Below are 61,436 nucleotides of genomic sequence, written 5' to 3'. Positions count from 1 at the left end.
GAGATATGTTTACCATATGCAAGTTTTATAAATAATTTCCAGAATTTTATTAAAGTTTTAATGACATATGAATGCCACATAAATGGATGCTTTTCAGAAAATATAGGCATAGTTCTGCTTTGGACATTAAAACCCTTCTGTCACTTATAGAGCCAAGTTATGGAAGCACCTGTCTACAATGATGTGGTAGGGCCATCGTTTAAAAAAAAAAGTCAATTTCCAATAAAAATCTATTTCTAAAAAAAAAAAATTCTTAATTTGAAAAGTCAAATTTGGTAGAAACTACTCGTATTTTTGACTTTTCAAACTCAAATTCCTTTGTTCTAGAAATTTTCTGAGATTCTCAAAATTGCAGATTTTTTTTCTAGTAATTTTTCAACTTTTGAAACTCATAAATATAATTTTTTTTTTTTTTCAAGATTTTAACTGGAATTTGCTCCTCGTTTTTTCTATTTACTGGCCCCTAATACGTCATGATTTCAGTTCCTTTATTTTTCAAGGAAGGGTAAAAAAAAAAAAAGACAATAGCGTTTGGGGCGTGAGATGCGAGAGTGAGATTTACTAAATGAAAACAATATGTGGGCTACGGTAGCTCGGATGGGTCAAGACAAGATTCCCAGTGGAATCTGAGCATTTCTAACTTTATTTGAGCAAGCATTTTCATGCGTTTTTAGAAACTGTATTGTTAGCAACAAGGCAGCTTAGAAAAATGTAAATCACAGCCGGTTATAAATATAAATACCGATCAATCACTGTAAGCGCTCCTTAACCATCTGCCGGTGGAGGACTCGGACAGAACTGCTGACAAGACGGAGTGGGAGGAGTTTTTTGTTGTTTCGGAGGATCTGGTTTCAAAATATGTAGAATTATACACGCCCACTTCTGTGCAGATAACTATTAAATAAATAGCATTGGATTCTGAAAGTAAATTCGTCCGACCATGGCAGTTGTAAAAGAGATAGAGGGGGTATATCAAAAAGGGATAATCGAGGTGAAAATGTATTTCACCTGAATCTAAATCTAAGATGGTCGTATATAAAAACCTGTAACTATTAAATAAGCCATATTAAAGGACAAAAATATTTTGATACTGAATAATGCCTGGAAGATGTCTTTCCTTCACACATTTAATCAAAGTAAACTTTTTTTAAGTAAGTAAGGCAATATAGTTCATAGGGGAAAGGTATATCTTTTTCTGAATGGCTAAAACATAAATAAATCATTTAATCTCTGCTACTCAATTAATGTACTGCTATAAAGATGCATAAATCATAAAACCAACAACAATAATATATGGTATGTAATTCATCATAACATGCTGATTAATTGACTTTAATAACTTATAAATCTGAAAGAAGATACTCAGGCTAACCCCGCCCACCCGGTACACCGGCACACAAAATGGTGCGCACCTTTGCAACGTATGACATCTTACGTTGCATAGCTAATCGCGTCACCTTCCCTGGTACTTCTGGCTTCCTAGAAATACTGAACTAGAGCTGGACATCTATGGACAACATCGTTTATGTCCAGATATTTTAGACCAGAGTCTGTCCTCTTCAAGTGAAGCTTGAATCTTTGGTATTCGGTGAGTTTCCGCGTCTGTTGTCGGTTGACCGCCACACCTTTACTAACTCTGTTCATTGCTAGTCAGGACATTGTGGTTATTTCTTGTCTGAACTGAGGTAATTTTCTCGGGATTCAAATGCAAAGTGGTTCTGATGTGAAGCACTGGACAAATCTAAAACTTTGTTGTGTGTTTGAGAATCTTGTTTGAGTCCCGATATAATTTCTATGCTTGCAGAAAGTCAACTTTTAAAGATATTGGTTATATAATCTAGACCCTAATTTATTTAGTACGCTTCATTTTATTTCGTTGTATTATTATAATTCTTTTTCAGGCTTAAATTAATAATTTATTGCTCAACATGTCAACTGTTTGTTCAGTCAGCAGAAATATGGAGGAGGAGTGGCTCCATTCACCTTTGACCTCTTTAAACACATTGGATTTCTTGTTATCGACCAACACAAAGTAATGGAAATTTGTGAGGAAGGAAACACTCGACTCATTAATCGGAAACAAAAAATAAAACCCTAAAACATAATGCATACCAAACAAGAAATATAAACATTCAAATTTAAGAAACTAAGGAAAAATATGGAATAAAGTTGCAGTAAACAATGTTTTCAGAAACAATACTTTACATCATCTTATAATGTTATTCACTCATCAAAAACGTACCTGGAGTGTTGCTTTAATTTTCCATGCCTGTTTGAGAAATCCTTTAATCGCCATGGCAACCATTCAGCTGGGTGAACCTAGCCACCCAGGCTAAGTTTCTTCCTCCTCACAAAGCAGCAAGTCTCCCACTCAGCTCCTTCAGACTAGCCAGCAGCAATTAGCAAAAACCTGGTGGAACTGCTGAGCTTGTTATAGGAGCCGCTTCTCAGTGAAACGCTGGTAAAAACACGGCTAAAGGTTAATAATAGAGAAGCCATGCTGTGATTTCTTCCTGAAAGTGGAGAGTCGGAGCAGGAGTTTTTAAAGAGACAGAGGCCCAATTTCAAGGTATTGAATAACAAAGTAAAATTTATTTTAAACCATATTAGTTACTTGATTGTGTTATAAATTGGTGCTATTTGCCTGGAAAAAACATAACACTGCCCCTTTAAGAAGGTTGTGGGTAGAATATCAAGTCTGCAGGAAGAAGAGTTTAATTGATTGATGAAATTTAGATATTTCTTCCTAATTTGTTATGTTTGGATCAATATTGGATTTGGTGCTGATGTTCAGATTATCCCTCTCGTTTTTGAAAACATTTTTTCTGGAAAGAAGTCAGAAAGGCCCTGATGGAGTGAAGTTCAGATGCTACAGTCACAGGAACGTTTATCAACCTGTTAACTGTGGCAAACAAGGCGTGAACATTGATTTCTGCTGGTATTTGATGTGAAGTAATTATAAAATGCAGCAATGTTTGTAGAAGTAAGAGCATGTGAATGCTTTACTCTGTGTCTGTCTGCAGAAATGAAGGCGCTGACCCTGCAGCAGGTGAATGCGGCTTCAGGAAGTCAGACCTCCAACTACTGCCCCCCTTGTTTGGAGAATAAAATTTTATCCCAGGTGTCAACGATGACATCCGGGTCGTCGCTGTTTCATCCTTCTTCCCTTCCATCTCTTCAGCCAACCAGCCTGTCCTCCACCTCTTCTTCTTCTCTGCTCTCCTCCTCTTCCTCCACCAGTTCTCCTCTCCTCAGCACCCAGAACAAACTCCTCTCCTCCGGGACTCAGAGTCGTACCTCCTCCTTCACCTCCACTGTCGCCTCCAACGCTCTGGTTTCCTCACCGCTGACCGGGGATTCTCTGCTGAACCGCTTCGCTGATCCTCCTTCATTCCTGAAGCAAGATGGAGAAAAGAAAAATTATGCAGAAGAAGAAAAAGAGGAAATATCAGAAGAAATGCAGTCGTCTTTTGAAGAAACAAGTGTGGTACAGAAAAAAACTATATTTCTCACTTATGCTGACTGTACTATAAATCAGCCTAATGATTTGTGTTTTAGGTCACTTACATTATTTATAATTTCAGAATTATAAAGGAGAAAAATATATATAATTTTTAAAAATTGTTTTCTTTTATTGTTCACATACATTTTCTTTAGTTGTAGGCAGAATTGCCTTTTGAACTGAATGACTTCACTGCAAAAAACACAAATCTTACCAACTGTTTGGTATATTTTTTAGTGCAAACATCTGAGTTCACTTGAAATAAGATAAAATTAATTTACAAGTAACTTTTCAGCAAGAAATAGAGGCTTGTTGTAAGTCAATAATTTCTTAATATTGATGGGAAAAGTACTAGTAGTAGATTATTTCTCTTATAACATAGTAAAAAGGTTTTGTTTTTAGTTTAAATAATCTAAAAACAGATTATTTAATCTATACTTTTAGATTAAATAATCTAAAACAGATTAGATTATTCAATCTAATACTTTTTCCTTTGTCTTTAAATATAATTTAATTAACTTAAAACCAGTTCTTGAAGACATTGTAATCTTTGCAAAAACCTCTACCTTGTTGAAACTAATAAAACAATCTCTTTATTCTAGCCTTTATCAACTTGAACCAATCTCAATAATCTTAACTGATTTCAATCAGGAAAAGTTTAGCCCGATTATAATCAGTGAGAAAAACTTGTTCTTTCCATGAAATGTTTGTAAATATCTTGTTTAACCAAAAATGTGCCCTGAAGCTGCTCTGAATGCTTTGATGTCTTAATATGACTGTGTTTCATCAGCAGCTGGATGAAGACATCATGTTGTCTGAGGAGGAAAACGATGAAGAGGTCGCCATGGAGACGCCAGTCGTAGAAATGGACATAATCAACCAGAAACCTGATGACTCCGTCGCCGTCAGACAGGAAGAGTTTCCAGAACTGGACAGAGGAAATAAAAGCACTTTAGAAAAGCTGGAAGATAAAAAGGTCTTATTTTTAATCTACTGTAAGAACAAAAATGAAGTTGTCACCTTTGACCCCTGGGTGCTGATTCGTGTCTGTGTCGTTCAGTACCTCCTGCTGAACGCCGTCTGCTGCTCTCTGGTCAATAAGAGCAAACCGCCAGGCCAGGCGGGCTGGAACTCGGAGGACAGCGTTTGGACCAAAATCACTCAGCTGGCCAAAGACGTTTCTGACCGAGACCCAGAGTTCCTTCTTAAGGTCGGCCTGTGTACAGTTCGACTTTATAGCCCGTTAAAGGAGACATATTCTGGTTATTTGAAGAGGTTAGGACAGGTGGGTGGGTGATACGAAACATGTTTAATACATTTTTGCTCAACATCGTTCTTGGATAATGGTATTTAGTCTGCTCAGTTTTGCCTATTTTGGGCTTTTTTAGGGGCTCTTGTCACTTTAAATCCAAATAAGCTGCCCAACATTTACACTCACATGTGAAAATGGCTGCAAACAATCCTCAATTATACAACTGCACACCTTTGGAAAGCAGAAGTGGAACCTCTTGCACAACCAGTAAGAATGAAACCTGCTGACCAAATGTGCTGGTGGTCTTCCTGGGTTGCTAGGTAACGTGTTGGGGTTGCTAGGTAACGTGCTCAGTGCCCATTGAATGTGACTCAACACATTTTTGAAATGCTCATTTTCCATAACCAAAAACAATTTATTTTTTTCTAAAAAAAAAAAAAAAAAAGCTGGGTGTTTTTTTTTTCCGTTTAGTTTTTAGACGTAGTTGAAACCCAAATAAAAGTATAAAAACATGCAAAATTAAAATTTTGCATAATAGGTCTCCTTTAACATCAAAGGCTAACCTGATTGCCTCAAAATAATGATTGTAAATGCCATTACAAGGATTATAGGATTAATGTCATCACATCAATCTGTGTGTTTCCTCTTCGTTTCCTGTCCAGGTTGCTGTTTACACCAGACAAGAATTAAACATCAGGATCACCACAAACTTTTTATTGGCTCTGGCTGCCAATCTGGCCCCCACCAAGCCGCACGTCCGCAGATATTTCTGCGCTGCCGTGCAGCTGCCCTCCGATTGGCTGGAAATAGTCAGAATCTATTCTACAGTAAGTCTGACTCAGCATGAGTTTCTCCATCCAGCCTCCACGTCTTTATTTCTACGTAAACAAACTGATTATTTTCTTCCAGTGCTTCACCCAGTGCCTTCCGACGTGTCTGAAGAAAGGGATGGTCGACAAGTTCAAGCAGTTCAGCGAGTACCAGCTGGCCAAGTACAACACGCGCAAACACCGCTGCAAACACAGCCGGAAGAAACCGAAAGGAAAGGTGGGAAACTTACTGGGAGAGAACTGTATGTCATGATGGATGTAGTGAGTGCTGCTAGTTAAAATCTGTGCAAAATCCTATTCTACACTAAAGGTGACCAATTGTGCTTCCTTGAACAGGTTGGGATAGATTTATGGGCATTACAAAACATATTTATTGCATTTTTTATGCAATATTCTTAGATGATGAGATTTCAGTCTGGTCAGTCCTGCCTATTTTGAGCTGTTTTAGGGACTCTGTCACTTTAAATTCAAATAAGCTACTGCTGGCCACGAATTCCGCTGGGGTTGCCAGGTAACGAGCTGGACTCTGCTGGGGTTGCCAGGTAACGAGCTGGACTCTGCTGGGGTTGCTAGGTAACGACACAGTGCCTGTCATGACTTAACAACCAGGAGGTTTTTGAAACGGCTCACTTTCCAAATACCAAAAAACTTTAACTTATTGTTTGTTTGTTTGTTTTTATTTTTTCAAACTTCTTGGACTGTTTTTAGAAGCAGTTCAGATCGAAATGGAGGTGTAAAATGTGCAAAAATGTTAATTTTTCATAATAGGCCTCCTTTAATGGAGTTGACTTGTGTCTGTAACTCATCTCTGGATTTTCCTCCTCTGGTTCATCTCTCTATTTTCAGTATCTTGTCCGATTGTTTTGCAGGAACCATCCAAATCAGAGCTCGAACGATGGGCCAAATTTCTCAAATCTGATCCAGAAATTCTGAAGAAGTTCGTAAGTTACTACTTTGTTTATTTTTCACTTTACCTGCAGGCTTTAATAATCTTCTGTTTTTCTGTCCAATCACAGGTGGAAAATAAAATAAAATCTCTGCAGTCTATCATTAATTGCTGCAGTTCAAACACTAACAGGCTTTTTTATTTTTGCTCAGTTCCAGTTGAAGGGCAGCAGAGAGGTGGTGGACAAAAAACAGAGCGAGTTCAGCATAAAGAAGCTGATCAAGAAGCTTCACATTAAAGAACCTGCTGAATTTGTTATGGCCATCCTGGGGAAAAAGTAAGACGTACCCATCCTGATGGTGGAGACTGACATCCAGAGACAGTTGCATTGCTGAGTTCATTCAATTTTGGAGTAGATGTATGAGCCAGATAACTTCAAGTTTGCTCTGGAATCACAAGAAACCTTAGAGGGTCCTCTCAGACTCCTAGTTTGCATGTTTAATGTTTAAATTACTAATTATAAATTTAAGCAATGTTATTAGTTTGGCTTGTCTAGAAGATATAAAGGAGAAATCTTGTCTTTTAAAGAAAGAGGAAACTTTAGTTTGCAGAATTTCTTCTGACATTTGACCAAGTGTGAAGCACGGTGGTGTAGGTGTGGTGATGTGGGCTTCCATAAGATCCAGCTGGCAGACGGGCATTTTGCCTTTTTTAAGGTGAAATGTTTAAAATAGTTTTTGAGATTAGCAGAAAACCGTCTTAAAGTCTCTGTGTCTGACTTTCTGCAGGTACCCCGGCGATGCGAAGGCGTTCAGGCGCAGTGGAATAAAAGGCGTGTGGGAGCCGGACAGAGCCGGGCAGCGCATGAAGCTCAAAGAACCGCAGACGTGGGAACGGCTGATCAGTCTGGAGGGCAACAAGGCCGCTACCTGGCAGAAGCTCATAGGTCTGACAGGAAAACTCAAACTCATCCATCCTTAACGTCAACTAGTTTATCATAACAGGAGAAAAAAAGAAGAACCACGTTGTTTGCTCCAGGGCTGGGAAATTAATCGTTTTATCAATTAATCAATTTTGTTTGGCTTTTGAGGATTAAAAATGTGGAAAATCCTGAATTTATTTGAGGGGGTTTCCATAGTTCATGGTGATGTCAGCACGCCCGGTGGCGGCCATCTTGTTTGACAATCGTATTTTACAGCTTCTATTTATTTAGACTTTGACTTCAGGTCAGCCATACAGTAACATATTATGCTACATGCTAACTTCTTTTTTTTTTTTTTTATAACAAAAATAAAGTTGTACAACAATAGCCAAAATAATACAAGAATAAGGGCGTGATATTACCAGAATAAAGTTGTAGTATTAGGAGAATAAAGTAGTGACTCCAACTTGGAATATGAACACAAACTGAGCTGGTTAAGCTTTTTGTGGTTCTCATTAAAAATACAGCTTTAGTCAGGTAATATTATGACTTCATTCTTGTAATTAAAAATAAAAAACCCTAATATTTCATCACCTGAACTCAGAGTCCAGATAAATAGAAGCTGCAAAACACAGTTGAAAACAAGATGGCCGGCATGATCGCGTTGACGTCCCTGTAAACTATGGAAACTATAAGGAGTGCATTGGTGGGAGAAAAAAGCTGATTTGTCAAAAGTTAAATCTTGAAAATCCAAAAGTACAATTTAATAAAATCTACTTTATTGCTCAGTCCTATAAGAAAGCCTTAAAAGTTTGTGGTAAATGTTCGTTTCTCCTGTTCAGACAGCGGATCTCTGCCGTTCATGGCCATGTTGAGGAACCTGAGGAACATGATCACTAAAGGAATCAGTGAGGCTCATCACAAAAAGATCCTCCGCAGGCTGACCAATCAGGTGCAACACGTTCTGATGAGCCACAGATCGGTTGAATTAAAAACGTGTCTCTGATGTTAATGTTTGGATGTTTCCACAGAAAGCAGTCATTCAGAGCCGCCAGTTTCCTTTCAGATTCCTCGCTGCTTACAAAGTTATCTTGGAGCTTCGTGCTTTAGGTAAGACGCATCACAAATAACAAAGACTTAAAATGACTAAATGTAGAACATTTTGAGTTGTTAAAAGCACTGCAGATTGATTAGGCCTGCAACAATTAATCAATTATTGAAATAATTGTCACCTGATTTAGTTATTCATTAATCATTAACTGGAGTATACAGAGTCTAAAAAAGGCCACTTGCTAAAAGAACACCTGGTTCAAATACTGTAAAAAACAGGAAAAACATTTAAGCACCTTTTGCTTTCCATTTATTAATCCAAAAGATAATCAACAGACGGTGATCTTTTTTTTTTTTAAACTGCAGATGCGTCCTTTACTACAGACGATACACTAAAGAAGTCCTATATTGTAGCATTTCAGGCACTAACAGTTTTATTTCCTAATTGAATTATTTGCTTGTTTGGATCTATTGTGTAAAAAAAGCCTTAAGTGATTAAATCAAAGATCTCCAGAATGTGCCAATTTTTTTAATCCAATTAATCATCAGGACCTTTAAATTAAATGCATCCATTTATCACAAAGTTTTTATTTTAACTTCAGTTAGCATGCTCTCTCTTTAAACGACTGTAATAGTTTGTGGTTTGCACGTAAAGCCACCAGTTTGTGGCGTTTAGTTTTTTACATTTTCCTCATGAATTTGGTTTAGAATTATACAGATTATATGCAACACTAAAGGTTGAAAGGATTAAAAAAGAAACTCTTTCTCCATGTAGCCTCTGCCTCCCAGAAAGCGATCCCACCTGCCAAAGAAATCCTGTTGAGCATCCTAAAGAAAGTTCCCAAGAGGCCGCGCTCCCGCCACGACTGGCAGAAGTGTAAGAAGAGGACGATGAAGCTGACGCTCGGCGTGCCGTTCATCTATCGACTGTACAAGAACAAGAAGGCCCAGCTTCTAAAAGCCTAGTGAGATCAGATTATAACTGTAAAAATGTGACATTAATGATGATAGTGATGAAGCGATTAATTGTAACTATTCTGATTAATTGATTAATTAGATTTAATGTGATTAACTGATTATTGCAAAACTCTTAACTAATTTAGTAATCGATTAATCGTTAATTGGAGTATACAGACTCGACTCAAGTCATCACTAAAAGTCATTTGATGAAAGTACAACACACTCAGAGCAATAAGTAAGCCAAAGCTGTTATCAAAAACAAACATTTTGCTTTCTACATAGTAATATAAAATCATTTGTAAACATTTTCTACCCAGAATTCCCAAGTTGCAAAGTTTTTGCTCCACTTGCTCCAAATTCTTTAAAAAATAAAAATCTAAATTTGATGTTTGAAGTATTTCTGCAGATGTGTCTTTTGCTACAAATAATAAATAAAGCGTACATGTATGCTGTTACTGCATTTTAGGCAATAAAATGTTTATTTCCTTCTTTAAAAAAGGAATGGAAATGTTTTAATGTATTTTTAATATTGCATATAGGACAATTCTGCAGAATATGCCAGTTTTTAATCAAATCAATTGTTAGAATAATCAGTTACTACAAAAATGATTAGAGTTCTAAATCTGCATTTCAAATATTACATTTGTGTCAAAAATGAAGGCTGATACAGTTGAAACGGTGTGATCTTTTGACTTGTGTTTTAAAGTCAGAGGCTTTACAGCGTCGACCTGTTGGACCGCTACCGCAAAGCTCTGGAGACGGCCGTCCAGATCTCCTGCAACTACAACGTGCCGCCGCTACCCGGCAACACCATCCTCTTCGTCACTGCCCATTCATGGAACGACGAGTCCTGGAGCAGGAAGCAGGACTTCTGCATCCCGCCGGACCCAGAGGAACTGGACAAGGTGGAGGAAGAAGAAGAAGAAGAAGAAGAAAAAGAAGAAGAAGAAAAAGAAGATGATGGCAGGAGGAAGCGTAGGAGAAAAGAGGAAGAGCATGACCCTCTCACTCCGACTGTGAGTGACTTTTGGTTTTGCAGTAACCTGATTTGGGATGGAAATTTATCAATATCGATTCCATAATCGGTTTCGCTTATTGATTCTTTTTTCGATTCTCATAGAGTTAGGAAACAAACTCTTTAATTAAAAATATGCACTACTGTGTATTCGATTAAAACTTGCTAAACAATAAAAATTGGTCTTTTAAATGAACATTTTAACATGAAATTCAGTATGGAGTTAACAATAACCAGGATGCGGAGAAGTTTCACGTTCATAGCAGGAAACTCTTCGCTCGAAGCTCCGCCCCCTTGAGTCACCGCCGTTGCTAAGCAACATATTAAACACTTAACATTCGTACAAATCGGTTTCAGGCTCTTTTGTCAACCATTTGAGGATGTTGGAGGTATTTACTCTTTTTAGTGTGATTAAAGTGCTGAAAATGTTGCAACCGGACCTTTTATCGTCTTTTTTGTATGAAATATAAAAATTTTTGGAGCGCTTCCGCCGCGACGCCATCTTGGATATTTTCTAAAGTAAAATACGGAATGTGTACGATGCGTTATCACGCAAATACGTAAGCAGAATCATTTTAAGGAAGCAGCTTAACGATTCCAAGTAACAGAATGACTAGGAATCGTTTCTGCGGTGGAGAAAAGCTCCCAGTAATGTTCTGTTCGTGTTCATGAACTCCTGCAGATGATAGAGGTGTCGGCTCTGCTCGCTCTGATGATCAAGAACAGATCGGAAAACTGCCGGCTCTTCAGGACCTGTAACAGCGGCTACAACGAAGTGGAGCTGCGATCCGACGTCCTGCTGGAAAACGCCCGACGTTTGGCCAAAGAAATGGAGGTCAGGATGTTTTGTGCTTCTGTGTATCATAAAATCTGAGGTGGAGCATTAAGAAAACTAACATGGAGAGAAGATTCCAGTTGGCGAATTGGAGAATCGTATTATTAGTGATTAATCGCTTATTGAAATAATCAACTACTCTGTATTAGATTAGTTTTCAGTTTCAGTATACAGACTGAGAAGGAACAACATAATTAGTGCAGTGATTAAGCCGAAACTACAAAATGTATACAATTTCCATTTAAGATATAAAAATATATATATTTTTGTAAACACATTGTTTCATGTAGCATAGTTGTAGCTTCACCTAGTTCAAATTCTGAACATAAATTCTCTTATTAATCACTTTTTTAAATCCAAATATTAATAGTTTAATCCAAAAAGTAATCAAAAGATGAGCCCTACATTGCCTTGATGATAAATCGAGCAGAAATTGTTGAGCTTTTTTAACTGCAGGTGCATGCTTTGCTAATGATCAGGTGTACATTGGTCAATTTTATTGTTGCAATAAAATGTTTAAGAGGAATTTAATCATTTAATTGCATCTTTCAATGCATTTCTAATATTGTGTAAAAAGGCTGATGTGATTAAATGAAAACTTTGCCAATTTTTTTATTCAATTAATCAATTAATTGTCAGAATAATTGATAGAGTAACCAATTACTAAAACAATTATTAGTTACAGGTATATTTGCTATAAGGCGAGAGTTTAAAACTTTTCCTGTAATGACATGGAATATAAAAACTGTCCTGTGATTAGAAATATGAAACAATTGTTGCAAAACAAATAACTGTAAATTATGATCAAGCATTCAGTAAAGAAATGCTTTTATTGCATTTTAGGCAATAAAAGCATTATTATTTATAAAAGGAGCTGAATTATTAGTTTTTTGTATTTCTAATGTGTTATAAAAGTTGCTTAAGTACATCAATAAAAAGTCTGTCAAATTTTTTAACCAGTTAATCAATTAATGGTCTGAATAATTGATTGCTAAAATAATTGCAGTTCAAGTCCTGCAGATAATTGAAAACTGGAGATACTTTTATACCAGTAGTCATTAAATCCATGAGTTTGGTTAAATCAATCTATCGATTGCACAGAAGTCTTGTTGCGCGGTTAGAGGTAACGATGATGTATGGACTCTTCTTTTGCAGGAATCGACCAATCATCAAGGAGACATCGATACCAGCTTTCTCTACAAGCTGTTAACCAAGAAAAACAAGGTATGTGCTTTTCGAAGTTAAGAACAGAAGAAAATAACAGTATACAAAAACATAGTACAGATATTAAAGTTCTAATTTTTTTGAATGGTTGTTTATGCAGATTGTTTGATGAGTTAGATTAAAGTTAAAATATTTTTGGTCCTCATTTAAAGGGGACATGTTATGCAAAATTCACATTTTACACATTTTTGTATTTCCATTTGGGTTTCTACTGCTTCTAGAAACAAACAACAAAAAAAAACACCCGGCTCTTTTTGACAGTAAGTTAATGTCGTTTGATGTCTGGAAAATGAGCCGTTTCAAAAACCACCAGAGTGTAACGTCACAAATCAGCAGGAACTGCCCCGTTACCTAGCAACCTAGCTTAGGTTACACGTTACCTAGCAACCTAGCTTAGGTTACACGTTACCTAGCACGTTTGGTCAGCTGGTTTTATCGATGTATTTGGCTGCTGGAAAAAGACAAGTGTTTTGTTGTTGACTTACTATCCAGAAACAACTTCTGCTTTTCAAAGGTGTATGGATGCACATCTCTCTGCAGCCATTTTCACATTTTCACAACTGTAAACGTTGAGTTGGGGGGGGGTGTGTGGCCAGTAGCAGCTTATTTGGATTTAAAGTGACAAGGTGCCCTAAAACAGCTCACTCTGAAAATGGGCAGAACTGAGCAGACTGAAATGATGCAGCAATCTGGCATGATTTAGACAGCAGCTTAAGGTCTGTTCAGGCATGTTTGTAGCCAGGATTTCATTCTAAATAAAGTCAGAGCTAAATACTCCTTTTTCTCAGGTGGATAACATCATCACAATCGCACACAGTTGGCTGGATAATGAACTTGTTTGGGCTATCAAGAACTACAAAACCAAGAACAAAAAAGCTCTCAGTGTCAATATCTTCATATCTGATAGGTATTTTTTTTCATGTACCATTCTGCACTGATTTCAGTTTCTGAAGCTTTGTGGGTTCTAACTCATCCTTTACTGTTGTGTGCAGCCATGTTGGACTCCCAGAGGAACCTCATGACAGGAACCATGTGGTGCTGAGGGGCTTCAGTGAGCAAATCCTGAGGTAAAAATGGAGAAAAGTTGAATCCAAAAGCAAATGAGGCAAATCTGAAATCCTTGTTTTCACCCAAGAATGTATTCCACAGTTTTTCATGGCAACAAAAAGTTAAATTTTATTCTCATCTCCGCTAATGAGCTAATAGATTATTGTTAGCTTAGCACTTTTGCTAACTTTAAAAACGTTAGCACAGGGGTGCCCAAAGTCGGTCCTCGAGGGCCGGCATCCTGCATGTTTTAGTTCTCTCCCTGGTTTAACACACCTGGTTCAAATGATGGCTCATTAGAGGCCTAAGAAGAACATCGACATACTGAACAGGTTGTTAGAGCCACCAGGGAGAGAACTAAAACATGCAGGATGCCAGCCCTCGAGGAACGACTTTGGGCTCCCCTGCGTTAGCACTTAGCTTCCCGTTAAATTATTTTGCCTGATGCATTGTTTAGCACTAATTTACTTGCCTGGCCTTTTTTTGTGAACTTTCAATTGAATAAGATTTGACAAATATGTGTTGAGGTTTTTGTTTTGACTGTTCAGATTTCTTCAAGTAGATAGACGTTTATGTTCACGCTCTTATTTTGAAGTAGAGGAACTGTCTATGCAGCAGTTACGTTTCTTCTCCTAATCCTTTTTTTTATCTCAATATCTTTATTTCAGACAAGAAACACTGTATGTAGAGAACAAGATGTAAACATAAATACGACATCTGAGGGAATTATAGAATATGTAAATTATAATGTGTCAACATGTTTTATTTTGGCGCTTCAGCGTATCTAACATTTATGAATAGTTCTTTTGGGTTACACTATTAAACAGTTGAAGGTTGTCCAACTGTTTAATAGTTGGATAACTACTAAACAGAAAAGACAATGTTTTGGTAAACTTTGTCTTTAAATTACCAGATTCGTGGCAGAGCGAGGATCTTCCAGGCTGCTGGATCACGTGGAGCATTTAGACAAACTGTACAACATCCCACCACCAGATGGAGCCAAAGGACCACAGACTTCAAACGTTGTTTCAGTGCCAGCCGCCCCAAAGCTAAGGTAAAGTTTCTTGACTCATTTAGTGGTTAAAGTTGATGTTTACTCGATAATTAACCGTTCCTGCTGCTCCTAGATGGAGAGGAGTCCGAGTGTTCATCTCCTCCACCTTCAGAGACATGCACGCCGAACGGGACGTCCTGGTGCGCAGCGTCTTCCCCGAGCTCCGCCGCCGCGCCGCCGCCCACTGCCTCCACCTGCAGGAGGTGGAGCTTCGCTGGGGCGTGACGGAGGAGGAGTCGGAGCGGGCCACGGCGCTGTGTCTGTCGGAGGTGTGCCGCAGCCAGATGCTGGTGGCGATCCTCGGGGAGAGGTACGGCCAGGTTCCCCCCAGACCCGACCTTCCAGACCTGCCGCAGTACAGCTGGGTACAGTTTGTCATACCAACGATTTTTATAGACATGTTGCATGCTGTTGTTTACATCCGGAGGTTAAAAAAAACAGTTCTTTTACTTGCCATCCATAGCCGTGCTGCTGCAGTAGAAAAATCCAGTTAACTAAATGAAACCTGGAGATGTTGGTGTTAGTAATTTAGCGCAGTGCGCCACAGAAAAAAAAAAAATGCAGAAACACCGTTGAAGAATAACACAGAACCATTCGTGTTCTTCTTTTTCCTCGCTCTTTGTGTCGGCTACACTAACACACAGACCTGTTGCCGTAGCAACTGACTGACAGCAGCTCCACTAACATATCAGGATTCATCACCAAAAATAACGGAAATATTTCCCGCACAAAGAGCAGAACATTCAGTTTTATTTTTCTGGCTTGACGTTTATTTTGTGATTATTAAGTGATCGTCTGAACACAGCGGTGGATGATTAGTTAATTTAAACATCTGCTCGACTAATGATCTGTCAGAGTTGCCATGTGTGTCAACTTTTCATTTTATAGTTATGTGGGTCACCTTTTCTTTTTAACTGAACCGAAACACAACAAATTCTGCAGTACATCTACATGTTAAGATTGTCACAGTCAAGCTAGCATAATGCTATTTCTTAATTAAAATGTTTTCCTGACCTTGTTATTTAGTTGTCATAGTGTTGGCAAGTAGTAGAAAAGCGCTACGTCCCTTCTTTTTATACATTCGGTGTAGTCATCCTCAGCTAGCAGCTCTTGTGTACATGACATCACATTGCAACGTGTCTATAGTTTGAATTTTCATCTAAAGCAGATAAATAACGATCTTCTTAAAATGCAGCTGGCTTCTGCTCCAGCCGGTCTCTCCATCACAGAGATGGAGATCCGTCAGTTCCAGGCTCTTTATCCCGGCGTCGCTCAGCAGAGGATGTTCTGCTACTTCAGAGATCCAAGCATCATCAAGTAAGCAGAAAACATCAGTAATTCAGTCGTGTTTGTTTCACTTTTAACTGCTCTTCGTTCCCGTCCAGATCAGTTCCAGTGGCTTGGAGATCCGATTTTGCTGCCGAATCAAAAGATGCTGAGGCGAAACTTTCTTCTCTGAAGAAAAGACTCCTGGATGACGGAGTTAAAGCCACTGAAAAGTGAGTCCAAACATGTAGGCAGAGCAGAAGTGAATTAAGTGAATGACATAAAACATATTTTAAAGAGAAGCAGGTGGGAAAAACGAATTGAACCAAAACGTTTGTTTTAAACTGTTATTTTTATAGAAACTACAGACGATGTTAAAGAGCTGAATCATTTGATGCTGGACGAATTCCTTGTGACCCATTTTTAGTCTGAATAGGTTTTTAGGTAAACGTACTGAACATTCAAATAACACAAAGTTGTGTTAAGAATTTGAAGTATGTTTAAGAAGACAGTTAATAATTCAGAACTTAAGAGACAAAAATCATCACACCCATCAAGATGATGAGTGTTTGTTGTTAAAATAGTTAAAGAAATGCAACTTAATTTTAAACTCTGATGCTGTGTCTCATAGTTACTCATGTATGTGGGGCGGCGTTGTGGACGGGAAGCCATACGTGAAAAAGCTGGAGGACTTTGGGAAAGCTGTGCTGGAAGACCTGTGGTTGGCTGTTCAGAAGCTGTTTGTTGAGGTAAATAATTGATCAAATGTCCACTTTCCGGTTTCCGTCAATGTACCTTTGAGCTAGACATTCGCCTAACGATGTTGGTGCATGATTGTAAATGTGGCTCTAGTGTAAAACTGCACCAGTGGAAGTTCATCCTGTTTACTATCTGAAGGTGTCACTGATTTTAATGTGTGGTTGCACAGCTGCTTCTATGCTCTTCCAGAAAGCATCTATGCAGTACAGTATTTGACTTCTCCCAACACATAGCTCTAACTTCTAGACACGGTCTTCTCTACTTGTACACACTTTCCATATTTAGGCATGTCATGTTCATGCCTTGCATTTAGAGGTGGCCATTTATCATATCGTTTGTCATTTATTGTGAGAAATCTCTTTTCATGATGAGAATTTTGATTCTTATCATATTTCAGTAATGATGTTAAATAAAAAACTAAACTGACAGTGTTATTGGAAATTATATTTTTACCATTTTCTCTACTGTTTGTTCCAAAATATAATGAAATGCAGTGACTTTATACAGTTTAGTGATATAAATCACACAAATTTAAGTAAGTACGCTGCAAAAACACAAAATCCTACCAAGTATTCTGTCTAGTTTCTAGTGCACATATCTTAGTACACTTGAAATAAGACAAAACTGACTTGCAGGTAACTTTTCAGCTTGTTTTAAGTCAATAATTTCTTAATGTTGATGAAAAATTACTAGCTCCACTGGAAGATTATTTTACTTATGGGAAGATATTTTTCTCATTAAAGGTTTAAAATTCCGCCAGTGGAACTAGTACTTTTTTAAAATTATTTTTAAGCTCCTATATCTTGCTGGAAAGTTACTTTTAAGTTTATGTTGCCATATTTCAAGTGTATTGAGATCTTTGCACTACAAACTAGACAAAAATGCGACACTGTCTATTTTCTGCAGGAGGATGTGGAGGCAGATTCTGCTTTGGAGGTTTCTGAGCAGGAGGTCCACCAGGGGGCGCTGCAGAGGCAGTTCTTCGGCAGGACAAAGCTGCTGTCAAATGCTGTGCAGACGGTGGAGCGGGTCCAAAACAAGGGAGGAATGGTGGTGATAGAAGGAGGACCTGGAGAGGGGAAAACTGTCTTCATGGTAAATTTACATCCTCAGGTGGTTTGAAATCTAGATTAGGTTAAGAGAACTGGGGCAGAATTACAAACAGCTTATGAAGACATGGTGATGACGATAACATATAAATATTTGTCCATATAAGGCTTTCAAAGGCTATTTGAGTAGCATTTTCTTTCCTTGGCAATTTCCTGTATGATTAAATAAAGTCCACTACTTAGAGGCACAAAATAAAGAAAACCTTAAAATTACCAATTATACTTCAACAGTTTATGAGCTATACAGAACATGTTTGTTACATTTTCTGCACGAAATCATTCTTAGATGACGAGAATTTAGTCTACTCAGTTCTGGATATTTTGAAATGAAAATGGCTGCAAACAGATGTGCAATTATACAACCGTACATCTTTGAAAAGCAGATGTGGAGCCTTCTGCACATCCAACAAGAATGTAGCAAGTTGTTTCTAAATCATAAGTCAACAACAAAACCAGCTGACCAAGCATGCTGGAACTCAGCTTGGATTGCTAGGTAACGGGCGGAATTCCACTGTGGTTGCTAGGTAACAGCACAGTGACTGTACAATATGACTCAATAATCAGGAGGTTATTGAAACGGCATACTTTCCACGCACAAAAAGCATCAACTTATTGTCAAAAACAACCTCTGTCTTTTATGTATTTATTAATTTATTTTTAAAAGCAGTTGAGACTCAAACGGAAGCACAAAAACGTGCAAAATGTGAATTTTGCATAATTTACATTTTTCAGTAAAATGATTCTGTATGTTTCTTGTTTGAAATAATTTATTCTACGATTCATCAACTTCTTAGACACTCAGCCTAAGTATAAATGTGAAGCCAAATAGTTCACGAGGAAAGATCTTTTTCAGTAAAATGATTTGTTTCAAGGGGAAATGTATCATAGTTGTTTGTCTTTATCACTGTTAAGCCAAATATCTCTGCATTTATTCCCTCCTGTCAGGCTGCTCTAGCAGATTCCCTCCGAACTGGACTGAAATCTAAAACGAACCTCCGCTGCGACGTCATCTCTTACTCCACAGCTGCCAGCCAGTCGGCGCGCTGCGTGGAAAACCTCCTTCGATGCCTCGCTGTGTGGCTCAGAAACGATAAACACTCAGAGGAGGAATCGCCTCTTCCTCACCTGTACAAGTAAGAAGCTCCTGCACGGAGAGTTTATGCACCAGCTGTTCTATCCAGCTGTTTTAACCTTTTATTTTTGGATTCATTAGGGACTTGCTGTCGGAGTTTCACTCTACTCTGAGTGAAAGGAAGAAGAAGAAACCTCTGGTGGTTCTGGTCGATGGAGTGGATCTGGTCCAGGATGGCAAAGGACAGTTTAGCTCTGACTGGATCCCACAGCTGCTTCCTCAAGTGGGTTCCAAGAGAATAGGGCAATAAATCAATAACAATATAAATCGCTACAGACATGTGATCAATGTCAATAGATGATACATCTGATGGAATATTCACTGAACTCTGATCCAGAACCGCACAGCATTCTGGGAGATTTAGGCAGAGGAAACTCATTGCTAGCTTAGCAAAGTTGGTGGAATCCACTAACTCTCTCACTCTTTGGTTACCTAGCAACCCACTCACTCTTTGGTTACCTAGCAACGACTTGTTCAGTAACTGGCGCAGCAGCAGTTTAAGGTTTCACCTCTGTGCCTCATAACTGCTTAAAAATAAAAAGCAACTATGTGGAGAGAAAACTGGATAAAACGGGAAAGATTATCCACTGGTTTGGTTGTATTTCAGATTTTTAAAACAAAACTGAATACCGACTGATATGAAGTGCTTATAACATGATACGTTTTTCCGCCATATTGTCCAGCCCTACAAGAGAATTAAAACTGAGAGGAAAATTATTTAGTTTGACATTGTATGTATAAATATTTTGTTGTTTCTCATCAGGGTGTCTGCTTAGTGCTGAGCGTCGCGTCCAGTTCACCTCTGCTCCAAACTTTAGCCAAGAAAAAAGGAGCAGAGCTGTTTCCCCTGGGGCAGCTCAGCTTGCCGGATAAGAGGGAGATTGTTCAGAAAGAGCTGGATGTTTTCGGGAAGAAGCTCAGTGACTCTGCATTTAACAACCAGGTTCTGATTTTACATTCTCTGCCTCTTTCTGAATGTTACTGGAACTTGTTTTTACTGAGAAACTGTGCTGTGAATTAAGCTCCAGACGTTAATAACAAAGAAAGGAGCTGCGAGTCCGCTCTACCTGCACCTGGCCTGTGAAGACCTGAAGAACTTTGCCTCCTTTGAAAAGGTATAAGCTCATATTTAGGTTTATTTCTGAGCCTGAGGAGTTGATGGGAGTTAGAGCAGGCTGTGTTTTTGTGTGTTTCAGCTGAAGGAAACTCTGCAGGGTTTGCCTCAGTCTCTGAGTCTGCTGATCCAGTCCAGCCTGGAGAGACTCTGCAACCAGTGCAGAGACGTACCTGGACTCCGTCTGAGCCTCGCAGCTCTCACTGTCAGCAAAAACGGTAAAGTTCTGCAACATTACAGTAAACAACGTCGCAATAAATGAAAACGAGAGCAATCATTTTCATTTGTATGCTTGTTCTTGTAATTTGTTTAATCTTTAAAGAGATGCAGCCTTAAAGTTCACCAGAGGTCACAGTCGATCATTTTCCGATTCAGAACCATGACCTTTGACTTCAACGAACTGGCTTTCAGTTTCACAGCCCACAACAATATTATTGTCTGTAAAGAATCCTGCAGCTGAAAATTATGAGGCATCTACCTCATAATTTGCACAAAAACTGAAATATTTCTTGTTTTTGTCCCATGAACACAAAGTTCTATTCATAAATTATTTCACTGTAACAACATCTGACTGGGACCATTTCCAGACTTTCTCAGAAGTGTGAATCTTGACTTGGAGAAAGGATTCATTCTGGTCTGTTGGTGTTTTCCTCTTTATTTGCAGGTTTAAAGGAGAGAGACCTGTTCTCTGTGCTGAACACGTGTAACAGCCTGTCTTCACCGGACGGCCAGGTCTCATGGGAGGAAGTGCTGCAGCGCTCCAGGAAGCCTACAGGACGGGTTCCCATGGCAGTTTTCACCCGCATTGTGCAGAATTTACAAAGGTACAGCGCCATCTACTGTTATTAACGAGTAAATAAGCCTTAAAATATAAACTTTAGTTACAGTAGAATAAAGTTTACTGAGTCCAACTCATCGATCTCCAACTTGCTGCTCCGGAGCCAAATGTGGCTGTTAGTGACTTTGGCCAAAAATCACAAGATATTTTAAAATATAAAGGTAAATAAAAATGTTAATCAGTTTTCAAAGGCCACAAAGAATTAAACTAATAGTGCAGGGAATATTGCTAAATTATATAATATTACATACGTTTCGAACTTCTTTATTGTGTAAAAGAGTGAATGTCCTATTGACATTTCACAAAGGGAAATGTGATAAATCTAAAAATTTATGTTAACTAAAAAGCCTTAACAGATTTACTAAAGGAGGTATTATAAAAACAAAGGGTAAAACTAAATTTGTTCTTAGTGTTATAAAATAAAAACGTAAATTAAGAAAATTTATTAATTTATTTATTTTTCCAAATAATGGTTCCTAATTTTTTTTTTTAGGTAATTTGTTAATATGACCAGAACTTCTTGGATCTTTTAGTTAGTAATCCATGAGCTCCATTTGGCCTGGTGTATAAATGCAATGTGACTATTCTTCCTTTATCTCCTTTATAAAGACTGGAGAACATAAAATTCACATGAGATCAATCAGTTTTGATCTTTATTGATCAGAGAAGCTTCAAGAACATTTCTGACCTGAATATGCCTAAATATGCAATCAGAGCAATAATTCTGGTATTTTCACATCTTGACCTTTTATCAAAATTATTATTTAAATGGTTTTTGTGATAAATCCTTTGCTAAATATTTATAGATTTCGTTTTTTAGGATGCATTGGCATTTCGGACGCTGTAAGGTTGTGTTTTTCTCTCTGTTTGGACCTTTTCCTGCAGCCTGACCGGTCCGTCTCATTGCCAAAACACCGACGACGTTTTGGCTCTAAGCAACCCGGAGGTGAAAAGAGGCTTTGAGGGATTTTTTCTCCCAACAGAAACAGAAAGATACAGAGCTCACTTCGTTCTGGCAGGTAAAGCAAACCCCATCATTCCTTAAATACCATTTTTTTTAAATTTTATTCTGTAATAAGCTCTAATGTTTCTAATCGAACAGGTTATCTGTGGGCGACGGCTGACCCTGAGGGAAACGACACTTTCCTTCACTCTGAGGCCGACACACTCATGCATCTGCCATCAAGCTTGGTTTGTTTATATTTATTTATATGCATAACTCCTGTTCAAAGAAAAAGCATTTTAACTCCCTGTTGCCTTCGTTTGGACTCGTACAGATTCAGATTGGACAGCAGAGGGCTCTTGATTCCCTTCTCTCCAATTATTATTTCCTGCATGCGAACGTGAGCCACGGCCTCCTTCACCACCTGCTGGAGACGTACGACTTGCACGGTGAGCATGAATGAAGATAAAGATAAATGATCATTAAAGGGGACCCGTTATGCAGAATTCACTTTTTCAGTTTTTGTACTTGAATTGGAGTTTCAGCTGACTCTAAAAACAACCCAAACACTTTGTGTTCTTTCACATCAGCACAGTTTAGTCAAACTCTAGTTTGATTTATTAGAAAGTCCGGTTTGTTTGGGGAGGTGTGAATGTGTGATTGGAAAACAGCAAACTCTGGTTTGCTTATAAACCTCAGTCTCAGTTCGGTTAAGTGAATTCTGGTGCAGTTTGAAACCACATGTGAACGCCAAGTGGACCGGAGACTGCTCCAAAAGCAGGAAGTGGACTACAGCGTGGGGAATTCTGGGTAAAACAACCTAAACCAATATGAGAATCTGTTGCTAGAAGGAGAAATGGCTTGTGGTATTTTACCAAAGACAAAAAAGAAATCCTATTGACGCTACTTCATTTATTCACCTTTTGTGACGAAGGAAGTTGTGCTTTTCTGAGCTTTAATATTGTTTCCTTCAATGGTTCTTGGTTCAGCGCCACCACAGGCGAGGAGGGGAACAGGTTTTATCAGTTAGTTTGGTTCATTTGACAGTGCAGTGTGAAAGTGAACCACAGTAGCTGAAAATGTAACAAGCGTTGCAACTTTGTTCCCAAATCTAACCGATTCTGCAGAATTATCAACCATGAAAACACCCTAAAAAAAAAAACAAAAGATACAGCCTTGTTTTGGTATTAAGTTAATGTTTTTTAGTGTCTGGAAAATGAGCTGTTTAAAAACCTTCAGAATGTAACGTCACAAATCAGCAGGTACAGTCTGTTACCTAGCAACCCTGTCTGAGCTCCAGCAGGTTTGGTCAGCTGGTTTTATCACTGTATGTGATGTACAATGGCTGCTGGAAAAGACAAATTCTTTGTTGTTGACTTACCACCCAGAAACCATTTGCCGTTTTCTTTATTGTTATGTGGGAGGCTCCAGTTCTGCTTTTCAAAGCTTTGCAGTTTTATAATTTAGCATCTTTTTGCAGCCATTTTCACGCTTTAGTATAAAAGTATAAACTAACCTGTTCAAGGAAGCATAATGGGTCACTTTTAAGATTTGTTAATGTGGTTTAAGAATCAGATTTGTGTTTTTTTTTTTTTTTTTTGGTTTTTTTTTGATGTTTGGTCTTTTTCTCTGAAATGTTGCTTTCTCTTTAGATAAGCAGCCCAAAAATACACCTCACTGTAAGTCTGTTAAGAAACACTGTTAAATATTTTCACCATGAGTTATAACGTTTAGTTCCCGAAACATTTCATTGCTCATGTCACCTTTGGTCAATCAGCTGACCTGGATGAACATCTGGACGACTGTCGTGGTTTCCTTAGGCGCCACACCTCAACGCTCTCCCCATGGCCGGCGCTTTTCGTCCAGCAGGCGCTTAACGAGCCTCTGGAAACATCAGCTCACATCTGGGCTGCAGGCCTGCAGGGGAGACGGGGAGTCCGGGTGATCGAGTGTCTGAACAGCAGCGAAGGCAGCGCTCCAGAGATGAGGTAAACTTTATGGTTGCAGTTAGAGATGTGTTCGCCTCAGTGCAACCAGCTTATAATTAAAAACTAAAGTCTCCAAGCAGCATCAGTTTTTATTAGATTATTTAAAGAACATATGAGGTTTTTGTAAAGATTTAGTTTTTTTGTTTGACCTCAGTGCGCTGGTGTCAACCTTCTCCTCCGAACCAACCTGTGTGGTTCTGAGTCCGGACAAACAGCTGGTTGTGGTTGGTACCGGACAAGGAACGCTGCACTTTGTCAACACACAGACTGGACAGGTACTGAGATTATATTCAGATTTTTATCTCTGCTATTACCCCTGAACAAACTTCCAGAAAACTGCAGAACAGCTGAAACCCTGAATTCCTTTAAATCAAGACAAAAACCCACTTGTTTAGTTTCTTTTTAACCATAGTAGATGAAACATTGACCAACATATTTGATTTTTGTGATTTTGGTGACTCACTCATAAAAATGTAATGTTTGTTCAGTTATTGACTGTATGATGTTTCCTTTAAGACTTAATGTGTTTTTATTATGTAAATCGCCTCGACCCGCCTTAATGCTGAAATATGCAATACAAATAAACTTGATTGACAATATTATGAGAATAAAGTCGTAACATGATGAGAAAAAAGAGTAATGAGAAATATCATCCCACCTCTTCTTTTGAGGATCATCTGTGTGGATTTATTCTGTCCTGTGAACAGGAAGTGAAGTCGCTGGTGAGCAGCTGCGACGGCGTCTCCAGCTGTGTCTTCCTGAACGACGCGTGGCTCGTTTCCACTTCCTTCGACGGGAGACTGGAGGTGTGGGACGTCCAGAACGGATGCAGGTGGGAGGAGCGCTGAGACCATTTAAATCTTTATTTTTAGTTATTATTATTATTTTATTTTATTTTTGAGTGTGTGTGTGGTTTCTTGTTGCTGCAGGACGGCTCTGGTTGACGGCCACACTAACACGATAACGGCGAGTGACATCACACCGGACAGGAAACACCTCGCCACTGTGTCCCTTGACCTCACGCTGAAAGTTCGTCTTCTCTGCGTTTAATTCAATGCTGTCATGTTTATTCATTGGTTTTAGGCAGCAACAATTAACTCAAAATAACATTAACTCAATGGTGAAAGAGCATTAGGTTCAGATTACATCTATTAAAAAGTGAGATTTTACGAGGTGGGAAAGCATTTTTATGTATCCATTTTTCTAAGAAAATTTTAAAAAACCGAAATGTGTCGAGACAGAAAAAGTTTTTACTCACATATTTGCCTACAAACAGGTCTCTAACGTTCTCCTTTTCCTGAATCAAACTTTCTCTTTCTTAGGTTTGGTCTTCTGCTAAAGCTAACGAAGTGGCCTCTCTGCCCAGCACCAGCCCCTTCAACTGTGTGACCTTTGACCCCGAGGGTCACCTGCTGGCTGCGGGTTGCTGGAATGGAAACGTTATCGTGTGGAATTGGCTGCAGAATAAAATAGAAACTGTAAGTTTTATATTGACAGCAGAGCTGCAAATGGTTTAAGATCCAAGTTGTTTTTGATGTTTAATGGGTAAATATTGAGATTTTCTCATTTTTCCAGTATTTAAAAGTTTTTATTCAATAGATTGTTGCTTAAAAATGTATAAATGATGTTGTGATCAAATTGTTTTGATGCTTTTATAATATATTCAGGTTTTGTACTGGTGCTTGAAATCCTTGAAAATGCTTACATTTCAATTAGATGTTTTCAAGGTTCAAAAATGCTTGATTTTTGTATCAATTCTTGATATTCAAACTGAAATAAGATTAAATCTAAGATGTGATTAAAAGCCTAAATTTGGAAAAAATGATTTATATTTGAAACCAAATATTTTCAGTGTTTTTTTCTCACTGCCTGAAGTTAAATCAGACTAAAACTTTTCTTGTTTGATGTCGGATAGAATTAGTAAAATAATTTGCATTTGCTAAATTCCAGAAAACTTAGAAAAATTTTTAGATTTATGTTTCATAACTATTTTGTTAATTGTGTTTAAACATTTAATTTGAGCAGGAAGGCCATTCACCTCAACAAGATTTGCTTGGATTGTTTCAATGTAATGAGTATTTATGATTACTGATGGCTCAATTATACATTGATAATTGTAATTGACGTTAATAACAATGTTATTAAATTGGAGGACTTTTCTTCTTAATCCAATTAGTGTTTTGTTTTCAGGTCAGTCAGGTGTTTTCTGTGTGTGAGAGAAACATTTCAAAACATAAAATTTGGTTATATTTTAGCTTAAAGTAATAAATTATCAGATATAACGGTGAATTGAAACTGACTTTTTTTAGTTGGTTTGTGTTGTTTTTCTCTCCAAGTTGTGCTTGAAAATGTTTGGAAAATTGTTTTAATTTTATTGAAGGAAAAGTGAATCAAGAACTGTTCAAACATACAAAAATGTGAATCTCTTTTAGATATTTATAATTTTAGGATAAACCAGAAAGTCGGACTAAAACGTAGCGATATATTTTGCGTTTGTCCCTCAGTCGCTGCGCGGTCACCGGCGGTCGGTGCGCAGCCTCTGCTTCTCGCCGTCCTCCTCCTCCATGCTCTGCTCCGGCTGCGTGTCCGGCCAGGTGAGGCTCTGGTCGGTGTCCACCTCCACCTGCGTGGGCGTCTTCCAGGCTCACAGCGGCGCCGCGGAGACGCTCGCCTTCCTGGAGGACGGCGCCATGCTGCTGAGCGCCGGCTCCGATCACGCGGTGAGGCACTCGGGTTCAGTTTGTTGACGAAAGATGAATGCAAACTTTTAAAACTGCAATGAAATGACAGAGTATTATGGCCACACTAAGAAAATAAAATTATGAGAATAAAGTCATAATATTTTGACTTTATTTTCAAAATATTACATATTCTCATATTATTATGGCTTTTGTATTACTGTCAATTTATTCTTGTACAAGTTTAGTCTCATAATTTAATTTTTCTTAGTGTGGCCCTAATACTCCATAATACATTGAAACATTAATGAAAGTCTCTCTTTGTTTGTGAAACAGCTCCACCTCTGGTCAGGAGGACTTGGCCGCTCAGTCATTGCTTTAAAAAGTGATGAAGTAAGCTCCTATTTTTACATAAATAATAATTTAAGTTGCAACTACTGTATTATACATTGAATGTGTTTATAAAAATCCAAAATAGAAGACAAAAATCTAACACTATCTGCAACCGTAGCAATCTAAGAAGCCATTTTTCCCCTTAGTCCGGCAAAATAAAACTCCTTTAGAGTCGCAACTGTTACATGAAGATTTGGTTTAAAAAAAAACAACTCTTTTTTTAAATAAATCTTTACTGGAGAAAATGAGTTTTATTTGAAGAAACACAATTTTATTTATGTTTTTGCAAGAAAAATAAATCTAAAGAATATAATTTCCACTTTTAGTGTCATGCTGCTGAAGTGTTCCAAATAAACATGAAACCTCAATCAATCAATCAAATTTTATTTGTATAGCACATTTCAGCAGCAAGGCATTTCAAAGTGCTTTGCATAATTAAAACAAAAACAGCATGTGAGAAAGAGATTTAAAAAAACATCATTAAAACACAAACAGTGAGAGAGAGAAATAAAAAGCTGTCTCCAACCCTTTTGACTTTAGTCAAAACGCCGTTTGACAAGGACTTTAACCTCTCGGAAACGGTGAGAAAGAGAAATAAAAAAAGTAATAAATAGATAAAGAGAAAAGATAAAAACATCAAAAACATTGAAGACATCAAAACCCGCAGTCTAACCCTAATTTAGCCATAAGCAACTCTAAACAGGTGGGTTTTAAGTTGAGATTTAAAGGCGCCCAGTGTTTCAGCTGTTTTACAGTTTTCTGAAAGTTTGTTCCAAATTTGTGGTGCATAGAAACTGAATGCTGCTTCTCCTCGTTTGGTTCTGGTTCTGGGGATGCAGAGCAGACCAGAACATGAAAAACATTTTTTTAATATATCTTTATTTAACAACATACTCGGTCTCTTATCTTTTATAACTAAAGTTTTAAAGCGGTGTTGTGTTTGCAGACTCCTGCACTAGTTGATTTATTTAGTGTTTGGATTACAGATAAAGTCAGTTTGTTACATTTTAACATTTCAAAATAGCAGTTTACCTTCTTTCTTTTCAAATTATTATTATATTTTATTTCAAGAGTGAGTTGGAGCCTCCTCAGAAGAAGCCTAGATGTGTAACATCGGATCCAGCCGCGCTCTGCGTGGCGGTGAGCGGCGACTACGCTGCTGTGGGTTACCATGGTGATGGCATCAAACTCTTCAGGACCGATTCAGGTGAGTTTTAGTTTAACAGACGAGTAAATGGTTTACCTAAGAGGGGAGAAAATTTGATTTTTAATTTCAAAACATGACTTGTTTTAACTAAATCGGATTCAGTCTTAATAGCGCACTGTAAAATGTCCGGTTAAAACTGGTTATGTGAAAGTAAAACGTGGTTTGTATAATTAAATCGCTGAAAGTTATTTAAAATAAATGTTTATCAAAAATAACTCAATAGCATACTGTAAAGTGATCTGTTAACTATGTAAATGTAAGTGGAATGTGGTTTATAGAATTAAATTACTATTAAAAAATATTAAAAGAAATGTCAAGTATCTAATTTTTAAAAAAGTATCTTGATGGCAAATCGTGAAATGGCATTTTAAAACTGTTTTTAAAGTTAAACTTGGTTTGTAGAATTAAATTTCTGAAAATTATGTAAAATAAACAGTGAAAAAAAAGATAAAAAAAACGATCTCTTAAAACTAAAAGTAAAACTTAGTTTTAATAAAAAATAAAGGCCCAATCACTCAGATGAGTGATTTAAATCATTCATCTGTGTAATTTCAGCATAAACTGATGAAATGTATTATATAAAGACTCTGTCGTCGTTGCAGGTGAAAAGATTTGGGCCTCCACGGATCTCGGGGTGTCCGTGAACTGCCTGCTGTGGGTTCCTGAGGACCCGGAGCAGAGCGGGCCGGAGCTGCTGGTTTCTGGAGGAAGCGACAAACATTTGAGGCTGTGGAGGAAAAACGAAGGAGAGGAGGGAGTTATTGAAGGGCTGAAACAGCTGAGGACGATCGGGATGCAAACCGGCAGCATCCTGGTGATGAGGCAGAACTCCACGGTTCTGGCTTCAGCTTCAGGTAAAACACATAGAAACACTTTTATTTTCATTTGACTTATGAGTGATTTCTACTTAAAATCAGTTAATATCAGTGGAAAAAATGTGTTTGGTTCCTGTGAGTCTGATGTAGGCGATTATGACGGCTGCTCAGGGCTTCATGGTTTTAGGGGCGACATGAAAAGTCAAAACAAAAATAAAGGAAAAATTATGTGAGCTGGGCCTCAAATTACTTTTTTTCAATTAATACATTTTATTTTAATTAAATTAAAGGGATGTTTCACTGCACTGCAAAAACACAAAATCTTACCAAGAATTTATGGTTTAGTTTCCAGTTCAGATATTTTAGTACATGTGAAGTAAGACAAAACTAACTTAAAAGCAACTTTTAAACAAGATATATGAGCTAGTTATTATAATTAGTTGAACCGATTTAATTTTGAGATTAATTCTAGAAATTTTGTGCAGACATTGGGTCATGTCTGCACGTTTGCAGTTAACAACTCAGCAACTTTCCGACTATATTTAGCGACATTTCACGGTAAAAAAAGAATGGAATCGACCAAAATCCTTTTCAAGATCGGCGATCGGCCAGAAAACTGCAGTCGGTGCATCACTGATTATAATTTCACCGTTTCCCGAAACAGATGATTTCAGCATCGCGCTGACGCCTCTGAAGGATCTGACCGACGCCTCCACGCCGAAGCCGAAGGCTTTGCTGCGCGGCCACCAGGGAGGAATCACCTGCCTGGCGTTCAGTCCTGACGGGTCGCGGCTGCTGTCAGGTGGAAAAGATCAGGTGACCTCTTCAGCTCGTTTAGTGGGCCGGCCTCCATTTCACACATTGTCGTGTCTGCTGTTCGGTTTGAAAGCAGTGTTTCGGATGACGCCTGTGTTTGTTTTCAGGCTTTGATGGTTTGGAGCGCCGACCCAAATCAAGGAGCTCTGCTGAAATTGTTCCCCAACGCTCACAGAGACTGGATCACCGGCTGCGCCTGGACTCCCGACTGCGCTGTCAGTTCACCTCCGCTCCAAATGACCTTATGTGGAAAACTGTTTGACGTATCAGGGCCATTCTGAACAGAAGACAAAAAAAAAGAGTAGTAAAAAATTTTGAGATTAATTCTAGAAATTTTGTAGGATAAACTCAAAAATGTTCAGATAAAGTTCAGAAATTTTCTAGAGAAAACGGGAGAATTTCTGAGTTTGAAAAGTAAAAAAAATAGCTGAGGACAACAGAAAGTTCAAGAACGATCTCAGAAATTTTCTGGAACATTTTTTTAAAAGTCTCTAGAGAAAACAGGGAAACTTGAGTTTGATATTTGAAAAAATGCTACCAAAAGCACAGAAAATTTTAGATTAATCTCAGAAAATACTGAAAAAATTTGTTAATTTCCGAGTTTCAATATTTGAAAATTTTCAAGAAAAAAACGTAAACATTTTTGAGAAAGAAAAACTGGAAAATTTCTTTGTTTGAAAAGTTGAGCATTTTTTACTGTTGAAACAGAAATTTCCATGTTTTTTTTTTTTTTTTTTTTTTTTTTTTTCAAAAAAACTTCTGGAATTTACCTAAAATTTGTGAGATTTTTTTCATGCAAACCATTGTCTTTTCAAACTTTTCATAAAAAAAAAGGTTTTGGTTAAAAAATGTTTTTCATCCAGAAATTTTACTCAAGAGTAGAGATGCTTCATATAAAAAAAAAATTACTCAACTAAAAGTAGAAAGTACAGCGTCGTAAAAATACTCAGTGAAATAACTTTTTTTTCCCTTCAAAATTACTCAAGTAAATGTAACTGGTTGCTACAAACTCGATTTATATCTCACCTGGACATTAAAAGAACTCCTTACATTTAGTGTTTCCTCTTGGTTTTCTCGTGTTTTCTTCTAGATAAGCTCATCAAATGACGGGAGGCTTTGTTTTTGGGACCTGGAAGTCGGTTCGCATCTCAAAGAAATCTCCTGGAGGAATCCGCTCACCTCCGTCTGCTGCCTGGTGAGCGAATTACAGACTCAGTTTATAATTTAGCATGTTGATGAAGCACATACATGGCTTATTGGTTCTGTTATTTTGCCAAGTTTGTCTTTAAGTCTTGGTGCTTCTGTGTGCAGGGTCGGCATGTGATCGCTGGCTCTTCGGAGGGGGCGCTGCATGTTTGGGATTGGGAGAAAAACACTGAAATCTGCCACATTTCTGCCCACAAGCAGCGCATAAACCACTGCTCTCTGCTCCCAAACGCTGGTACTGAAACTAAGCTAAACTCCTCGAGTCCTGTTTCTCATATCCAGACAAAAATGGTGCCGATATTTTTGCCTTTTCTGAAATTTCGTCTCTAGACAAGGAGAAGGAAACGGAACCAGAAGAGCTGACTGTTTTCACCGCTTCAGACGACGGCACAGTGCAGCTCTGGAAACCTCTGCAGGTATTTCACAGCAGTTGAAACCCGCCCACTTCATTAAATTCAACTTTTAATGTCCAAATATGTTTGATGTGTGTGATGCTGGCTGTTTTCATATTGACCCGAATTCATGTAAATACAGGACCAGTATCACCAACATCAATACCAATATTTTTATTATTTAGGTTTGAGGTAACATCAAACTTCTCACCTTTTTAAATGTTTTTATTGTTTGAATTATTTTGTTTAAACTTCAGATGGAATTTGGCCAAATTTATAGGTGTCTACAGAAATACTTTAGGAACCTTATCAACAGAAAAAATAGAAAAACAAAACTAATATATGTGTTGTTTTTTTGTTAATAAAGTGAAAAGAAATAAAAACAAAATCTCTTTACTAAAACTTGGTGGAATCAGCTAACCCACCCACTCACTCGCTCTTTGGTTACCTAGCAACCCACTCATTCTTTGGTTGCCTAGCAACGACCTGTTGAGTAACTGGGCTGTAGCAGTTTATAGTTTCGCCACTGCGCCTCATAACTGCTTAAAAATAATTTAAAAAACAGCATGGAGTGGAAACTGTGCTTAGGGTCACATCCCCAATTTGGCAGCATTTCAGATATTTAAAACAAAAAATCTGGTCAATATTTATTGATATCGACTGATATGAAACTGTTATGAATTTATATTGTGATGGTTTTTCAGCCATATTCTCCTGCCCTACTTTTGAGGTAGCGTTGAGAAGCTACGATACAAAAGTAAAATAAAATGTTTAGACGGAGACTGAAACTAAAGTACTGATCTTATCAATATTATCGATGCTTTTTAATCAACCTGCCCGTTTCTAACATCTACTCTCCAGCTTTCAGCTGATTCAGACATTTTCTCAGGTTTAATCCTGTTCCTTCCTCCAGGTTGAACACTTCAGCACCTTCCTGGGTCACAGCGGTGCCGTTCACGGCGTCGCCCAGAAAGGAAAAGTCCCAGAATTCCTCACTGTGTCTGAAGACGGTTCCCTGAGATGCTGGGCCTGGAGAACTGGTACATCTCTTCACCGTGCAGCTGCTGGATTTAAACTATCACTCTGATAGTTAACGAGTATTTTCCGTCGCTTGTGCACAGACACTTCTGCGTACCGGAAAGGCCCCATCTCGGCGCTGTGCTTCTCTCAGACTGCCGACTTTATGCTTGCTGGCTACGAGTCCGGTCTGCTGGAGCTGTGGAAGCAGAACTCAGTGGTTGACCACAAGCAGGTAAATCCAACCCAGGTGTTTACGTTGGTTCTCGCAAGAGAGAAATTTAATCCAGAGCCAGAATTCACTTGAATTTGTATATTTATAAATGTGCAGCCTTTCATTTCATTGCTTCTTTCTGTGATTGTGTCTGTTTTGGTTGCAGGCGTCGGACGGCCCGATCGCGGCTGCCTGTTGGATGCCTGATGACCAGTTCGCCGTCTCCTACATGAACATCATGGTTGTTGATGTGTGGAAGCTGGTGTGGAACCAACAACACACCAAAGTCAGGTAAAAAGATAAAAAAAAATAAAAATTAAGCCAGTACTCTCCTTCTACAGCCAGGAATGAAGTGAAATAGTTTTCTTCATGATCCCATAAAGCTTCAAAATTAAAATGGTTAATGATTTATTTGATCATTTTGGAAGATAAGGAAGTAGCTCAGTTATGCTAGCTTGACTTTGACAACCTTAACATGTAGATGTGCTGCAGAATTTGTTGCTGAATCGAATAATTTTGTCAGAAACTATTCTGACCAAAGTAATCAATGAAAGTCTTTAATTGATGACTCGGTGAGTTGGTGCGTTTAAACCAAGCAGTAAATCCTCGTCTCTAAAAAGTTTGTATTTCTTGTGCTGCTTGCAGCCTGGTGAAGGTGAGGAGCTACAAAGTGAGAAACCCGATGGTTCGCCTGTTTTACTGCTCGCTGCTGATGGGCGTCACCTACCTGGGGATGCTTTGCGACGTGGCCAAAGACGAAGGCGACACGTGGAACCACCAAAACTCAAAGTTTGTTTTCTCAATCAAAAAGTTGTTCCAAAACGAAGAATTAAACATTAGTGATGGAGATAATTATCCTGTTTTACGTGCATCTTTGTTGTGCGTGTCTGTCGTTCTCAGCTGGATTCAAAGCGTCGATATTCTGAGCGTTGTTCGTAACGATGAGAAAAGTGTGTGGCTGACTGGAAGAGGCGACGGAGAAATTCATCTGGGCTTTTTTGTGAGTTTCTTTGATATATTCTGCAATAATAAAAACTACATTGAACAGCAGCATCAGTGAAGAAGACAAATCTCCAGCAGGATACGTTTAAACTAATCCTGTCACAATAAGCAATAAATCAATATCACATGATAAATTAAAGCAAACTTTGGATGATTTATTGTTTTTCTCTTTCTACCAAAAACTGAATAATAAGTCTTCATTGTGGTGTTTTAGTCTCAACTAGTTCTTTTTTTAAAGATAACTTTGTTTACAGAAACTTGATAATTTATTTAATTTGTTGTTTTATTTATTTAAATGTCTTTCAGCTCCAGTGTTAACTGTTCTTTAGAATTAAAGTTTGAGAATGAGTTCTTGTATTATTATGCCATGACTATCATATTAGTTGAAAACTGTCTCAAAATAACAATATTATCGCAATAATTTCTACAACAGTTTATTGTCCAGCAACATCTGTAATTATGACAGGCCTGGTTTAAAGATGTTTGGGTCGCAATCTGCAGATTCATTTCAATATATTAGAACTTAATTGAAAAGTTAATAGATTTTCAGTGATTTAATTGAAAAAAAAAATGTTTCTGCTAAAAGCAAAACAAAAAAGAAATAATATTCTGACTTGAATTATGGATGTAGTTTTGTTTCATCTTTTATTTGATTTCAGTTCGGTTTGGGCCCAGAAACTACTGTATACTCATGTTTTAGCTCTATGAGCATGAAGTTCAGCAACAGGAAGAAAGAGGAGGTAGAAAAAGAGGATAAAGAAGAGGAGGAGGTGGAGGAAGAGAAGAAAGAAGAGCAGCAAAAGGGAAGCCTGATAACCGCCATGACTGTGGATAAAGGTACCAAAAACATCAAATATTAAAAGCTTGTTTTTATAACTGTAACAAATTTCATTCAGTCAGAATAATACACCAAATCCAAAACATGGCTGACGTGGTTCAGCAGTTAGATGAGTTATAACTGTGTTTTCCTGTATTTTTTTTCACTATTTCAGGAGTTTAAATGCGATGTTTCTGTGTTTCAGAGTTTGTGGTGTGTGGAGATGATGAAGGAAACATGTGGTTCAATCAGGGTCCGGATGTTTCCTCCTGGAGTGACAGAAAACCTGTGAGATCCTCTCCAAAAAACCCTCACATCTGATGCTAAGCTACAGCCACCACAGGCCAGATATCGTGGCTGCGACACATTTTACAATTTTATATTGTAAACATAAGGAAAATGGAACTGCAGTAGCCACCATTCAACACAAGAGGGCAGCACTGAGATATTTTAGACAAAATATGGCAGAACTGAGCAAATGTACAAGAAAATGTCAAAATTTGATAACTGAGAAATTTTTGAATATTTGTAAGATTAAAATAAACTGAGAAATTTTTACTATAATCTCAAAGATTTTCTTGAAAAATATTTCAGAATTTGAGGGATTGGAAAACTGAAAATATTTGACTTTTGACACTTCAAAAGTCAAAAACTGTCGACTTTTCTAACTCAGAAATTTTGAAGTTTTTTCCCCAGAAAATTTCTGGGATTATATCTTAATTTCTGAGCTTTTTGGCCAAATTAAAGTACTTTTTTGAATCTACAGTGGCCTAATACGCCTTGTGTAACTTTGTCTGTTTTATTAATAAACTCAATTTGCAGGAAAGGAGTTGCGTAATTTTAAAGACATTTTACGTTTCCGCAAGTTTTCTTAAATGATCTTGATTGAGATCAATAATTGATAACCTTCATCCTAATGATGATGATGATATTTTCTCTTCAGGCCCATCTGGACAGGATCACTCACCTGAAACTCACCGACAGCGTCATCATCTCGGCCTCCTACGACCGAACGCTGAAGCTTTGGGACAGAAACACCAAAAAACAGGCGAGCCACGACCTTTAGGGTCAAACCTGCTCCTTCCTGAAAAACACACTCATCCATCTGTTCTGCTGGATTTAATCCTCTGTTTCTAGTAAATAATCTGTGCTCTGATTGTGTTTCAGGTGGGAATGTTTGTGTGTGGGGGCCCGGTTCTGTTTTTGGAGCTGAATCCAGGAAATCCCAGTGAGCTGGTCTGTGCTGACGGACGGGGGAAGATTTATTTCCTCTCTTGGAAAGATTAAACCTCCGAATAAATCTGCTAATAAGGCTGGGCGATTAATCAAGCTTATTGATTATTAGAATTTTTTATTTTAGGAGATTTAATTTCTGCACAATCTGGATTTTTTTCCCCACCATGGCTCAAAGTGATGTCACCATGCCCTCTTCGACAAAATATTAGGGCCACGCTACGTTTTTTTAAAATTAGTTAATTATGAGAATAAAGTCCTAATATGACAAGAATACAGTCGTATGAATATGAGAATGAAGTTGTACTATAATAAAGTGGAAGCGTTAATGTTACCAGAATAAAGTCGAAATTATTATGACAACTAATACATAAAAAAGGGATTAAATGAAGAATGTTGAGCATCTTGTGAATTTATACTTTGGTTTCAGTTTTACAAATAAGGAAATACTTTATGTTTTAATATAGTAGCATCAAATTTTTCAGCAGGTTTTTGAGCAGATTGTGCAAACACAAACTGAGTTTATTTTGAAGAAGAAACACAAACTGAGCTGCTCATGTTGGATCTTGATGCTTCTTTTCATTAAAATAACTTTTTTTTGTTGTAATATACATTTTTTTTTCCTGATAAAATTGTATTTATTCTGTTTTATTATGACTATTTTTGTAGCTAAAGAAAATTAAACCCATAGCCTGGCCCTAATACTCTGTCGTACAACGCACAGAAGGAATAATTTAAATGGAAAAAACACTTTTTAAAGTGTTTTCTATCATTTATAGTTTCATTTTTAGAAAAGAAATAAAACAAAAGATTAAAATTGGATTTGTTATGAAAAAAATTGGAGATTATCGCCCAGCCCTTGCTGCTAAAATTAGACGGTAATAAATAACCAGTCTGTTTACCAAAGATTTGTTTTTGTTTTGCAACGTGTAATACTTGAATACTTATTGCAAATTAATATAACTTCTTATATTATTCTGTGTTTACAAGGCGGGGAATCTGTTGTGCTTTATGTTGTGCCTGATGACATTTATTTTATTTATCTTCAATAAATGGGAAAAAAGATGTTAAACTCTTCTTTCTCTTTTCTTGCAGTAAATCTAATATTTTCTTATTTTTAACAAATTCTATATATTGAAATTTAACATGCTTAATATTTAACATATTAAGTATTTTTAAAAGATAATCCAAAGTGTAATTTTAGTAATCTATTTAATGCAAAGTATATTAGAATTTTTTTCTATAGTGTGTCAAAAATGCATTATAAAACTAAATATTGGAGGCATGTTTTTAAAAATGTATTTCACATTTTGACTATAATCTTGAAAAATGAACCATTTGATATTAGAAATAATTAAAATATGCTCAGGTACATTATTTTTTTCACCTGGGTTACCTGCGCAGTTCTTATTTATGATAGTTGCAGTAAACATGATTTTATCTTTAAGGTAAGGCTCATTTTTGTTCAAGGCATAATATTTTATAAAATAGTTGAAGTTGTAGATGGTAATATCTGCTTATTTTTAGTGAACTTTTAAACGTACCCTATAAATGTTTTCATCCTATTTAGTTGAAAAGGTGAGTGGATTACTTTGGAAATGGTGATTCATTATAAAAGCAATAAAGTAGCAGCAGAGAAATCAACACATTTGTTGTTTTTAATTTATAAGAAATGCAAAATATCCTAAAATTTACTAAAATACATTTTAAAATATTGAAGATGTAGGATCATTGAAAGTGTTTTTTATCTTTGACAATCTGTCTTGATGCACTGTGTTAAAAGAAAATAATTTCTTTGTGAAGACATTTACAAATCTAAAGACTTTTTTTATTTTGGCTATTGTAAAAAAAAAATTAAATCTATCTAAATCTAAGATTTCTTGTTTTCTTTCGTCAGATTTCCCGTTAAGATGAGCAAACTACAACATTCTTGTGATATATTAAGTCTGATTAAATTTACTTTGCATGAAGAGTTTAAAAAAAATCTAAGTTCTTGAGACTTAAATGGGAGCAGACTGAATTTTGAGACTCGTTTTTTTTTGCTGTTTTTGTAATATTCGTTTCGACCACTAGAGGCGCTGAAGTACAATAATAACACCATACAGTAAACGGATTAATTCAAAGAATCGCCTCATGTTCTCAATATAAAACAGACAACTTTGGTTTTTACGTTCTCGCATCATCTGTCTTCTGCTTCAGCAACACATTTTTTTCTGCCAACCTACAGATTAAATTGGAATATTTCTAAATTTATGTACATGTGTATATATAAAGTTGATTTTATTTTTAGAATAGTAAACGTTTAAGTATGCAAGTACACTGCTAGTGTACTAGGTGTATTCTCGTGGTTCATATTTTAGTTAACATCTATAGTATCTCACAAGTCCCAATTTAGTTTAAGCATACTTTAAGTACACTTTTATGAATTATTAAAACTGAAATATATTATTTTTGCTTGTTGATTATTTGTATCCCTGTTCCTTTATTATTTATTCACTTATTCTACAAATTTATCTGTAAAATACATAAAATGCTGATGGGTGGATTGATTTAGTTTTTGAACGACGCTTAGTTTTCCGAGTCGTCCTCAAACGCAGCACCACCTTTTCCAGGTGAGACTGACACGCCCCTCTCTCCTGGACCACAGCTCACAGGTGAGGGAAACTAAACCCTCCAGTCTGAAGGACGTCCGACACAGAAAAAATAATCCTTTTTGAAGTCAATCCCCTCACATTCCCACAGATTTTTTATTATTTTAAATTCACAGATCAAGGAAATCTTTGGACACGACGAATATTTTTTTTTTAGATTTATTTTATTCATCTGAACGGAGGGATTTGAATCCGATGAGGAGGATTAATGGTACGTTAATGATCACATTTTTTGTTGTTATTCATACCGGCTGATTAGTTATTAAAATTATTGCCTTTGGAACTGATTTACCGTCATCACTCTGACAGGATCCATATGATCAACTAGATCTGGACTTGGAGTGCGAAGATGGAGGATCTGTCGCTGTGAGTAACTGTGTTGTGAAGTTAACTTTTCCGTTTTTCTTTTTTTTAACCTGATCGAGACCCGGAATTAACTGGTAACAGATTCTGGTACCCATCGGGCTCGAATACAAACAGGTGGAGTGGATAAAAAGATCCTAATTTTAAACGTTTGCTGTTTCAAAGCATTGCAGCCAAGGGCGGCTCTTGGATAACTGGCACCCTGGGTGGACTGGCTGTTAATGAATTAATGTGTTGGTATTAACAGTCTTCTAATGTTGGTGAAGGTGAAAAATTTTTGGCATCTTTTGCTTTTTAAGTCTATTTTTAATAGACGTTCACATGTAACAGATGTCTAACTTTTGTTTTTCTTCCAGGATGTTTCGATTTCCTCACAACACCCTGAATTGTCTACCAGCAGTGACAGCTTAACAGAGAATAAACCATCAAAGGTACTGCTTTTGTTATATTTGTGTGATTTTTACGTATTTATTTTCATACAAACAAGCTGGAAATTGTAAACTTTTTTTCCATTTCAGGATAAATCAGGAATATTTGGTGGAATACTGAAGCGATCGCCCCGACCAGGACACACCCACAGGCCGTCTCAGGTGAACAACTTTTACTTTTCATTAAAACAGTAACAATGATATCAACTACATCTCTGTGTGCAGTAAAATAATCCTGTGTTTCCATGTTTTATCCAGGATCTCCTGGACTTTTCAGCTGATGATGAAAACACCAACACGAAGGTGAGTCTCATCCCATCGGATTAGGATTTTTTTCCCTGAATTCAGCATTTTAAATAACTGCAGCACATATTTTAAGACTAAAACACGGCCAAATGGGAACTAGTTGTTTCAGGGGAGGATTTTGACCAGTTCAATATACTATTTTTTAAGGTGAGGAGTTTAGTGAAATGCTAGGCTAACATTAGCATGTATTCACTCAGTTTTGATAAGACTCATTGATAATTTGACTTATAAAGTTTTTTGTTGTGATTTGTGGTAGTTTTTTTCAGTGATCAGTCATTTCAGAGGAGTTTAGCCAGTTCTAATCTGATACTTTAATCTTAATTCCATATAAATTTTGAGAAGTAACCCAACATTTTACCAGTACTACCTGGTCAGTACTGTGATCGTGTCTCACTTAACGCGCTCCACTGTAGCTGTGTTTCTGTTGACCATGAAGACTCATTGATACTTTGGCTCACAAAGTATTTCGTCAACGTTCCGGTTTACCGTGTTCAGACAAAATTTAAAGAAAAACTGCTTCAGAAACTTGGCACTTTGCTTTGAACATCGTCAGTTTTACTGATCGGTGTTTCAGCTGCTCTCTAAAAATCTCCCTCACACAGAAAGATCTATGGGAATATTTCACTATATACAGCATTAAACATCGTTATAAAGGGTGAAAAACAGTTAAATCATTAGGGAAAGTGTAGATAATTAAAAAACACCTTCATCAAGACCTCCGTTACTTGTATGTACAATATAACACACATCACTGATTTCAGTTGTTTGCTGCTGTTTCCACTGCTGTCCTCGACCATCTAAGTGTTTTTAATCATTATATAGTCATCTTAATTCACCAAACCTAAGGTATGTGCACCAGGTGTCCAGATATATTTTGTTATCCAGCTGTGAGCGGCGCCTCTGAGCTTTTTGTTTTGGAGAACTCAAATGCGCCAGCATCAGCAATTTGGAAGAAGTGCTAAATCAGCACATTTCTGCCCGTCTAACCGACTGCTGCAACAGTCGAAAAAAAAAATCTCTGTTAGTTTCACTTTAAAACATAGCAACTTAAGCCAATGTTCTGGTTATATTAACTCCTTTATGGTGTTTTTGTTTGAAGGAGGCAGCAGGGAAGGTGAAAAAGTCTCCTAAATTCAATGGGATGAGAGCAGCGTCCAAGGTACTTATTATGCATCTATTTTCTCTTCTAATGTTTCCACATTATTGTAAGTTGGTTCATTATTTTTTAAATGTTCCTTTAGGAAGATTTGTCTGGACAAAGTGAGCTCTCAAAAAGCAACAACAGTCTTTCCAAGACAAAAGTGAGAATTATTTCAAACTAAAATCAGATTAATTTAAATGTTCAGGATGTCTTAAAACTTTAAATTTCTGTCTTCAGGAGTCAAGTGGGTTTGGTGCCATCTTTAAAAACCCTTTTGGAGCAAGAGCGCCATCTCAGGTGGGAGCAGTAACTGTTAATGCATCCTGCTTAAATATTATTATTGATAATAAGTGATCAATATTTCTGCCCTCAGGAGGATCTAAGAGCAGCCAGTGAGGTTTCTGAAAGCAGTGAGAATCTGTCTGAAAATCACACAAAGGTGAAGTTTTTACCTGATACATCCAGACTGAGCAGCTTCAGTCTTTATCGAGCTTAAAGGTGAGTTTCTCAGCGTTGATTTAGTTTGTTGTTCTTCAGGAAAAAGGATTCTTTGGTGGCATGTTCAAGAAAAAAGTCGCAAGGTCTCAGTCTCAGGTAAGACGTTAAATACAGTTCAGAAGATGTAAGATATTCATAAGATATTTTGTTCCAACTTTAGAGCAGAGAAAACATTACTGACGAGTTTCAGTTACCAAAAAATGTCAGAACTGTGATTTTTGAGCGATGCCACGCCCAGCTAGACGAGGTACCAGTCAGGACACCAGTAGAGTCAGTTTGTTGATCTAGTGACCATTTTTTAATCTGGTTATGGTGAAGGTGCTTCCAAAGCTACTTTAACTCTGTCATCAGTTGTTCACTGATGCCGACTCGCAATCTGAAGCCTTTAAATAAATTGTTTTACTAAACAAAGTCACCTAAGTTTCCCAGGTTGTTTCATGAGTTTTAACTTGTTTTTCTTGGTGCAGGATGATTTGTCTGTGGATGAAGAACTATCAGCCAGCAATGATAATCTCTCAGAGAAACCTTCAAAGGTAAATGATGAAATTTAAGCCATTTTTCTTAAAATTAAAGACTCCTACACACTGGATGTGATTTTTACCATTTTTCCAACAAACGTGGGAAAATGTTTGAACTTTCAGAGTTTTTATTACTTGTTATAAAATCTCGAAGAAAAACAATGAAGTGCCTTTTCCATTGATTTTGGTATTTAAATTACATTTTCTCATTGATTTACAACGTCATAACTTGAGTTTTGTCAGTATTTTAATAATTTCACTTTAATATCACAGCCAATGTATAAATGTGAAGTAATTAAAAACTCGAACAGTGGCTTGGTTAGTTCCCAAACAAAGAACGGACACTTCTGTTTTTATTCCTGAAGTTTCACGAGCAAAATAAATTTGACACAAAAAGAAGCCGTATTTAACATGTAAATCTAGTCCATATTTTCCAATTTTAAGTATAAATTTTGAAATTAAGTTGATTAAAGTTTGTTCAAATGTCAAAACTGTAAAAATGTCCCTTTAGCTCACAAACTGAAGGCTAACTTCACTACAGATTTGTAGTGACCTAGTTACATCTAGGTCAATGTTTTGTGCTTAAATGTCTTAAAAAGTTGAAGGAAAAAAACAAGAAATCTGGGTTTGGAAAATTGGGGAACTGAGAAAATGGATTATTTTTAAAACGCAAGTAATAAATGTCATTTAATAGTCTGTAAACTCATCATCACTATATTTTCTGCCAGGGTGGAGTGGCGGCGAAGATCCTGAAGAATCCCTTCACCTCGTCGGCTCAGGTAATTTTCCCGCATGAAGAACTCAAATTTTATATAAATTAAACTTCTTGTGATAATTTCTTATTGGTTACATAACTTTGGATTTTATTTTAGGAAAAGAAAAAATCTGAAAACGTTGGAGATCCAGATGAAACCAGCTCTGCTGCACCGAAACCTAAAACTAAAAAAGTAAGACTCCTTTAAATAGTTTTTTGGTCTTTTATTTGAACATTTTCACAACATCTTAATAATTATTGGTGAATAAATTCTTGATTTCTCCAGAGTGGCTTCAGTGCGATGATTAAGAGCACCTTCTACAGTGAGAAACAGGTGACACAGCATGTTTGAAACCCACAATTTAAAAAAATCCTGCACTACTTTTTATAAAATCCAGTTAAAATACTTTGAATTTGTAGTTGTCAGAGGATAAAAAAGTGAAAAGAGAGCTTGAATACCTTCTCACATCTAATGTAAATAACTAAAGAGCGATCTGCATTTTTATTCTTGTTTGTGTTTGAAACTAAAATGGCTTCCTCTGCAGGAGAAAAGCTCAGAGGCTGATGATGAGGAAACAGCAGAAGGAGATGGAGACAGTCAGCACAGCCACAAACAGGTTTGTTATGGAAATATTTAAATTTAAACTCATGTTTTTGGTCATATATGTATTTTCTTTTCTTTTTCAGAGTAAGCTGGTTGGGGCCATGACGAAGCTGAATCCATTCAGAGCTGCTGCACAAAAGGTTTGTGATTTAAATTTCAGATTGTGTTTTATTTCTCCATCTTACAGTGTTTTTATTTTATTTTTTTAATCTTTTTGTATTCGGCAGGAGAAACAGACAGGATCCGACGATGAAGAGCAAACTGTGAGCAGCGAGAAGTCATCAACTCACAAACAGGTACATGTGCATTTTTATTGTTTCTCTTTCCAATAGAAAGTATTTATTATTATGAATAATCCTTTTTTCACAGAGATCTTTCCCCTTCTTTAGGAGCTCATCTGTTTTAATAAAACTTTATAACTGTTTTAAACTCCTCTGCTTTGCTAGGACTGCAGCTGTCAGAGTAACATTTGTGCATCATTTTTAATGTTTCCCTCCTTAGAGCTCCATGGTTGAAGCCATGAACAAACTGAATCCGTTCCGCTCTGCAGCTAAAGTAACTATCCTGTTAATAAATGTGCTGGTGGGGTTGAAGGTGGCGGTGAGGGAAAATCAGGGCTGGGAAAGTTTCTGCTGATGATGATCAATGCTTATCCTGAAAGTTTTGCATCATAAAGACTCTTGCTACATATATCACCATAACCTGTTTTCTTTTTATTATTTGAATGTAAACATGAAGAAAGGAAGCCCAGTTTATGTAAGATGAGATGCTGTCATTCCTGTGATGGTGCTGCTCATGATGCTGCCATGCTTTGTGTATTTTCTATGACAGAGTATTATGACCATTTTAATTTAAAAAAATCATAAAATTAGGAGCATAAAGTGATCAAATTATGAGAATAAGTCATATTATGAGAACAACTTTGTACCAGAATAAAGCCATAATGCTGCGAGAGAAAAACTGTAATATTGTGAGAGAAAAAATGTAATATTGTGAGAGAAAAAATGTAATATTGTGAGAGAAAGGCCTTAAAATTGCAAGAGAAAACATGAATGAAGTTGTAGTTTTGCAAGAATAAAGTCATACAAGAATAAAGTCATACAAGAATAAAGTCATGACGTTACGAAAAGTCGTACAAGAATAAAGTCGTGATGTTACGAAAAGTCGTACGAGAATAAAGTCGTGATGTTACGAAAAGTCGTACGAGAATAAAGTCGTGATGTTACAAAAAGTCGTACGAGAATAAAGTTATATTTTGAGGATAAAACTGTAATAAAATAAAATCTTAATACTACAACTTTATCCTTTATTACTTTGACTCAAACTATTATGACTTGATGCTCCGTTCTAATTTTACTGAAATCTGTTGGGTTTTTCAATGTGGTCATTCGTGCTGCTAATTAAATTCAGACACAGTCAGACTTCTGTGTGGCTCCATAGCTTCCGGCAGGAGAAGAACGTTGACGTCAAACAGCAGCGCTCTGTTTACGGCTGTAATAACGGATGAAGCCGTTTATGGATCCGCCTTCGAGGCGGGGCTGTGAGGTGGAAGTTTCCAAGCTTCAGTCTCACAGAGCAGCCAACATTCAGTTCCTACAGACTAGCCTGCAGCAATTAGCAAACATCTGATGGAACTGTGCATCTGCTGAGCTCGTTATAGGAGCTACTTCTCAGTGCAGCGCTGGTAGAAATGTTGCTAAATGGTTAGTAGAGAAGCCGGGTTGTGATGACTTCCTCAAGGCGGAGTCTCGGAGAGAAAACGAGTTTTTAAAGAGAGAGAGGCCCAGTTTCAAGGCATTACAGCATTTTTATAACAACTGAAAGTGAAATAGAAAAATGGAAAAATGTTCCTGCAAAATACAAAATACCGCCCCTTTAAAAGCACTATCTTATCTACTTACTATCTACATTCTATAGTAAATACATAGAAAAAGACTTCATGCCACAACTCTTCAAATAGGAAATATAACGTTTGATTTCATGTTCACTTTAGAGCAGTAGAAAGTCTGTGATCATTTTCTCTACAGCTGAGAGAAATTAAATGTTTCTTCCTATTAAAACAACAAGAAATATCAACTGAAATGATAAATCACCATCTTAAATAGAAGCTCTGACAGGATTTCAGTGAAACACAGTGAAAAAAAGAACAGATGTCTTTTTGTCTTCTGCTCAGAAGGACACTGGGGACATGGAGACCTCTGCAGAGAACGGGAAGCAGTCGGAAAACAAGGCGGATCTGGTGAGCCTATTTTTTCCTTCGGTCACAACTAATCGATGACCACAAACAGGCGTGTGGAGCCGATCAACTTCTTACAAAAATACCCTCCAAACCGAAGCTCCTCCTCCTCCACTCTTCCTGCTACGTCACTCTTACTTTGCTCCTGACGGCTATTAAATCTTCACCTCCTGTTCTGGGACACGGAGCCATTTACTTTGTGCTTTTGTCCTTGGAAGGTCAAGAGTAATTTGATCCAGACAGAAAGGAAGGAAAAGGGTGAAAATCCTCCAGTCCTGCGCAGACAAAGAGCAGAGGTTTGCTGGCAGCCGTAAATATTTACATGTGGTTCTTATGGGAAACATTCTCACTTCTGTTTTAAATCTGTGCTGGGACTCAGGCGATGAGGACGACGTCCATGCATGAGATGGAAAAACCAAAACCAGAGGAGAAGGTGCTTTTTGTTTCCTACCTAAACTTGTGCATTCTTCTATTTTAAATGATGTAACAGTTAAATTTTTCTCTGCAGAAGGAAAAACTCCCTAGAGAGAAGAAGGGAAAATCTTCAGACCCTCCCGTTCTCCCACCCAGACCGTCAGAGGAGGTGAGAAATCTGCTCTTACTTTAGTTATATTTTTGTTTTGTATGTGCCATCTGTTGAAACTGTAACTTATCTTGGTTTAAGAAAGCTGCTGTGGTTACTTTTCAGGAAATGAGCAAAACTGTCAGACATCGCAAGAAAGACAAGCAAGAGGTTTGTACAGAACGTAAAAATGTCTGATTATTTCTCTCTTTGGTTTCACTGACGCTTCATTCTGACTAGTGAACATAAAACCAAGCTGCTTTTTACATTTTTCTAACATTTTTTAGGCATTTAACCTCAGACAAAAGCCTGTATCTAAACTTTACAATAAGGCTCCCCTTATAGATGCGTAGTTCATAGATATGTTATTAAATCATCTCTGAACACTTTATAAGGCATTAATTGTTTATTATGCATTAATTAAGGCCCGAGAAGAGTCAAAATCTACTAGTTTTTTTGCCAAATACTGAGCCAGATCTGTTCATTTATATGTTTTATCTAGTTATCTAAACATTTCAGACTACTTTGTAAGCACAATAGCATTTGTAAACGATTTTTAGCATATCGTCTGCTTCTCATCCTTAATTAATGCATGATAAACAGTTATTAATCATTCATAAGGTGCTTATATTACATGAATAAACACTTTTTTCATCTGTATTATTTTGGGGCTTTTTCATTGACTTAAAGATGGCTAACTTATAGTTATAGATGGCTGGCTAATAAAAGAAACTTTGCTCTACGACAATATTTAAATTGTGTTTAAATTTAGGATTTAAATTATCTCCTCTGCATATTAACTATTTATTTACTCAGGCTGCAAGAGAGAACAATATCTTCAGCAGATAATAGGAAGGCTAAACATGATGCAGCAGAGTAGCTAATTTTCTCCATATGAGCTTTTAACCATATGAAATACGATGGATAAGGAAATGTCTGGAGCTTTTTGGAAAATACACAAACTCCATGTTTGTACCAAAGCCACATAATCACTCTGTTCAATATGAGATGCTTAAGACCGTTTAAAGTGATAATGCCAAATTATTTTTGTTGTTTTTTAAATCTGCAAAGTCATGTTTTACAGTGATTGCTGTATTTCATACCTGCAGCTTGTTACACCTGCTTCTAAAATAGATTTTTATCAACATTTCATGGCAGAAAGGTTAGAAAAAATACTTTAATATCTTCTAAATTAATGCAGTACTCGGGCAAAAATTGTAGTTGGCTACTTTTGGTGTAGGGAGGTGAAAACTTTAGAGAGAGCACAAATCTGATACAAAACTGATCAGGTGCATCTAATTGTTTGGTTTTTATGTGTGGAAAGAAAATAAATGTCTGCCAAAGCTCCACTAACAAGGCTGTATTTCAGAAAGAGATGCAGTTTTTTTAAAATGTAAAAATTGTTTCCAGATTTTTTTTATTATTTAACTAAATTTCTTATTTTATTTTATAAATTTACAGCAGAGCCAATCAGGAGATGAAGCCAATGGAGAAGAATCAAATGGGACCAAAGACAAACCAGTGAGTGAATCGTCAGTTTCAGTTTGAACCTTGTTGCCCAAATTAATTCAAGACTTTTATTAACTGTATAAAATATATTTTTCTTCTGCAGTGTTCCTGCTGTCAGTGCATGAAATGAACTCTTGTATGTCAAGTACTTGCCGTTGCTGTTCAGTTATAATCTGGCTTGTCCAGTTCCTGCTTTTTTATCGCCTGCGTCATGCCAAACCCATGCAAAGTACATGTGACTCCCTCAGGCTGTTGTCAGAGGGAGTTCCTGCAAGCTCTTTGTTACACTGCAAAAACAAAATCTAACTGAGGATTATTGTCTAGCTTCTAGTACTAACATCTTAGGGCACTTGGGATAAGAAAAAACTAACTTACAAGTAACATTTCAGCAAGAAATAGGAGCTTGTTTTGAGTAAATAATTCCTTATATTGAAAAAAGACGCTTGTTTGCTAGTTCCACTAGCAGATGTTTTCACTTACAAGACATTTTACCATGTTATAAGTTAAATAATCTGCCAATGTAACTGTTTTCACATCAGTATTAAGGAATTATTGACTTAATGAAGCTCCTATATTTTGCTGAAAAGTTACTTCAAGTTAGTTTTGTTTTATTTCAAATGTACGAAAATGTTTGCAGTATAAACCAGACTAAATACTTGGTAAGACGAGATTTTTCTGTTCATATTCAGTTGGTTGTGTTAAAACTTTGGACTCTTTGTTTTTGATCTTTCAAGCATGAACATGTGAGTTTTCAGCTGATTTTTAAAGGCTATAATATGGATTTTACAACCGGGAAGCAGAAGCAGAAAGTAGGACAGGACATTTGAGCGAATAAACAGGCGCATACCTGCATGTGGAAGTTTCCTAATGAGTTTATAAAAAAATTGGAGCACGTTCAAGTCAGATGCCAATCGTTCATCCAAATATAAACAGCATCAGTTTCAGTGAAATGTAGTTTTTCAGGTTTCTTGTGTGACTTGGACCAACATGTGATGGTTGTGCACATTTCTGTTTTTAGGCCAAGGTAAAAAAACAGAAGAATCATCATAGACTCATACCACAAATTGGATTCAAGGTAAAATAAATTCAACACTCGGGTTAGAAAAGCCTCTGATTTTGGATGTAAAAAGTAAAATCTGCCCTGTAAAGTGGTATATTTGCTGTCTGCATAGATTCAAGCTAATTTATGGTAATTTATGGCAATTTTACCCCTTCATAATGATACCTATGTAGCTTTTCGGCATTTTATTACTGGTTTATCCAACCAGCAAGTTAAACTCCATTTATATTCTACTAAACGGGAAAGTGGTAGTGCATCTCCAATAAATGAGTCTGATAAAACATAATTTACTTCCCTTTCAGGTTTCTTCTATTTTTCATATTTTAATTATAGGCTCTTAGTGTTATTTGGTAGAGTCCCAAAGCCGCAGGATTTTAGTTATTTTTATAGAAATAATCAAAGGGAGAGAAGGCACTGTTAGCTTAGCGCCGCTAGCTAACTGTTGCTACATTTAGCATCTAGCATCCGCTTTCAAGCTTCTTGAACTAAAGCAGTGGCATAGTTTTTTTATTAGCCATTTAATTATGTCTACCTTAAAATGTAATATACTTTGACTGATTAATCAAAAACTGCATATTTAAATACAGTTTGAGATAATTTTCTTTGGCATTTGAACCATCTTTATCTCATAGGCATAAGCTAGCTAGCCTTGTTTTCATGAACTCTGTATTTTGTGTTGCCTCATGTTTTGTAATGTTAATGCTTATTTTAGGCTGGGTCTGATGATGAAGGGCTGAAAGATGAAGAGTCTTTACCCAAAGAGGAAGATAAAGATGAGGACAAAGAGAAACCAGAAAAGGTCTGATATATTTGTTTATTTCTGACATAGATTAAATACTAACTCAATTAGCAGCTGCAAGTAGAACATTTCTGCATTTAATTTAAAGGAAATATGAGTTATTAGGGTTTTTTGTTTGCTTGCTTTTAGTCGAAAGTGAAAAAGCCAAAGAAACCCAATCCTTTCATGCCCCGGGTCAAGGTAAGGCTCAAAAATTTTACTTGTACGAACTTGTTTTTTCGCATGTCTGCATGTCCCATATGCTAGAAAAATCTGACTGATGCTTTCAGATGGAGATTATGTTAATCAGTCCATATTTTTTTTAATTTGTTTTTGTAATTCAAACACTAGAAAATGGGTTCCTTTCAGTTCTTCCTTTGCTGATGCATGTTATAACATCATTTTAACTGTTGAAAATGTTAAGTATTCAACTAAATAATATCTAATAAATTTTTGTACAGCACCTAAATCCCTTCTTCTACTTGCAACTTTTTATTATTTGTCAGGCTGCATCTGACGATGAAGGGCTCAAAGATGAAGAAGAGGAAATTAAAGAAGTTGAGGAAGAGAAACCAGAAAAGGTCTGTTTTGTTTTGCTGTGTGTGGGTTGTTTTTTTTTTTTACCTGTCTGGCAGGTAAAAACAACACAGTAATTATTTCTTGTTTTGTTTTCTTTAGCCCAAAGTCAAGAAGACAAAGCAACAGAATCCCTTCCTGTCTCGGTTTAAGGTAAAGCTAGGAAATGCGACTTAAAGATGTCCAAATGCTCCCATCTATTTGATTAAAATAATCAAATTGAAGATACTTAAATTTAAACAAACTGTGGTTTCCTTTTCAGTTAATCTTTTTTAACTACGTATTGCTTGATTATGCATATATACGAAGAGTGATTAAAACGAGGAAGATCACAGTTATGATGACATCAAATTAATTACTGTTCAGATCAGAATATAACTAAAAAGTACTTTGTAGGACGTCAAGGAAATGCAAAAGCAAAATATAAAGCACATGTATAAAAGAAACAGATGTTAAAGATATGAAATGTATCAAACAGTTCATTAGGTGGATAATTTGTTCAAAATTGGCTGTAAACAAATTGATTTAAAGGAGCAACAGTTTCTGCACATCTCAGGTTTTCAGGGAGTTTCTTCCAGAGCTGAAAAGTAAACATTAAAAATCATGTTTTTGTTTTTTTTTAATTGTCAGGGTGCGTCTGATGATGAAGGGCTGAAGGATGAAGATGAGTCATCGTCTACAGAGGAAACTAAAGACAATGACAAGGAAAAACTAGAAATGGTCTGTTTTGTTTTTTGACCTTTTTTGCTGCTTCTAAGCAAATGTTAATTTGACTAATAACTGAAAATGGAGCGTTTCTGTATTTCAATTAAAAATAAAATAACTTTTTTTTTCTTCTTCTAGCCCAAAGTCAGGAAGCAGAAACACAATCCTTTCATGCCTCGGCCTAAGGTCAATATCAAAATGTGACTAATTCTGCCATCTAAAAATAATTTAAAATAATAAAGGTGGAGATGATTTTTCTTTCTGTTCAGAAATTTTAGAGTTTTTAGTAAACATTTTTCTGTAAAAAAACAGAAAAACATTTTTAAACATTAGTTTAAAAATGTTTCAGTTTTTTAAACTAATTCTAATCTAAATCTAGACAAAAAAAAGAAGCAGTAATTGTTTTAAAATGGTCTCTTCATCAATTAATTTTACAAACACCTAATATATATATATATATATATATATATCTGTTATAGCCAGCAGCTAAATGTTGTTTTATTTTTGTGGCTAATTTTCTTTCTTTTTTTTTTTTTGTCAGGCTGCATCTGATGATGAGGGACTAAAAGACGAAGAAGAGTCTTCAATTAAAGAGGAAATTAAAGAAGATGGGGACACGGAGAATATGGACAAGGTTAGGTTAGGCAAAAGGAACTTTGTGTTTTAATTTTATAGGCATGGCCTGATCCTGTTTTTGTTTGTTTTTAGCCCAAAGTCAAGAAACCAAAGAAGCACAATCCTTTCATGCCTCGGATCAAGGTAAGAGAAAAACATGAGAGTTATTCAAACCATATCCAAAAGTTGTAAACATTTCTGATTAGAAATGATCCACTTTAGTTTTTATTATTATTACTGGAGAGTATATTTAAAAAGCCTTTCTGCACTACTCTAGGTAACTGTACTTAGCAGGCTGACTCATCATCATGGCTTCCTTTCAGTTTCTTTGACTAGTCCGTGCCTTTATTTGGTTGAAAATAGAAGCAGGACACAACATTGCAACATGCAGATTTCACTGCAGCTTTGGTTTTGTTTAACAGTACATCTCAAGGTCTGGGGGAACTCTTCTCTGATAAAAATGTTAGATAATCTATTTGCACCAATGCACCTGTAGGACGTAGTTCTAAAGAAACTGGGTGATACATTTGGTTTAAAACTGCAGACAACAATCATGCTTCAGTTTCAGCTGCATTTATAAGTCAGACTCAAGAAAAAGTTCAAAGAAGTTGACAGTTGAATATTAAAACCAAACAAAGAAGTAATTAACTTTGTAATAACTAGCATTTGTTTATGGAAAATGTGTTTTAGGTGTTTTTCGTGTCATCTTTCCAGTAGATTGTCTGGTTTAAGGTTTCCAGTGGCTTGAATGTCATGAATCCAGTACTTTTCTGCCATGTCGTTTACATATTTATTAAGATTTATATCAGTTTTTCTGTCACGTTTGAAGTAGTTTACATGTGCAGTTTGTGCTTTTAATATTTCTACTACTTTTCTTACATCAGGTTTCAGTTCTTTGCACTTTTCAGGTGTCCCTCGGTTATGTGTAATTTGCACAATTAATAATTCCAGTAGTTTTCCATTCAGGTTTAGAGATTTTTCTGCATGTTTGCATATATATTTATGACTGTAATACTTTGTAATATCACAGTTGACACGCTGTAAAATTTAGTAAAAACAAAAAAAATAAATTAAATACCAACGGAGTGCAATCCGTTTGGTTCTTAAAATATTCTGAACTGTTTCCACAACAAGAAGTAGCTACTGCCGATTGAAACCACTATGTGGCATATTCCAAAAATATTGATGAGATTTCATGACAGGAAAGATGTTGACGTGACACCTGGAGTTTGTTCATGCAACCATAAATGTGATGGTTATGGTTGTATAAAAACTTTGATAGTTGCTGCATTGTTTGAACTAGTTTTAATTTAGTCGTTGATTTAAACTCTTTCCTCACCAGGTTATTTAGATGAGGTTAGTCCAACGATTCACTGCAACCTGTCTGCACCGTCTGACAACCATTAGCTGACCATAAGTCTGAACTTTGAACTTCAGTGTCAGCATTAGGACAAACATGATTTTCTGATTGTTTTGTTTGTTTTCAGGCCAAAGTCATTCAGAAGAACAGACCAGACGGAGCTGCAGCAGAGGTGGAAAATATTTTCTTTATAAAATAAATAGTTTTTAATGTATCTTTTGTTTGTTACCCCTTTTCCTCTCTGTTGCATGAAACCTACATGTGAAGTACATGTATTTAGTACATGATATGTTTCTTTTCAGTCTTCCTCATTGTGTTTCAGTCACTTGACTCCCACCCTCCTCCACCCTGAAAACAACCTCCTATTCTCCCATCACACACTTCGCCTCCAGAGTAAACGCTCAGTTTCCAACAGAGACTATTGTTGTCAGTGTGTTTTTCTTTTTTTTTTTGTTCCTCTCTGCCACTGCTGACATGAAACCCATCCCCACACCGTCATACGTGTTTGTGCGTGCCCATGAACATGGGAAGATGAGAAGATTAGGCTCAAATGTGCCCAGACTTGTTTCTTCACTTCTTGTTTTCAGCGGCTTCATGGAAGCTTTTGGTCCTTTTTTTTTACTTCTGCAAAACGGCGTAAAGCAGTCTGCAGAGTCGAAATTGTTGTAACTCGAACTTCCTCCCTTTTCTCTGAGCAGAAATAGCGAAACCAAGAAACCATAACTCCTCACATGCTGGTGTTTAAATTTACAACGGTCTAAACATACACCTGTCTCCGTTCTTCTGTACAGATTTGTTTGTAAAGTTAAGCTTATTCCCTTGTTTTAATTTGCTTTTATCTTCTCAGAATGAAGAACCCCAAAGGTCTTTATTTGACCGGCTGGAGGATTTACGTATGGAGCCCTCAGGTCCAGAAGACGGCCAGGTTGGTTGTTGGGACTAAATATGTTGACGACTCAGGGTCTGTTTGCCCCTTTTCCAGTTTTGTCCCAACAATACATCATTTTAATATCTGTAAACAAACCAGTTAGCCATTCCTACACTTGTAATTAGTTATTGTATATTAATTTATATCTCTTTGCAGTCAACTGTCTAAAGAATTATGACGATAGAAGTTTCAAGAGATTCTGCAATCTTTGTTATATTGGTGTAATTTTTTATTTTACTGAATATTTTGTGGTGGCAAGGAGGAACTGTGGTTAACACTGTTGCCTTGAAGCAAGAAGGATTGAATCCCACCTGAGCTCTTTCTGCATAGTGTGTTTATGTTCCCTCCATGTGTGTGTGGTCTCTCTGGGTCCGTTTGTGGAGGTGAGAGTGCGCAATCAAACTCTGATTCAAAACGGTTCGGTTGAAGTGAACTCTGGTGTGTTTCGAATGCATATCTGAATAGCAAGCGGACAGGAGACCGCTCCAAAGGCAGGAAGCATGCTACAGTGCAGGGCATTCTGGGTAAATTCAACCAAAACAAACATGAGTCTAGCCAGTGAAAGAAGAGGAATTTTACAACCGCTAAAATCTGATGCTACTCCATTTGTGTTTGCATTCTGTGAATATGAAAGTTGCGCTCAGTGACATAAAAGGTTTTTATGTCATTTCCTTCAGTGGTTATCGGTTCAGCGCCCCCACAGGCGAGGAGGTGAACAGGTTTTTCAATTAGTTTGGTTCGTTTGACAGTGCAGTGTGAAAGTGAACTGCAGCAGCTGAAAATGTAAGAAATGTTGCAACTTTGATCCTCAATCAAACCGAGTCTACTGGACTATCAGGTGTGAAAACATCCTTAGGTTAATTGATCACTTTAAATTCGTCTTAGGTGTGAGTGTTTATGTGCATGCAACCTGCCCAATAACTGCTGGAAGTGCCCACCAGTTCACCTTCTTCTGTTAAATTCACACCACATGATTTCTACCAATATGTCATCAGCGGCGTTTCCCTTTACATCAGAGCCACATTAAAAGTGTACAAAACCCTAGATGCTAACCAATTTCTTTTGTACATGGTTGGCTACTTGATGGTTGGAAGATTTAATAATAATTAGACTCGTACCTTCTCCAAAATTCAATGTTTGATTGCAAATTACTAATCTTACATACTTATAAAGTATGTGAACCTTAATCTTCCTACCTTGTATAGAGTATTTGCTGCAAATCTGCAAATACATAGAGGGCTACTAGTTCTTATGGTTGACGGTTGCTGTCCATCGCCACTGTTGTCCAATAAAATGACTAGTTTGGTGTGCATCCCTGTCTGTTTGTACAGCATCCTATGACCATTTTCACAGTGAAATCAACTTAATAAAAGTGACCAACTGCCTGTTTTTTGACCAGCTTTACAAGTCAACAATGGCAGCAAGTATGTAAATAAAAATCTGTCTCTTTTAGGATGTGGAGGATCTCATGGACTGGTGGAACACTGTTGAACGTAAGTCTTTTTTTTTCTATTGTTTTAATTTTTTTTATCTGAAAATATGAGGAAAAGTGTTTTTAATACTCTAGAGTTGTTTTCATTTAAGTATATAACTCACTTGAGTAAAATCAAAATACTTCCAGTTGTCCTCTCCAGCGTCCATTTTTAGAAAAAAGACTATTTCCTGCTTCAACAAACCAAAAGCTTTTAATAAACCTGCTATAAAACCGTCATGGGTCACTGGAAACGTCTGGGAACAAAAGGCTGACCTTGCTAATGTTCACCCGGCCCACTGGGAGCTTATGGTTGTCATAGCAACACATGGGTGTACCGCTCATTAACATGCTGTTGACTTTGTGTTACCCATGAAGTGATTCATAACATTACTCCTTATTGCTTTGTTTTTTTGTTTTTTAGCATGGGAGGACACGCCTCAAGATGACGACATGACAGAAAAGGAAGAGGCCAAGTAAGTTAAAGCAGAAATGGACGTCAATTAAACCTTTTGAGTGACGCTTTGCAAATATTGTTCACTTATTGTCTATAATCATGCTGATATACTGTATTATAAACTTCTCCTGAATTGATTTACAGTCTGGCAGTCAAACAAACAAAAAAAAAAAAACAACAAACTACAGAGCAGCAGTTAACAGTTGTAAAATTAAATAGCTGAAATTCACAACATTAATTATAAGTTATGCAAAACATGGCAAAATGTCTAAATGCTAAGATATCGTACTAGTTTACACCGAGCCGATGCTGTTATATACCACAGTCACAAACTGCAACAGAAAAAAGGGGAGGAGCTGGCAGTTACCGGTTGCTATGGTAACCACCAACTGCCAAGAGCAGCAGAGCTTGTGTCAGTAAAAATCAGGAGAAAATGACTTTTTGACTAAATGAATTTGAAGAATAAGTAAATAGTAAAGAAAATAAGAATAAGTAAACAATAAGTAAAGAGATTTTGATAAATTTCTCGTCTATAATAATATTAAAAAAAAAATTCCCACAGAAATCAGATGAAAGTGCTGTTTGTTGGTTGTCACGTTTTTAGTCATCGTCTTTTTCTTGTGTCAGGGCCTTCGCTGTAACTGCAGATAAGGTCCAGAAGGGAATCCGAGTTTTCAACAAGCTGTTCTCCGAGCGAGCCGAGAGCCTCTGGCAGCACGTCATCGACCTCAACGCCATCGCCGACGGCCTGGACAAATTCAACAAGAAGACAAAGATCGCTCAGATCACCGGCGGCTCCACCAGCGCCATCGGGGGCGTCGCCACCATCACCGGCCTCGCCCTGGCTCCGGTCACCATGGGAACCTCCCTGATCATCACAGCCGTCGGTTTAGGTGTCGCCACGGCTGGTGGGTTAACTTCGGCCGGCGCCGGCATCTCCAACCAGGTCAACAACTCTTTGGACCGCAAGAAGGTGGAGAAGATCGTCGAGGACTACCAGGAGAAGATCGCCGACCTCAATAAGTGCCTGAAGTTTATCAAGCAGGGAATAGAGAACCTGCGCAAGTTCGACCTGATCAAGATGAAGAAAAGCGCGTACAACCAGGACTTCCCCGCGCTCACAAGTCAGTTCTACGAGGACGGCGCCATGGCGGGGAAGGCCATCCTCATCAACGCCAACGAGATCATGCGTGTGGTGCAGATTGCCAACGTGGCAGGCAGCACGGCCGCCAGGGCGGTCCAGATCGCCAGCATGGCCACAGGCGTCCTCACGGGGCTCTTTGTCGGTATGGACATCTACTTTGTAGCTAAAGACTCTAAGGAGCTGAAGAAAGGGGCAAAATCAGAGTTTGCAGCCAAAATCAGGGAGGTGGCCACACAGCTGCACGACGGGCTGGTGGAGCTGAACACCATCCGGGAGGAGCTGCACAGCACCACACCAGAAGGCATCGCAGACGGCAAAGAGGGCGAGAGCGAAAAGAAAGAGACAAGTGAGAAACATGAAGAGAGTTCAGATGAGGATGAGATCGACCGGATTAAAAAAGCTATAAAAAAGGACCTTGAGAGCCGGGAATATGTCTGACTCCAGCAGGCTATTATGGGGTGCCGCTTGCAAATGTTACAGTAAGAAATTAACAATATTTTTGGTTTATTGAGCCTATCATAGAGGAAAAAAATCAGGGATTCATTTTTCAAAGTCATATTTTGACAATTTTATTCTACATTTAAATAATATAGTTACAAACTAAATATTGAATTGGGCTAAATTCTTAGTTTACAGATTAAATGCTAATTAAATACTTAGATATGCAAACTGACAAAATATTTAGCTAGCTACTTAAATATTTAGTTAGCACACTAGCCTGATCTGCTAACTAAATATTCAGGTTGCTAGCTAAGTATTTTAGCTAGCAGGCAGGCTGAATGTTTGCTAGCCTGCTAAATATTTAGGTAAATACTTAGCTAGCAAGATAAATATTTTGTTAGCTGGTCAGGCTAGTGTGCTAGCTAGATATTTAGCTAGAAAGCTAAATACTTAGTTTTGAAATATCTTGCTACCTAAATATTTAGTTGGTACAGCAGCCTGGTTTCTAAAAGAATATTTAGCTTGCTGACTAAATATTTTGGTCCAAGCTAAATATTTAGTTTGAAAAATAAATATATAGTTTGGAAAATAAAAATTTAATTTGGATCTAAATATTTAGTCTACAAACTAAATATTTATCTTGTGAATTAAATATTTTGTTTGGAACTGTGAGATTTATAAATGTATGAATAATATGGTGAAAATGTGACTTTGAAAAATGAACTCCAGTTGTTTTCTGTATGTCAGACTAAATAAGCCGAAATATTGCTGTTAATTTTTGTACTGTGTAACTTTATAATCTGTTCTCCATAGCAGACTGCGTTAAACTTTAAAGTTTTAACAGGACTCTGAACTTTACCCATTCTGAACTTATTTAAAGCCTCCCGCTGCTGTTTCCTCTCCAGTCTCATTGAGGAGACTTTCAAATTGAAACTGACTCGTTCTAATCAAAACACTACATCAGTAGGAAACCAATCTGGAAGTTGTGCCATTGTGTGAAACGTCTGTTTGTTTCAGCAGTGAGATTTGAAGATTTAATTGATTCAATTGTGATATTTTTACAGACCTTTTTTTTTAAATAAGGTCACCCAGATTTGGGATTTTTACGTTACGTGATGATGGGTGCCTTTTGTTCAGTGATGCCTTAAAAAGTGAACACTGGAGGTAATTTTTAAACTATCAGTAGTGAAATTATTTTTTTTACAGAAACTGGTGGATATAAATCTGGATTGATGAAAAATTTTGTTTCAGGCTTGAATAGCTTGTTAGCTAAATATTTTGAATAATCTTAAACATTTTGCTGGGTTTTGCAACATTTAAATCTGCCTCCTTATTTTATCAGTTTTAATGCCCATAGTTACATTTTAGGGTGAAAACCGTTAACAGATTAGGTAATATGTTGTTTCTTTACCAACAAATTCAGAATGAAGAAGTCAAAAACTTAACTGCTAATCATTTAATACAGATTATTTTTTATTTTAATGCACTTTGTTAAAATGTGAATCAGAGTTTAGAGTTTTGGCACCATTTATTTAGTTTAGTTCATGTTCTTAGCCACTTCTTGTTCTCTGTTGTCATTTGACGAGGATAAATCTATGAACGTTCTTTTTATCTGAACAAAAACTTATTAATCCAGACTTTTTTATGAAATGTTAGCTGGTAAATCTCACGCTGAATGATTATGAATGCCACTGGTTTCCATCACTGAATTCAAGTCTTTGGGTTTTTTAATATAAATCAGTCTTATTGAATTGTTTAATATCAATTAACTGATACATTTTAACTAAGCTAATTTAAGCCAAACAGACAGTTATATATCCATTATGTGAGGTATGCAAATTATGATATTTTCCTCTACTGTTACTTTAGAGTTAAATGTTTTCTTTAGGTTCTGGTGCCTGTTGGAAGCAAATGTTTATTTATTGGTCTTCTTTGTTCTGTAAAGGCTGGATTAGAAATACTTGTACGTGCAATAAACTGTCCATGTGAGTTTAAATACATTTTTATTACAAAATTAACTAGTGGCTCCACGTCTGTACATTTTGCAGGTTTTGCAATTGAACAAGCACTTTGATGCCTCATCTAGTTTAATTCAGCCAGAAAACGTCAATTGTTTTTTTGTTTTTTTTTGGAACCCCATCCCACCCCGCATAAAACAAAACAAAACAAAAATGATGCTGGTCCTAGATCAGATACGGTGGGGCCCAAACCGATTGTCCATAATCTCTGCCGCCTTATAGTCTGACTGTTTTATAAAGATCTTTACCTGGGAAGAAGTGCATGCAAAGTCGGAGATTTCTTAATTATTTACAGGAATTACAGTACATGTATATATTTTAATTTATGCAGTGGTAAAAGCCTTTTTGGGACCATAAGCATATTTTCATTTGGAACTTCCCATACCAACATGTCAACACCAGATGCTTCATCAATCTTAAGCTACTTGTGTGTAGCGTTCCTGCTATCATTAGCTTACATCACACCATTATGACTGTTGATTTTAATCTTACAGGAGTAGCAAATAATAATAATATGAATTTTAATGCATCCTTCACTATAAACTACAGGTCTTCCATCAGTGTTTTTTTTTTTTTTAATCTGTTGAACAAATTTTCCCTTTTCCTGCCCAGTGTTTTGTTCAACGTTCGTCCAACAGGACGATGATTCCAGTCATCAAAACTGGTTTTGTAATAGATGAAGGAGGCTTACATTAAAATATTCCGTCTACCCTATTAATAGCTTTGTGAATTATGCTCAAGATAAACTAGATCTTTGCCAAAAATAATCATATTTAATCTTCTGTCAAGAACAGTGACTAAATTTAAGTTGATGTCACATTATGAGGTCTCTTTGTATGTTACTGAATGATATTTTCCCAAATACCAGTGTGTTTTTTTTATATTGCACACTGTAGAAAGAGTTACTAAAATGACTTGGTAAACCAAAATTATGACATTTATACCAGTGATAAACTTCTCACAGCAACTATGTGCTAGTCTGGGTGTGCCGTGGTGGCACAGGGGTTAAGCACAGTCCACATATGGAGGCCTCAGTCCTTGATGTGGCCATCACAGGTTTGATTCCTGGCCTGGCGACCTTTGCCGCATGTCTTCCCCTTCTCTCATTACCCACTTTCCTGTCAACTAACTATCAAATAAAGGCCACTAGAGCCGATAAAACCTTTTAAAAAATATATATGCTAGTCTGACGAAGCTATACGCTTTAACTTTTTTAGTATGTTGTGTTTGAATACAACATATTTTGCCTTCTTGAAATCAACTAAATTTAGAAACTTTCACTGCATGTTTTTAATTAACTTTGTTGGACTCAACATGTGACAACAGAGACAGTCACCCATGTGAAGAGAAGCTGACGTGGTGGAACAAGAGTTTCAGGTACCAAATTCTGTTATTTCAAACCACCATGTCCTGGCAGGAACTTTTTCTTTAATTATATGAAAAGAGGAATGCTTTCTGAGAGATACACCTGTGGCTAAATGATCTTCTGGGAATTCCTCAAGTGATATTTAACGCACACAAGCAGCCAGTGATTTTCCACACTGGTTATTGAGCATTTCAACTCCAACTTCTGCCTTTCCCCCCCCTGCTCCTTTTCTAATTTTAGATAATCACTTTTAACATCTATTGACATGCAAAAATCATGACTATTGTGAAACTTGTGAGTCACATGCAGACACAGGTAGCCACCAAACTTGACCACGCCCTCAGGTGAGTCTCAGGTGAATTCACAGCCAGGAACCAGAGAGGAGACAAAAGTTCTCCAATCATCTTTTCTTCCTGAAGGAAGGTGAGAAACTTGAAACGCAGAGAAGTTTGATCAGTGGTCTCTTTTCGTTGGTCAGGAAGTGTTTTTCTTATGCAACAGGAAGTTTCACCAAGATAATTTTGTCACAGAAGCTCTGCAGGTGTGTTTGAGTTTGTTTAAAGATGCTTTGTTCCACAGGTGAAGTCACCTGTGGGTGGTGTCGGAAACTGTGGATTACCAGACGTGGAGATAAGCACAGCTTAGGAAACATGAGAACATTGGATGGACAGGCAGCGAGCATGAACAGACTAGCTGCGTCATTATCTCCCTGACAGAGACATTTGTGTTCACAAATTTTAGACATTTATACACAACATGCATATTGAACTATTATTTACATTATTTAGTGTCAGGCTAAATACTGTAAATAAAAGAACAAGTAAATTCATAGCTTGTAGCTTATTTTTGAAAGAAAACAATATATCAAAAAAATATTTTTGTACATTATAACAGTTCAAATGGCACATAACCATTATTTATAAAAAAATATATTTATAAGCAATCCCCAGCATTTAATGCAATCTAAAAACATACAAAACATGCATAAAATGATCTACAAATAAATGTACACAAATAGCTTTTTATTGTGTAAAATTAAAAATGAAGGGAAAAATACAATGTTAAAAAGCCGACTGTACAAATCCTAGATGAAAATTGACACAAAATATAAACACTGAAGTTTTCTTTTCTTTACTACAAATTGAGAACATTAATAAATAAGTACAAAATCTATGTTTTTTTTTAAAAAAAAAAATAGTTTATTATATAGGGAAGTAAAATGACAGAAAAATTAAATGTTCAAAACCTGATGATATGCATACATGCAGTTTATAAATTAATGCACATATTATGTTTCCTAAACTGAAAAGCAGTTTAGGAAATAGTTAGTTGGTAAAATCCCTTGAACATTCATAAATTGTATACAATAAATAAATAAATTTGTCAATGAATCTTATTTCCGAGTTTTTAGGACAGCTCCTGAACGCATCT

At 36.8% G+C, this 61,436-nt stretch overlaps 2 protein-coding genes across 5 annotated transcripts; both read left to right on the top strand.

Moving 5' to 3' along the window:
• Positions 1-1,427: 1,427 nt before the first annotated feature.
• On the top strand, positions 1,428-36,588 carry tep1 (telomerase-associated protein 1). 2 transcript variants are annotated; one of them, XM_015041776.1, is made up of 56 exons: positions 1,428-1,588; positions 3,024-3,487; positions 4,296-4,478; positions 4,563-4,712; positions 5,417-5,581; positions 5,664-5,801; positions 6,454-6,525; positions 6,683-6,807; positions 7,259-7,416; positions 8,235-8,344; positions 8,424-8,502; positions 9,218-9,407; positions 10,109-10,418; positions 11,100-11,252; positions 12,408-12,476; positions 13,265-13,383; positions 13,469-13,543; positions 14,437-14,577; positions 14,651-14,942; positions 15,773-15,894; positions 15,963-16,076; positions 16,475-16,592; positions 17,509-17,697; positions 18,657-18,844; positions 18,925-19,066; positions 19,607-19,786; positions 19,866-19,958; positions 20,040-20,175; positions 20,622-20,781; positions 21,681-21,814; positions 21,898-21,986; positions 22,073-22,187; positions 23,391-23,417; positions 23,516-23,726; positions 23,881-24,001; positions 24,434-24,558; positions 24,656-24,755; positions 25,049-25,204; positions 26,231-26,446; positions 26,741-26,797; positions 27,869-28,004; positions 28,607-28,858; positions 29,484-29,635; positions 29,743-29,850; positions 30,726-30,830; positions 30,947-31,076; positions 31,172-31,257; positions 32,147-32,273; positions 32,355-32,485; positions 32,631-32,755; positions 33,110-33,253; positions 33,365-33,464; positions 34,126-34,303; positions 34,489-34,571; positions 35,227-35,331; positions 35,451-36,588. In XM_015041776.1, exons 2-56 carry the CDS (start codon positions 3,026-3,028, stop codon positions 35,568-35,570), a joined length of 7,866 nt encoding a protein of 2,621 aa, XP_014897262.1. In that variant the 5' UTR covers positions 1,428-1,588; positions 3,024-3,025; the 3' UTR covers positions 35,571-36,588. The 2 variants fall into 2 exon arrangements, with proteins under 2 accessions (XP_014897262.1, XP_014897261.1); XM_015041775.1 differs by having other exon boundaries at positions 4,293-4,478.
• Positions 36,589-38,879: 2,291 nt separating this feature from the next.
• LOC106953189 (glutamic acid-rich protein-like) lies at positions 38,880-57,232 on the top strand. Of its 3 annotated transcripts, none has more exons than XM_015041773.1 (36): positions 38,880-38,961; positions 39,049-39,120; positions 39,217-39,261; positions 40,364-40,423; positions 40,506-40,565; positions 40,643-40,702; positions 40,779-40,844; positions 40,943-40,999; positions 41,371-41,436; positions 42,150-42,200; positions 42,294-42,368; positions 42,462-42,509; positions 42,721-42,792; positions 42,863-42,919; positions 43,007-43,075; positions 43,281-43,334; positions 44,953-45,018; positions 45,234-45,311; positions 45,395-45,448; positions 45,524-45,598; positions 45,704-45,748; positions 47,042-47,098; positions 48,105-48,161; positions 48,859-48,945; positions 49,075-49,125; positions 49,431-49,505; positions 49,603-49,653; positions 50,131-50,220; positions 50,344-50,391; positions 50,747-50,839; positions 50,914-50,964; positions 52,308-52,352; positions 53,028-53,105; positions 54,562-54,601; positions 55,004-55,055; positions 55,664-57,232. In XM_015041773.1, the coding sequence occupies exons 4-36, from the start codon at positions 40,406-40,408 to the stop codon at positions 56,616-56,618; spliced, it is 2,901 nt and encodes a 966-aa protein (XP_014897259.1). In that variant the 5' UTR covers positions 38,880-38,961; positions 39,049-39,120; positions 39,217-39,261; positions 40,364-40,405; the 3' UTR covers positions 56,619-57,232. The 3 variants fall into 3 exon arrangements, with proteins under 3 accessions (XP_014897259.1, XP_014897258.1, XP_014897260.1); XM_015041772.1 differs by having other exon boundaries at positions 47,039-47,098; XM_015041774.1 differs by lacking the exon at positions 43,281-43,334 and having other exon boundaries at positions 47,039-47,098.
• The last annotated feature ends 4,204 nt before the right edge of the window (positions 57,233-61,436 follow it).

The sequence above is a fragment of the Poecilia latipinna genome, unplaced genomic scaffold (genome assembly GCF_001443285.1).
Source record: "Poecilia latipinna isolate Pla-1442-1.1 unplaced genomic scaffold, P_latipinna-1.0 Scaffold568, whole genome shotgun sequence".
NCBI classification, from domain to species: Eukaryota; Metazoa; Chordata; class Actinopteri; order Cyprinodontiformes; family Poeciliidae; genus Poecilia; species Poecilia latipinna.
This window is presented reverse-complemented; position numbering and strand designations above follow the sequence as displayed.

Excerpts from the sequence above, each read along its gene's own strand:
- tep1 (XM_015041775.1), top strand. The coding sequence starts at position 3,026 with ATGAAGGCGCTGACCCTGCAGCAGGTGAATGCGGCTTCAGGAAGTCAG. Across the intron at positions 10,419-11,099 it reads ATGACCCTCTCACTCCGACT|ATGATAGAGGTGTCGGCTCT; the intron begins GTGAGTGACTTT and ends GAACTCCTGCAG. Across the intron at positions 12,477-13,264 it reads TGTTAACCAAGAAAAACAAG|GTGGATAACATCATCACAAT; the intron begins GTATGTGCTTTT and ends CCTTTTTCTCAG.
- LOC106953189 (XM_015041772.1), top strand. Across the intron at positions 40,566-40,642 it reads ACAGTCTTTCCAAGACAAAA|GAGTCAAGTGGGTTTGGTGC; the intron begins GTGAGAATTATT and ends TTCTGTCTTCAG. Across the intron at positions 42,510-42,720 it reads CCTTCTACAGTGAGAAACAG|GAGAAAAGCTCAGAGGCTGA; the intron begins GTGACACAGCAT and ends CTTCCTCTGCAG.